The sequence below is a fragment of the Salvelinus alpinus genome, chromosome 2 (genome assembly GCF_045679555.1).
Source record: "Salvelinus alpinus chromosome 2, SLU_Salpinus.1, whole genome shotgun sequence".
Classification (NCBI taxonomy): Eukaryota; Metazoa; Chordata; class Actinopteri; order Salmoniformes; family Salmonidae; genus Salvelinus; species Salvelinus alpinus.
The window spans coordinates 47,793,630-47,865,298 of record NC_092087.1 but is presented as its reverse complement, the minus strand read 5'-3'; the positions used below and the strand labels follow the sequence as shown (position 1 = coordinate 47,865,298).

Sequence of the window (71,669 nt, the reverse complement as noted above, 5' to 3'; positions counted from 1 at the left end):
ACTGTGAGCTCTCGATCTCTATGGCCAACGTGAGTAAGACTTTTAAGCGTGTGAATACTCGCAAGGCAGCCGGCTCAGACGGTATCCCAGGCGGCGTCCTCAGAGCATGCCACAGACCAGCGGGCTGGAGTGTTTACGGACATACTCAACCTCTTCCCGTCCCAGTCTGTAATCCCCACATGCTTCATGATGTCCGCCATTGTTCCGGTCTCCAAGCAAACAAAGGTAACTTGCCTAAATGACTATCGCTCTGTAGCACTGACTTCTGTCATCGTGAAGTGCTTTGAGAAGCTATTCAAGGACCACATCAGCTCCACCTTAACTGACACACTGGACCCACTACAATTTGCATACCACTCCAATAGATCCACGGACGACGCAATCGTCATTGCGCTGCACTCGGCTCTATCCCACCTGGACAAGAGGAATACCTATGTGAGAATGCTGTTCATTGACTACAGCTGAGCTTTCAACACCATAGTCCCCTTCAAGCTCATTAAGCTCAGGCCCGGGGTCTGAACACCTCCCTCTACAACTGGATCCTGGACTTCCTGACGGGCAGACCCCAACTGGTGAGGGAAGGCAACAACACCGCTGCCACGCTGACCCTCACACAGGGGCCCCCCAGGGATGTGTGCTCAGCCCCCTCCTGTACTCACTGTACACCCACGACGACACGAAGGTGGTGGGTCTGATTGCCGACGACGAGAGAGACTACAGGGAGGAGGTTAGAGCCATGGAAGAGTGGTGCCAGGACAACAGCCTCTTCCTCAACGTCAGCAAAACCAAGGAGTTGATTGTGGACTACAGTAAACAGGGGGGGAGCAAGTCCCCATCTGCATCAGCGGGGCTGCAGTAGAGAGGGTCAAAAGCTTCAGCGCCTCTTCAACCTCAGGCAACTGAAGAAATTTGGCATAGCCCCTCAGATCCTCAAGAAGTTATACAGCTGCACCATCTTGACCGGCTGCATCACCACCAAGCTCCCTGCCCTCCAGGGGAAGCACAGGAAGATCATCAAGGACTCCAGTCACATGAGTCACGGACTGTTTACTTAGTTACCATCTGGCAAACGGTATCGGAGCATCGGGTCTCGGACCAACAGGCCTCGAAACAGTTTCTAGCACCAGGCAATCAGACTGGTGAACAGCTAACCCTAGCTGTCTCCCTGAACAAATTTGCGCCCTAGATACTACACATCCAACCCTTACACACAAGCACATACATACCCATTTTATACCTGCAGTAAATTGTGTACGTGACAATTTTTTTATTTGATTTGACTGTGGTGAAGGGTGTGTGTGATGTAATGTAGAGTAGTGGTTCCAGGGGTACTAGGACCACTCGGGGAAATTGGCCTATCTACAGGGGGTACTTGAGAAGACTCATGAGACCTACTGGTAAAATGCACGAGGGGGTACACTAACCGAAAAGGGTTGGGTGGAGGGTGTGTGTGTGGTACCATGAGGTGGTGTGCTGTGGTGTAGAGGCGTCCACAGCCCTCGTAGTCACAGCCGAAAGTCTTCTTAGATGTCTGCTGACCCTTAGGGGAACCCCTGTACGATGGGCTCTATATCCCGGAGTCCATTAGTACAGTTCATGGTCTCATCCACCTCCACCTTTGACCCAGTCATCTAGGGAGAAAATGGTCAAGGGGAGAGTTGGCGTTATAATGAATCAAAGTCCTACATTGTTTATGTCACCACAACAAGTACAACTGCTTAGTATGAGAGAGAGAGCAAGACAAAAAGAGACCGGGGAAGAAAAACAGAGCCTGCAAGAGAAATAACTGAGAAAGAGACAGAACGAATGCACACAAAACAGGGACATGTGAGATGAGTGATAGAACAGACTGAAAAAGAGAGACATTGGCATAGTTCTCCAGCGTGGTGATGGTGTCCGCGGTGTCGTCCGCAGCCAGCTCCTCCAGGCTGCAGAGGATTGTGCTGCCAAACTGCAAGCCCAAGGGGTGGTGGATGTACGCTGTGCTGCCATCGTCCAGCTGCACTGCCTCCACAGCACTGGGGTCATACCCGTCTGCAGGGGTTAGACGTTAGTGGATGTTTGAGATCCCTTTCCTTCCATCCTTTTGAGAAGTAATACTAACTGATGTGTGAGGGACTGGACCAAAGAAAACAAGGTGACAACAACTATTGCTTTCACCAAGCCTTTCCTGGAGTGGTGAATGCAGTATCTGGCCCAGGTTTGATGTTAATATACCATTGGGAGTGTGGTGGATGTATGTGGTGGTCCCGTCCTCGAGCTGAACTGCCTGGCCGTCCTCAAAGGCCAGGGGCTCTGGAGAGAGGACAGGAGAACATCCAGCATCAGGAGCGACATGGTCTCACAGAACACAGACAAGGTTATTCACAAACCCTCCGGCAGAGATGTGGTTCTAGGGGTGTAGAATGACCTTTCTGCTGTACAGTGACCTGGTGGATATAGGCTATAGTACCACCCCAACAATCCTGTGTAATACTGCATTACATTGTTCATATTTATGTGGCCATTGTCCTAACATCTTGCTCTGTAACAAGGATAGATAACCTAGGTCAGCTGATGTGACATTATTGCACCGATGATGACCTAGGGGTTGTGTGTGGTGGCTTGATATATCAGAGTGACGGGTATTAACAAGCTGTGGCTGTCCTGGACCCTCAACCACTGAATATACCATATTCTATAATATTTGTATTATGTGAATGCACCTAGGTTAGGTTCAAGATGAGTCTATGGGGAGAGTAACCTGGAGATCCAAAGTTAAACTGCAGTGGATTCAACGTCGGGTAGAAATTAGTGTTTGGACCTCTACAAGCCAGAATGTTGAATAAAACTTAACTGGTAGTCCGTGTGGATAGTCCTTCTGCAGGTAGGAATGTGAAACAACATAACCACAGGAAAGTATAATTCCGTCAACTTTTCAAAGTACTGTTAGTGCCTTCAGATCTCTAGCACCTGAAGCACGAGCAGAACCATCTAAACACATGCACAACATGTACGCGTATATGTATCATGCATTCAGAAAGTATTCAGACGCCTTTTTCCACATTTTGTTACGTTACAGCCTTATGCTAAAATGGATTAAATTGTTTCCCCCCTCATCTACACACAGTACCCCATAATGACAAAGCAAAAACAGGTTTAGAAATTTTAGCACATGTATTAAAATGAAAAATTACATTCACTTAAGTATTCAGACCCTTTACTCAGTACTATGTTGAAACACCTTGGCAGCAATTACAACCTCGAGTCTTCTTGGGTATGACGTTACAAGCTTGGCACACCTGTATTTGGGGAGTTTCTCCCATTCTTCTCAGTAGATCCTCAAGCTCTGTCAGGTTGGATGGGGAGTGGTCGCTGCACAGCTATTTTCAGGTCTTTCCAGAAATGTTCGATCGGGTTCAAGTCCGGGACTTGTCCCGAAGCCACTCCTATATTGTCTTGGCTGTGTGCTTAGGGTTGTTGTCCTGTGGGAAGGTGACCCCCTTCACCCCAGTCTGAGGTCCTGAGCGCTCTAGAGCAGGTTTTCATCAAAAGATCTCTGTACTTTGCTCCGTTCATCTTTCACTCAATCCTGACTAGTCTCCCAGTCACTGCAAAATATCCCCACAGCATGATGCTGCCACCACGCTTCACTTTAGGGATGGTGCCAGGTTTCCTCCGGACGTGACGCTTGGCATTCAGGCCAAAGAGTTCAACCTTGGTTTCATCAAACCAGAGAATCTTGTTTCTCATGGTCAGAGTCCTTTAGGTGCCTTTTGGCAAACTTCAACCGGGCTGTCATGGGTCTTTTACTGAGGAGTGGCTTCCGTCTGGCCACTCTACCACAAAAGCCTGATTGGTGGAGTGCTGCAGAGATGGTTGTCGTTATTGAAGGTTCTCCCATCTCCACAGAGGAACTCTGGAGCTCCGTTTAAGTCACCATCGGGTTCTTGGTCACCTCCCTGACCAATGCCCTCCCCTAATTTCTCAGTTTGGTCAGGCAGTGTTCTTGGGGACCTTCAATGCTTCAGAAATGTTTTGGTACCCTTCCCCAGATCTGTGCCTCGATACAATTCCCTTGACCTCATGGCTTGTTTTCTTTTTGCTGACATGCACTGTCAACTGTGGGACCTTATAGACAGGTGTGTGCCTTTCCAAATCATGTCCAATCAAATGAATTTACCACAGGTGGACTCCAATCAAGTTTTAGAAACATCTCAAGGATGATCAATGGAAACAAGATGCACCTGAGCTCAATTTCGAGTCTCATAGAAAAGGGTCTGAATACTATAGAAATAAGGTAGTTCTGTTTTTATTTTTTTATACAATTGCAAAAGAAATTGAAAACTTGTTTTCGCTTTGTCATTATGAGGTATTGTGTGGAGATTGATGAGAAAAACAATTCATTTAATCCATTTTAGAATAAGGCTGTAACGTAACAAAATGTGGATAAAGTCAAGAGGTCTAAGTTACTTTGAATGTACTGTATGATATACTTTATGTATTTATCTTATGCACTATAGGCACTAACAGTGCTTTGAAACGTTTATGTAAATATACTTTCCTGTGGATATATTGTCTCACATTCCTACCTTCCAAAGGACCTACCACACAGACAACTGGTAAAGTAAGTTAAAATAGATTTTTATGTCCCGATACAAACGCTCATTTATGACCGACGTAGAATTCAATGAAATTCAACGTCGTGTTTCCAGGATATGGGGAAGGCAGGTTAATATTTTACTGTTAATGGACATAGCTATCTGCTTATGTTCAAGTTGACAAAAGGGTTTATGGCATAAGCAGTATGCCATCATTGGGTGCATTTCCAGGTTGTCACTATCGGTTTAGATGGGTTCTTTTGGTAAATGAGGGATATGTTTGCGAATGGCTGAATGAATTATTCTGCAGCAGAACTGGTCAGGCCACACAGCTACCTTTCATTTTAGTAAATTATGTGGAATAACATTTGTTGTACATTATAGTAGGTGTAACAATAGGCCTTGAAGTCTAAAATGTAGCTTGTCAAGAAGTGATGTGGACTCAAAATAGTCAATTTAAACTGGTTCACAAACTAGGGGTCGAGTGACAATTAAGTAGCTAGTTAACAAGTAAGCAAGCTAACGTCGTCATTACACTGAATGGCAAGTTTACCTAACTAGCAACTGACAGGCTATCGATGCTATGGCTAGCTTCAAGAAGCACATTTTCTTCACCGTTGTCGTTACAACTAGTTAAAAATCACATAACACCAATGATATCAGCAATCGTTGAATTGCTAGCCCCCTAACCTTGACTACGTTTGCAATGTCTTTTGACATGTAGCTAACTACTAACTAAAGCGCGCGCGAAAGTCTAAATACAACCAGGTCTCATCATTGCAACACGTTTGAGCTCGAATCAGACATTTGTAACGCAACATGGTTACTCCCATCGGAAACACAGATAATCGATCCCTAACAAAGCGTTTTCTTTATCTTAATATTTCACCTCAAACTCAAAAGAAATCCAGAAATTCACAAGCCCTTCTTTATTTCCCTCTTCCTGTCCTCCATTTTTCTATCCCATCTCTTCCTCGGCTTGACAAGTTGCAACGCAAGCTGGGATACTCACCTCCAGCAGAACGCTAGGCACCAAATAAGCACCCGGGAACCTGAATGGTATGAAAACGAGTTGGGTCACAACACTGATCTATAGTCTGTTTTGTTATGGTGACTTGATAGGCTGTGGCGATTTTACCATGTACATCTTGGTGGGGCGCAGAAAAAAAGAAAAGTGGAATACATGCCAGCAATGCCACTACACAACACTAAACAATATACGAATTGCACTATAATGGTGACAAACGGTGCCCACAAACTGTTAGGGCCTACATAAAGCTGTCCCAACATCTTACCACTGCTACACCTGGCTATCAGCGGAGCGTTGTCTGGCAGCGAAACAGTTCATTCAGCCTCATTTACTGTCTTTAAAAAACATAGCTGATATGGCTGACTTGCTTAAACAACCTCTTTGGGATAGGCGTGCCGCTTAGCGCACCATCTCGACAACATCTGGTGAAATTGTGCCAAAAAATTGTGCCCCAAAAAATAAAAGAAATAGTAATATTAAACATTCATGAAAATACAAGTGTCTTACATCGTTTAAAAGCTTAACGTCTTGTTAATCCAGCCGCTCTGTCAGATTTCAAAAAGGCTTTACGGCGAAAGCATACCATGCGATTATCTGAGGACAGCGCCCCGCATACAAAAGCATTACAAACATTTTCCAAACAAGCAGAGGTGTCACAAAAGTCAGAAATAGCGCTAAAATAAATCACTTACCTTTGATGATCTTCCTCCGTTTGCAATCCCAGGGGTCCCAGCTACATAACAAATGGTCCCTTTGTTCGATAAAGTCCTTCTTTATATCCCAAAAAAGTAAGTTTAGTTTGCGCATGATTCAGTAATCCACCGGTTTCCCTCATTCAAAATGCATACAAATGAATCTCAAAAGTGACCAATAAACTTTGTCCAAACAAGTCAAACAACGTTTCTAATCAAACCTCAGGTACCCTAATATGTAAATAAACAATAACATTTAAGATGGAGAATAGTATGTTTATTACTGGAGAAAAAATAAAGTGCGTGACATGCGCCACAATACTACAGTCAAAATGGGAGCCACAGAGAAAAACTACAAATTCTAGCTAATTTTTCAAAAAACAAGCCTGAAACTCTTTCTAAAGACTGTTGACATCTACTGGAAGCCCTAAGAACTGAAATCTGGGAGGTATTCCATTGATATTCCCAAAGACAGCCATTTCAATGAGTGGTGAGCTCAACAACAAAAAATTCCGGATGGATTCTCCTCGGGTTTTCGCCTGCCATATCAGTTCTGTTATACTCACGGGCATTATTTTAACAGTTTTGGAAACTTTAGAGTGTTTTCTATCCAATACTACCAATTGTATGCATATCCTAGCTTCTGGACCTGAGTAAAAGGCAGTTTACTTTGGGAACCTCAGTCATCCAAACTTCCGAATACGGCACAAATGTGGTTTCTAATGACAATTGAGATGTACAAACTATTGCATAAGGGGACGACAAGTAGATAAGAGGCAATCCGTAATTTCGATTAAGACAATGAGCGAGCTAGGACAGACATAACATTAGTCAATATAACTATTTGTTTAGCACTTTTGAAATGTACAGCGACAGAATTCAGAACATGGGCGTTCGTACAGTGCTCTCCCTGTACACCAAGTTAGAACTGTAGGATAAATAAAAGGGGCATATAAGCAGACAATGAAAGCTCTTACAATATTCAATGATTACATTTCTCTAAAACAGGTTATAGGCTACAGTAGAACAGTCCGAACAGTAGGTGAAATTATGAGGGGTAAATAGACCAAATTATTGGGGTGAGGCACATGGGCTACTAACATCTTACTACACAATATACACCTAGTATTACTTTCTTAGCTACAGTATACATATCTCCCTTGCATGTTACAGCATTTATGACGCAGCATACAATACATTTCTGGACTCACATTGTTGTGCTCGGCTCATTTGAACAGGAAGGTGGCACGGCGGTCCTCCAAGTTAACAGAAGTTTTGTACGCGGCACAAATCATGCTTCATTGACAGCATGGCCAATGTTGAAGGTTTATCATTTTAAACTTGGAAAAGAGCCCCTTAATCCCAGATTTGGGACCACAGCCACTGTCACTGATTCCTTCCAAACCACTCATTGAATTTGCAATTTTCCAACTTGTGTAATGTTTGTCCACCGATGCATTTTATCTATAATTTATCTTCATATGACAATGATTAAAAAGGATTTCCCAGTAGATTGTCGACTTGATTCATGACTGCTAGCTAAGATTTTTAAAGTATGACGTTGACATGATCAGTTCAATCAAAGCTACTGTAGATATAACGTGATTTGACATCATTTTATCTGTGGCAAATGACCTCTGAGCCTTCTTGGATGGGCACTTCTGTGGCAGCAGCTGAAGGGCTAGAACTTTCAATGTCTCCTCTTACATTTGTCAGTGACGTTAAGTCCCCATGAGTGACAGAAAACTGAGCCAATCACAGCGCAACGCTCCATATTTTCTGCTGGCTTGCCCAAACACCACAGAAAGCACTGAGCTTGGCTGAAACACCTGTATTTTGTAGCTGCCAAAAAAGGAACGATGTTTGTACGTGGCTTTATTAACTCAATGATATATATCGTTTGATATGTTACACATATTAATGCCAAAATAACATGCAAAACAGGCAAGCCCCCCCCACAAAAAAAACAACAGGTGGGGCTCTGCCCTGAATGACGGGTCGCCACTGGATAGGCTAGGAGTTGATACAGGGGTGGGAAGGACTGGTTCTCAATTTTTTTTTAGGATCAGCTCAGTGACTTTCAACGTGGCACAATCATTGAATGCCACCTTTCCAACAAGTCAGTTTGTGAAATTTCTGCCCTGCTAGAGCTGCCCCGGTAAACTGTGCGTGCCCGACCTCACTAATGCTGTTGTGGCTGAATGGAAGCAAGTCCCTGCAGAAATGTCCCAACATGTAGTGGAAAGCCTTCCCAGAAGAGTGGAGGCTGTTATAGCAGCAAAAGGGGGGCCAACTCCATATTAATGTCCATGATTTTGGAATGAGATGTTTGACGAGCAGATGTCCACATACTTTTGGTCATGTAGTGCATTTCAAGGACGGGCAACTTCAGTCTTCGGGGGCTGGAGAGGTGTCTCACTTTTTCCCCATCCATAGCAAACACAGCATATGAAACAAATTACATTCTAAACTGAAGATCATGATTAGTTTCAGTTTCAAGTTTTATTAGTCGTATGTACGGGATACGCATGGTATACATCGTCCAATGAAATGCTTACTTGCAGGTAAGTAACGTCACGCCAGGCTAAGCCTACACGAAACACAGTCCTTATTTTAAGTGTTTCTAAAATCCCTTATGGGAAAAATGAATGGTAGAACAACTATTGGAATCATTTCCTGTTTGACCGCTAGGTTTTATGGGAATTATGACTCCACTGTGGAGCTCTATAGTGATTAATACTTTTTTGATTATTGGAGTCAGGTGTGTTAGCTGGGGCTGGGGCAAAAGTATGACACCAATCAGGCCCTCGAGGACTGGAGTTGACCATCAATTACATAATTAGATCCGTGTGTAAAAATAATCACATTTACTTCTGGAAAATATGTAGCTATATAGGAAAAATCCCTGAATGATTTTAGTATGCATAGAAAAGCAAAGGCTAGCTTTTTCAAACAGAAATGTGCATCCTGTAGCACAAACTCCATGGAGAATAAGACCACCTCCTCCCAGCTGCCCACTGCACTGAGGCTAGGAAACACTGTCACCACCGATAAATCTACGGTAAACGAGAATTTCAATATGCATTTTCAACAAGCGGCTGGCCATGCTTTCCACCTGGCTACCCTGGTCAACAGCTCTGCACCCCCCCACAGCAACTTGCCCAAGCCTCCCCCATTTCTCCATTTCTCCTCACCCAAATCCAGATAGCCCATGTTCTGAAAGAGCTGCAGAATCTGGACCCCTACAAATCAGCTGGGCTAGACAATCTGGACCCTCTCTTTCTAAAATGATCCGCCGCAATTGTTGCAACCCTTATTACTAACTTGTTCAACCGCTCTTTCGTATCGTCTGAGATTCCTAAAGATTGGAAAGCTGCCACGGTCATCCCCCTCTTCAAAGGGGGAGACACTAGACCCAAACTGTTACAGACCTATATCTATCCTACCCTGCCTTTCTAAAGTCTTCGAAAGCCAAGTTAACAGATCTCCGACCATTTCGAATCCCACCGTACCTTCTCCGCAATGCAATCTGGTTCCCGAGCTGGTCATGGGTGCACCTCAGCCACGCTCAATGTCCTAAACGATATCGTAACCGCCATTGATAAAAGACAATACTGTGCAGCCGTCTTCATCGACCTGGCCAAGCCTTTCGACCCTGTCAATCACCGCATTCTTATTGGCAGACTCAACAGCCTTGGTTTCTCAATTGAATGCCTCGCCTGGTTCACCAACTACTTCTCAGATATATTTCACTGTTGTCCGGACCTCTCTGTCTCTATGGGGGTGCCACAGGGTTCAATTCTGGGGCCGACTCTTTTCTCTGTATACATCAATGATGTCGCTCTTGCTGCTGGTGATTCTCTGATCCACCTCTACGCAGACGACACCATTCTGTATACTTCTGGCCCTTCTTTGGGCACTGTGTTAACATACCTCCAAACAAGTTTCAATGCCATACAACACTCCTTCCGTGGCCTCCAACTGCTCTTAAATGCAAGTAAAACTAAATGCATGCTCTTCAACCGATCGCTGCCTGCACCTGCCCGCCCGTCTAGCATCACTACTCTGGACGGTTCTGACTTAGAATATGTGGACAACTACAAATACCTAGGTGTCTGGTTAGACTGTAAACTCTCCTTCCAGACTCACATTAAGCATCTCCAATCCAAAATTAAATCTAGAATCGGCTTCCTATTTCACAAACAAAGCCTACCTTCACTCATGCTGCCAAACATACCCTCGTAAAACTGACTATCCTACCGATCCTTGACTTCGGCGATGTCATTTACAAAATAGCCTCCAACACTCTACTCAGCAAATTGGATGTAGTCTATCACAGTGCCATTCGTTTTGTCACCAAAGCCCCATATACCACCCACCACTGCGACCTGTATGCTCTCGTTGGCTGGCCCTCGCTTCATATTCGTCGCCAAACCCACTGGCTCCAGGTCATCTATAAGTCTTTGCTAGGTAAATCCCCGCTTTATCTCAGCTCACTGGTCACCATAGCAGCACCCACCCGTAGCACGCGCTCCAGCAGGTATATTTCACTGGTCATTCCCAAAGCCAACTCCTCCTTTGGATGCCTTTCCTTCCAGTTCTCTGCTGCCAATGACTGGAACGAATTGCAAAAATCACTGAAGCTGGAGAATTATATCACCCTCACTAACTTTAAGCATCAGCTGTCAGAGCAGCTTACCGATCATTGCACCTGTACACAGCCCATCTGTAAACAACCCAACTACCTCATCCCCATATTGTTATTTTTTTGCTCCTTTGCACCCCAGTATCTCTACTTGCACATTCATTTTCTGCACCTCTATCACTCCAGCGTTAATGCTAAATTGTAATTATTTCTACACTATGGCCTATTTATTGCCTTACCTCCCTAATCTTACTACATTTGCACACACTGCGTATAGATTTTTCTATTGTGTTATTGACTGTATGTTTGTTTATCCCATGCGTAACTCTGTGTTTATGTCGCACTGCTTTGCTTTATCTTGGCCAGGTCGCAGAGGTAAATGAGAACTTGTACTCAACTGGCCTACCTGGTTAAATAAAAGGTGAAATAAAATGAACATACCTGACAAGCAACCTCACTCACAGTAGATCGGAAACACATTTATTTATAAATATTATCCTAACATTCAGCGTCTGACAATGTCATGACTCTAGCCCTCTAGCAGTGATGTGACCCCCCCTCCTGTCAGGAGGGGGCAGTTTTTGCAACAGCTCCATAAATTCCTGGCAGAGGCCCTCTTCTCCCTTGCAACATGCAGTATAGAGTGTCACAGTAAGACAAAGGGACTCTCCCACCAAATACTCCTACCTCCCGAATTGGAGAATGAAACATTATTCCTCATTTAGAGAATGTGGAAACAGTCAGTGGAGAAGCCAGCTACGACCCGGTCTGTTTTGTTTCGTATTTGTGACCTCATGAAAGACAACACAGCCACATTACCCTAACTCTGTTTAGACAGGTTCCTCAGTTATGAGGCTTGCATCTGAATGTGGGATAAAATGTCTAACGAAGTATAAGAATACTTTTGAAAAGATAATGTGATTTAGTCTTCAAAAATGAAAATCTTTGTTTTTGGTAACTTGTGCCCAGTCAGTAGCCACACCCCAAGTGAATAGACATTGGTTGGAAATGATGAACCAACCCCTTTTCCACTCTAGAATATAAGCTCCTGTGACGAAAAGTCACCAAATACCGTGAGGTCCTCATGTTTAAAAAGGGCTAATTGTAATTTCCACCCTGCAGGCCAGAACACGTGAGAGCTTGCTCCACACTTGAAATGGTATGAACTCTGAACTATTGATCACTCAAGAAGTGAGTCCTAGATTACAGCCTAACAGACTGCAGCTGGAAAGGTAGCAAATCTAGTAAGAACATTGACCGAAGCAGAAAATCACAACATCTCACTCCACAACGACCCGGAAGAATCTACAAAGGACAATGGCGACATCAACTGGGCAAACCAGAGCCTCACACCACCAGCTCAACTATCGAAGCCAGCTTCACATAAATACAATGCATTACCTTTCTCCGAACGAGCGATCATTAGTGGCATGGGTATTTGTGAGAATAGCTTCCCATGTCCGATAGAGACCCTTTCCTTAATCTTCCTTCTGAACCTCCCCTTTTCCTCTGAATCTATTGTGTTATAACCAAACTTTTTGTTTAGTCCACTAGGGACAGTATTTACTGTATGTTATTATGTATTGTATATTCTGTAATTGTTTAATTAGTTAGTAAATAAATAATTGAGCCAATGTGTGTATGGATGATTCATAGTAAAGGCTGGGTTCGTGCAGATAACCAAGAATTTTACGACTTTCAGATGAGACTGATATTATGTAAAGAATAATTAATGACTGATTGACTGCTATTGATATAAAAGATCTTCATGTATTTAAAAAAAATTATTGAACCTTTATTTGTCAAGTCAGTTAAGAACAAATTCTTATTTACAATGACGGCCTAGGAACAGTGGGTTATAACTGCCTTGTTCAGAGGCAGAACGACAGATTTTTACCTTGTCAGCTCAAGGATTCGATCTAGCAACCTTTTGGTTACTGGCCCAACACTCTAACCACTAGGCTACTTGCCACCATTTAAGAATGGATTTGGGAGATAGCCGCTTTATATAAACTAACTCTTCCGTGGTGCACCAGGTTATTAATGAGTTAATTGTTGCATGGTTTAATTCAATCACAATCAATCAAACGTTAGGTAATCGATTTGATAATAGCTTGGCATCACATTAAAGAAGCCAGAGACGACACAGGAGTGCATGAAATCAAACTATTTGATATAATGCTCTGATTTTAAGATCCAACATGGAAATTATTGCACATTTTATAACATCATGATTTAAAGGGATATCAAAAATACAATAGTCAAATTAAAGTGTTGATTTCCATGACACCTATTAAGCACACACAACCAAAACAAGTGTCCAATTCTTGACTCACATTGCAATTTGATCATACAAAACTATTGTTCAAAGCCAATAAAAAAAGGTTGAATTGCCGCTGTCACCAAAGTAATCACATTTAAAGCCAGTGATATACATTGCCCCGTTTCAATACAAAGAACCCACAGTGGACTGCTTGAAGGACACCAAATTAAGTAGCCTTGAGCTTGCTAACAGAAAAATAAAATAGGGAGAATATTAGCTACAGATAGTATGCCAGTTAATGTGATATTACCTATTATAAGTCTTTGGTTACTGGACCCCAAAAATCTTTGGTTATATCACATTATCTGGCATACAATCTGTAGCTAGGATAATATATGCAATGACATACAGTGCACTATAAAAGTAAGGCGTGATAAGAAAAAGGCAAGCTTGAACTCAAGGGAAATGTGTCAGGTTTAGGAAGGAGGTGATGATATTGGTTGGTCAAAGCTGAGGGCCTTGAACCACAACTATATTTTGAGTGGCAAAGAAGATGTAATGGTAAAGATGTCTCACCCACCCAACTGGGTTTCAGACAGTAGAGAGAACCTGAGAGCCACTTCCTGTGTGGATTCTAATTTATATCCACCCAGAGAACTTTGATGGGTGGATATAAATGGCATGTTATGGAAGGGTCCAGAAACTTTTTTGCTATTTCATTTGTTTGAGAAACTTACCCCAACCAGCAATTCACTTCCTCGTTGTGCAGTATGGTGGCACTGAAAAAACATGAACAAATCTCCAAAAACATCCAAATACTTAAAAACGGAAAAGCTCTCAGTATAGTGATGCAGTTCTTAAGATGTACACATGAAATTGTCTCAGCAACGTTGTATTCTATTTTGGATAAGTTCCTCAAAAACAAGTGGAATCGCAAAGAAAATGTCTAGACCCTTCTAGCATGCCATTTACATATATATAAAAAAAATCTAACTTCTTTAATAGACTATTTTTGGCACTATCCTCCGAGTTCATACGAAAGAGGGAATTGGACATGTGTACTACCAAAGAACAGATGCATTCATAGTATGTATTATGCAATATGGCAGTAGTACATGCCACTACATCCACAGTCATGAAGAGATGAACAATAATAACCACTTAATAGCTTAGGTTCCAGTACATGGACATCATTTGAACTTGAAACAATAAATAATGATAAAAGAAGACAGCTCCAACAGGGAAGCTGAAAAACAGATGAATTTAAAATGTTAAAATATAGCTTAACAATAAGGCCATAACGTGACAATGGTGAATTCTGAGAGATTAAAACTCTATAAACATTATGTTGACAACAGAACAGGATCAAATCTCTGAACATCGATAGTCCATGTCGCTATTCACATAATAATAAGGAATTCCCCTCAACCATGCCCACAAATTGAGGAAAACAAAACTTATTTCCCAATGACCCCCAGTGTAAAAGAGCCAACTTTGTCATCCATTTTTTGGTAGACAGAAATAACAAAACATGGAGAAAATCTGCTGTGTTGTTCAATGTACATGTAACCAGGTCAAAAATCACGACCAGCGGTTCCAAATGCTCCCACACAGGGAAATGGAGCCTGCGAGAAGAGCCCTGTGGCTTCAGGCTATTCTCGGCGTGGGAGATGTGGGGACCTGGTGTCTAAGTAGGCTTAAGGTAGCTATGTGTGTAGAAAACATTTAATCATAGGTAAGACATTTAACTTGTTTAGTATAGTCCGTTTGTAACGCCACTCACTACTTCTTTTTTTGTGTGTTTGTCTTGGCTAGCTTAATGTTCCGGTCGGTAGCCGGTAGCACTCACTCGGCTGCTAGCACCATCATGTAAAGGCGCATGAGGGAAGCCCTAGAATATTTATTTTTTCAAAGTAGTGAGAACGCAAGCAATGTTGAAACAACAAAAAAATTGCATTTGAAAAATGTTTTGGCTGTGAACCAATGGGGTAACCTAGGTAACTACAGGTTGTTTCCCCCACAAGCGGCAGGGCCGCAACATTTGATCTAATACCGACTGGGACTATAACGTTAGTGACAAAACATCAAACACTGTGACATCATCAACAAATTCTGGCTTGTTAGTGCTCACGCGGGAGACTGGATGACATGGGAAAAAGCAGTGACAAAACAAAAACAGTTAGTGAAAAGAACCTTAAGAAATAGAATTTCAGTCTTTCTGAAATTATGGCACAAGCACTTATCGTCAACTATATATTAAATACAATATCTGCACTTTCAGTAATCAAATGCAATTCACCAAACTGACAAATCAATTTCATACATCCTCCTAACCAACTGTCATTGTTACACTAGCAGCGACATGTTGGACTTAGGTGATGAATACGGTCCGGTATAAGAGTGAGTAGATGAAGGGAGGGCAGCGCCACAAAACTGTCCCATTATTCCTGTTGTGGCTGTGTGATTTGATCACAACTAAAAAACATAACCAAAACAATCTTGAACATTTCAACTGAACAAAACAGAGGCAAGACCTTCTGCTGTTAATCAGTCACGCTCCATTTTTCCTCTGAGGCAAACAGTCCGAGTTTGAGAACATTCCAGCCTCTTCCTCATCGAGACACACACCTCCAAGCCTGAGAGTGGTCTCTCCCTGCTTACAACCATCCAGTTGTCTTAGATCTGCGAAGGGATATCAACGAAGAGGCACAAGTAGGGGCTAGAGAGGAGTTTGGTATTAGGCCAGAAAGGGGTAAGGGTTAGAGATGAGTTTGGTATTAGGCCAGAGAAGGGTAGGGGAGATGAGAGGTGTTCAGATTTCTTCACTATATCTTGTGCCTGTGGTGAGTGTTCTTTCCCATACCTAGAGGAGGGCGGGACTAGCCTGCAAGGGACGGTTAAAAGGTCCAATCACACTCCGACTCTACAGGAAGTGATATTCTCAGCCAGTCTGCAGATGTCTGGACTGGAGTGGAGTTTCAACAGTTCTGTATGACAGAACCCTTGACTCCCTCCGTCTTCCTCCCATTCTGTCTCATTCAGTTGTTCCTCTCCTCCCTCAGAAAGTGGAGCCGTCACAAACTATGTTTTGGTCTCGGCCGGGGAACAGCTCCATCTGCCAGTAAAGCGGGTCAGCGTACACTGGCAGGGTCAAAGCACAAAGGTCACAATGAGGTCAAACTAAATGCAAATTTGTATAGGTCTAAATCAGGCTTTGGTCTCGGCCGGGGAACAGCTCCATCTGCCAGTAAAGCGGGTCAGCGTACACTGGCAGGGTCAAAGCACAAAGGTCACAATGAGGTCAAACTAAATGCAAATTTGTATAGGTCTAAATCAGGCTTTGGTTACTGCCTAGCACAAACACACGATTCAAATAATTAACTAATAATGGTCACAGTATACTTACAATATTACACAGTATACTTGCAGTGTGTGTGTGTGTGTGTATGTGTGTTCTTCTCACCCATATCTCCAGGTCCCAGCCAGAGGTTGAAGGAGCTGCAGTGTTTCTGACAGTGGTGGACAGGGAGCACTCTAACTGTGGGCAGGCCCTCTCCTACCACCAGCCAGCCCAGCACTCGCACCCCCTAAAACACACACGCACAAAACCACTGTAACAGCACACGGCTGAATCAAGACTAACACCATAACAACAAACATACAGTGCCGTCGGAAAGCATTCAGACCCCTTGACTTTTTCAACATTTTGTTACAGCCTTATTCTAAAATTGATTAAATAAATAATTTGCTAATAAAAACTAAACCTGAAATATCACATTTACATAACTATTCAGACTTTGTTGAAGCACTTTTGGCAGTCATTACAGAATCGAGTCTTCTTGCGGGGTATTGTGTGTAGATTGCTGAGGATTTTTTGTATTTTTAATCCATTTTAGAATAAAGCTAACATAACAAAATGTGGAAAAAGACAAGGGGTCTGAATACTTTCCCGAAGGCACTGTACATGCTTGTCTATTTGGACTTCGTTAGAGGCCAGACTCACTCTGCTCTGAGAGTTGGCACTATGCGTGACCAGGCAACGCTGCAATGTTGTTCCGGCGCTGTCCAGTAGGGGACATAGATCAGCGTTGGGGAACAGCCACCGTAACACCTTCTCTCTGGCCACAGATGTAAACCTCCTAGAGAAAGAAGGGGAGGACACTGAGAAATGCATCCTTATTTTCTTCCTTCCTTGAGACCTGTTTACTGAATGACTAAGTCATGCTCATTCATATGCATGTGGGTGTGGTTGGGTTTCTATGTGTGTGCATGTGCATATCTGCACGCAAGTGTGTGTATCTACATTAAATTTTATTTGTCACATGCGCCGAATACAACAGGCCGTACAGTGAAATGCTTACTCACAAGCCCTTAACCAACAACGCAGTTTTAAGACAAATACCTACAAAAAATAAAAAATAAAGTAACAAATAATTAAAGAGCAGCATATACGTGTTAGTGTGTGTGTACCAGAGCAGGGTGAAGTTTGCTGGGCCCTGTGGAAAACACTCGTCATGTGACAGTAGGTTGTCCTTCTCCACTAGTATACTCATGGAGCCGGAGTGCGCTGAGTAGAGCTCCTCTAGCTGCTGCCTCTGCATGCACAGATACTCCCCACCCTGCATAAAGACAGAGGACATACGTCAGGCACAGGGCAGAAAAGACTGCCGACGTTAGCTAAATGAACTAGCACAATATTTATATGCTGTGATGGACCTGTAAACAATAAGCATACTGAACACTCACTTTCAGGTACATTGTTGTTTTTACAGTCTAACAAAAACTTTTCCTTTAAGTGATATTGTTGTTTTCCTGTTGAACTAAAATGTATATTTGAGTAAATTTGTATGGTTTTAGTGTTTCAAGTTTTATTAGCCATACAGTATGTACGGGACACGCATGGTTTACATCGTCCAACGAAATGCTTACTTGAATTGCTTACTTGCAGTGGTGGTCGTACCTTAAGCAGCACAGGCTGTGGCCCCCTGCGCATGGCTGCAGACTCTCTGAGGGTCTCGGGGACCTCCAGCACAGAGGAGACCTCTGCACAGCCAGAACAGTTGACCAGGCCCTGCCGCAGAGCCCCCACACTCCACCACTCATGGAAACCTACAGGAGAGACAGTCCGGAAGCTGTTATTACACACACACTGGCTAGGAACAAATATCCATCTATAGTGAACAACTAAGAATAGTGTCTAACATAGGTCTTTTCCCTCTGTAACTGTACCTTGCAGGTTGTACTTCTTGGCGATGGGCAGAGCTAGTAGTCTGACGTGGCTGAGGGGAGAGGACCAGTTGTGTCCCCCCGTGTACATCACACCTAGCTGGGGCTGAGTGTGGGGGTAGGTGAAGGCCAGCACCACCACCAACAGAAAGCCTACCGCTACCACAAACTACAGTAAGGAGATGAGGACAAGTGAGAGGATGGTTGATCAATGCAAAGATTGACATTAAGGGTTGCCTTATTACCGGGGCAAGTGACCCAAGTAGACCTGCAAGTTGAGCCTGCTCTGAGGTTTCCACCAAAATGCAAAGAATTCCAGTAGTCTGGTCTTGCTGGGTCCTCCCGTGTGTAGGTGAATAGCCACTTTACATTTTCAGGCAAGTGATCATAATCTTCCGGCAACCAAAAAAATGCTCCTGACTTGCCCAATTGGGCGAGTGCCTTTCAAACCTTAATGTCAATCCCTGCAATGTGCTTTTGATATGTTGACTGGCATATTATTAGCTGATGGACATCGAAAGTCCCATTGCTTGATGTATGATCTGTGGCCACCACACGTGTGTGTGTGTGTGTGTGTGTGTGTGTGTGTGTGTGTGTGTGTGTGTGTGTGTGTGTGTGTGTGTACATCTTACCTTGATAGTGGCTCGAAGGATGGGGAATTGTGGCGGGTCTCGTCGAGGCTCGTTGGTCTCCAGGACTTGTTTGATAAACTTCTCGATCTCCCTCTCCGACATGCCATAGCGATACCCCGACTGGCGGAGAATATCGATGCTCTCTGACAGCTTGTCGTAGATGCAAGGCTCACTCAGTGTGGTGCCCATGACAAACGTGGTCCAACTGAATCTAGTCAACAGTTATTTTAGAAGGGACAGTGCCTCTAGTCTTTGGTTTGTTGCTGTGTAACTCATATTCCCTCGGAGGTTGGGAAAAACAGCACTTCCAAAGCCCCAGACAGAAGTTACACAAACAATCCAGATGATATAGTGGAACTTGGCCTTGGACTGTGGTCAAAAACATACACCATGTCAATGTCAACACAAGCATTCAGAGGCCCACGTGAACTGTAAGCAACAACAAAAAATGGTTAGATTGACATAGAGTTGAACTTGGTAGACGCGTTCTGTACATTTGTAGTTTTATGTTAAGGACATATGTCTCTGCCTGCTTAGATGTTCTCCCAACGTTTTCAACCTCTCAATTGTTTGTTGACAATATTGTCATGTGCACAAAAATGTAACCTTTATTTAAACTAGGCAAGTCAGTTAAAAACACATTCTTATTTACAATGACCCTAACGCCGCAGGGCCAATTGTGCGCCACCCTATGGGAATCCCAATCACGGCCGGTTGTGATACAGCCAGGAATCGTCCCATGGTCTGTAGTGACGCTTCTACCACTGAGATGTAGTGCCTTAGACCGCTGCGCCACTCGGGAGCCCCAGTGAATGCAGTTTTTATCGTTTTACCTTTATCATGAAATGAGTGTGTCAGTTGCAGCAGTGGGGTAAACAAATAAAGTTAGCTAAGTGGCTAGGGTCAGATATTTAAGAAAATTAGTCTCTGCTAAGTTAGCTAGTAAGCTAGCTAACTTAGCTACTAACAGGTGTAGCTATATTTTATAAGATCAAGTAAACACCATATGTCAAACAGTGAACACGAACTCACCGTAATTAACGGTTAATGTGCAATTACAGATCTAGTTTGTCTTGTTCATATTTAGCTTCGTGTCGACCAACCAACCTTTTCCCACTTTTCTTGGTGCTTGAGAATTTGCGATGTCACTTGACTTCCCTGTTTTACAGATTCAAGTTGAGAGTGTCAACATCAGATTCGAGTAGCAAAACTTAAGATTGATGTTTAAATATACTGTAACGACCCTATAATTAGTACATTTGTATGAATTAAAACTAACGTATATTCTTACTCTTGTTTGTCTTGTATTGGCAGTATTTGTTTCGCATGTATAAAATAAATAAATAGACGAATCTGCCACAAAATGTTATATTTAGTGTAATATATCTTATCAACCGGTAGAGGGCGCACCTTCCAGAGTGACGTTTTTACACCTCAGTGATCGCAACTGCAGCTACTCATACTTGCTCCTTTCATCAAAGCGCCCCTTTCCGCGCATTGTTTCGTGGATCAGCTGTGCATGGATCTAAAACCCCACCCGATTAGGAAGGAAAGAAGGAAAAAAAAAGCAATAATGACCGCAAGAAAATAAGAGGCTTTAAAAACAATTAACATTCTGTAAGGCGTAAAATCAAAACACCGCCGTTTATATTGCGATCCTTGAGGACTGAAACGGGTTACATCTTCGCATTCCTCCCATTTGATCGCAGCGGCGGTGAAGACATTCAGTCAGTTGATATTTTGCTACCCTAGCCACTCTCTCAAGATGATAGCCCTTTTTAACAAGCTGTTGGACTGGTTTAAACAGTTATTTTGGAAGGAGGAGATGGAGTTGACACTGGTCGGTCTGCAGTATTCGGGGAAAACCACCTTCGTCAACGTAATAGCGGTAATTTCTCAGTTTACTCGCTTCGTCTGTGTGTGCACCGATTACGATGGGAATAGACCTTTGCACAAAGTAGCGGTCTCGTGATTGAAACGCCGCTCCTCCTTTCAATTGGTACAGTGTCGCAGCATTATTCGTAATCCGGACCGTTTCGTCCTGGCTAGAAACAAATAGTCTCTGTGTGTGTGTGAATAATGTCTAGATGTAATTGAATAGGACGATATGCTATATTCATTGGCCTATATGATTTATTGAGGGATGGAGACTGCATTACAACCTTGAAATGGTACACTGTTATTTCATTGTACTCCAGAGTGTAAAATGTGTTGGGGATAAATCTGCACAGGAATGTCCAAACCAAGGTCTTGGATTAGGATGCTGATACTGTTTACATGGATGTATGACAAGGAAGTAGAAAAGGCCAAGACTAGGACCAGAAATGATCAAGGCATAGGCCTACATTGGTTGTAGTACTTTTACACACTGCAGGCTACACCAGGCCCTAAAATATTGTATCTCTCTGACATACAACCAGTAGGTCACAGTTGGGCTGTACATTCGATATTGGCCTCCACTCTGATTGTATTCATTGTATCACCCACTCCTCATTTGCTTCTACTTTGTGGCAACAACAACCCCTTTCACCTGCTCCATTGCAACACTGTATCAAGCCTCTCACCAGGCAGCTTGTGATTGTAGTGATATCCTTGCAGTGTGGTATGTCAATGGGTTTATAATGGTTTGTACATTCTACAGGTATTTTTGTATGAAGAGGACATGATTAGCCTATCTTGATTCGATTTTGTGTTAATACTGTAGGTGTGTGTGTGTGTTCACCCCTCTACCAGTGCTGATGAGTATTCCCTCTGCGAACACACACAAAACCAGGCTGTGCAGAAGAAGGTCATATGTGTATAAATTCACCCGTTTATAGAGCGCATAAATTAAACCTGGACCTCACCTCCTTGCATCTGCCTGCTCCAGCTGAGCCCAATCTCCCAGCCCTATCTTCATCCCCTAGCCTAGCAAGCTGCCTGATCTTGCGAGCTTACATGAATGTTCGCTGCACGGATATGCAGTAATCAGCCTTATGAGGCTACCCAGGCCCTGCCTCAGACCCTGCCCTTGCTCCTACCCAACCTGAGCCCAATCCTCATCCCCTGCTCCAGCCCATCCCCAGGCACAGCCAGCCCCAGCCAATTACCCAGCCTCAGCTCATTCTGCTGCCCCATTCACAGCTCCAAGTCCAGCCGATTTCCCCATCTCCATTTTCTGCCCCATACTCAGCCTATTCCCGGCCCTGTGCCCATCCCCCAGGCCCACTTAGTTCAGGGTTCCCTAACTCACTGTCCGGGGCCATATCCGTCTGGTTTCATAGACCGTCCAATTCCCAACTTCCTGATCCTTATGGCGTATCTGTTGAGCTGCCACAGGTGGCAGTGAGTGGGGTTGTGCTGTCTTGTTTGAGGAGTGAGAATCAGAAGGCTGTCAGCCCTGGCCCTGGCTCCCCACTGAGTGTTAGACAGGGACTTGGGAAGATGGTGACTTAATGACTCATCCTTGTTTGTCAGATCCTCCCATCTGGCAGTTTTGTGTCTCGTCTGTCTCATAACAGTCCCAGTGAGTGGCAGTTAAGTGTCATTTATCGGTCTGCTTTTATTACACAACTGAAGGCCCAGAGGCTAACTCAGCCATGCTCTGATCAGTATGCACAGGTTATGGGTGACTGCAGTATGATCACATAGTAGGTAAGTGTATTTTTAATGGTGTAGTTTTCTAACTTTTTGGGATGACACTTTCCGATAGGGATGTAATGTATAGAGCATAAATGGCGTTCTGTTCCATTTTAATACAGAGGGAATCATATCAGTTCTAGACATTACATTTCTATGTCCAGGTTGTTGTGAAAGCATTGACGCAAGATCCCACTCGTACTAAGAAATCCAAGTACAGATCTGTAGGCTAGGCTATAGGCTATGTAACAAGATGGCGCCGACAGACATGGTCGCCCTGTTCCTAGCTCCTAGTCTACTTTGCAGTATTTATTTTTTGCTGTGTTATTTCTTACATTATTTGTGCTTAATGTTTCTTGCATTATTACATACAGCCGAAAATAACTTTTGTATATTAGATCGGCAGTCGCTCACCAGCATTTCGATCAGAAATGAGGCTTTCCTGAATTGGATCTTTTGTTTGTACCCCTGAGGGAATTTCACTCATCCCAGGGGCTGCTCAAAGACGCCGTTGATGGAAAGACGAATATGGAGTGGGCTTTAAGTCTGACTCAGGATGCGTACATACCATCCACCGCTTCCGAGTATATTACTCGCTAATGTTCAGTCCCTGGACAATAAAGTAGACAAGCTCCGGGCGAAGAGCTCCTTCCGGAGAGACATCAGGGACATACTTTGTAACATACTTTGTTTTACGGAATGATGGCTCTCCGGATATACTGTCCCTGTCCATACAGCCAACAGGGTTCTCCCTTCATCGTGCGGACAGGAAGAAATAACTATCTGGGGAAAAGAAAGGTGGAGGCGTATATTTCATGATTAACTACTCATGGTGTGATTATGGTAACGTACAGGAACTCAAGTCTATTTTTTTTCTCCCAATCTGGAACACCTCAACATCAAATGCAGACCGCATTACCTCCCGAGATAATTCTCTTCGGTCATCGTCACGGCCGTGTATATCCATTCTGCCCCTCCCCCCCTATAGACAGAAATCTTTGGTCTGACCAATCAGAATCTATGCTTCTAGATTGTTTTGATCACACAAACTGGGATATTTTCCGGGTTGCCTCCAAGAATAGCATTGTCGTATACACTGACTCGGTGACTGGGTTCATCAGGAAGTGCATAGAGGATGTTATTCCCACTGTGACGATTAGAACTCATCCAAACCAAACACTGTGCATAGATGGCAGCATTCGCGCAAAATTGAAAGCACAAACCACCGCATTTAACCATGGCAAGGTGACTGGGAACATGGACGTGTACAAACAGAGCTGCTATGACATCCGTAAGGCAACCAAACAGACAAAACGTTAGTGCAGGGACAAAGTGTATTTGCAATTCAATGTCTAAGATGCAAGACATATGTGGCAGGGACTCCAGAAAATCACAGATTATAAAGGGAATACCAGCCACGTCTTGGACACCGACGCCTTGCTCCCGGACAAGCTAAACACCTTCGCCCACTTCGAGGAAAACACAGTGCCGCCGACGCGAGCCACCATCGCCCACAAAGACTTTGAGCTCACGTTATTCGTGGGCGACGGGAGTAAGACATTTAAAACGTGATAACATTCGCAAGGCTGCCGACCCAGATGGCATCCCTAGCCGCGTCCGCAGAGCATGTGCAGTCCAGCTGGCTCGAGTGTTTTTTGACATATTCAATCTCTCCCTATCCCCGTCTGTTTTCCCCAAGAAGGCACTAAGACCCTCACAAACTTCTACCGATGTACCATTGAGAGCATCCTGTCGGGCATCCTGTAGGGCTCTCCAGAGGGTGGTGCGGTCAGCCCAACGCAGTACCTGGGGAACGCTGCCTGCCTTCTTAAGAGTCTCCTGGGTGGGGCAGTGGTCTAGGGCACTGCATCGCAGTGCTAGCTGCGCCACCAGAGTCTCTGGGTTCACGCCCAGGCTCTGTCGCAGCCGGCCGCAACCGGGAGATCCGTGGGGCGACGCACAATTGGCATAGCGTCGTCCGGGTTAGGGAGGGTTTGGTTTGGCCGGTAGGGAGGGTTTGGCCGGTAGGGATGGTTTGGCCGGTAGGGATATCCTTGTCTCAGTATGTAAAAATGTAATAAAATGTATGCACTCTACTGTAAGTCGCTCTGGATAAGAGCGTCTGCTAAATGACTAAAATGTAAAATGTTAAGACATATACAGCACCCGGTGGCACAGGAATGCATTTACAACCACCTGAGCCACGGCCTGTTCACACCGCTACCATCTAGAAGGCGGAGACAGCTGGGACCGAAGAAACAGTTTTTCAATCTCTATCTCCAGGCCATCAGTCTGTTAGTCACCACTAGCCGGCCGCTGCCCAGTACCCTGCCCTGAACTTAGTCACTGTTACTAGCCGGCTACCACCCGGTACTCTACCCTGCACCTTAGAGACTGTTGCCTTATGTACAGTACATAGTCATTGAACACTGGTCACTAATAATGTTTACATACTGTTTTACCCACTTCATATGTACATACTGTATTCTAGTCAAGACTCATCCTATATACAGTTGAAGTCGGAAGTTTACATACACCTTAGCCAAATACATTTAAACTCAGTTTCTCACAATTCCTGACATTTAATCCTAGTAAAAATTCCCTGTCTTAGGTCAGTTAGGATCACCACTTTATTTTAAGAATGTGAAATGTCAGAATAATAGTAGAGTTTACATACACTCAATTAGTATTTGGTAGCATTGCCTTTAAATTGTTTAACTTGGGTCGAACGTTTCGGGTTGCCTTCCACAAGCTTCACACAATAAGTTGGGTGAATTTTGGCCCATTCCTCCTGACAGAGCTGGTGTAACTGAGTCAGGTTTGTAGGCCTCCTTGCTCGCACACGCTTTTTCAGTTCTGCCCATAAATGTTCTATAGGACTGAGGTCAGGGCTTTGTGATGGCCACTCCAATACCTTGACTTTGTTGTCCTTAAGCCATTTTGTCATGAGATGTTGCTTCAATATATCCACAAAATTTTGCTTCCTCATGAAGCCATCTATTTTGTGAAGTGCACCAGTCCCTCCTGCAGCAACGCACCCCCACAACATGATGCTGCCACCCCGTGCTTCACGGTTGGGATGGTGTTCTTCAGCTTGCAAGCTTTCCCCTTTTTCCTCCAAACATAACGATGGTCATTATGGCCAAACATTTATATTTTTGTTTCATCAGACCAGAGGACATTTCTCCAAAAAGTACGATCTTTGTCCCCATGTGCAGTTGTAAACCACAGTCAGGCATTTTTATGGTTGTATGGAGCAGTGGCTTCTTCCTTGCTGAGCGGCCTTTCAGGTTATGTCGATATAGGACTCGTTTTACTGTGGATATTGATACTTTTGTACCTGTTTCCTCCAGCATCCTCACAAGGTCCTTTGCTCTTGTTCTGGGATTGATTTGCACTTTTCGCACCAAAGTACGTTCATCTCTAGGAGACAGAACGCGTCTCTTTCCTGAGCGATATGACGGCTGCGTGGTCCCATGGTGTTTATACTTGCGTACTATTGTTTGTACAGGGGAACGTGGTACCTTCAGGCGTTTGGAAATTGTTCCCAAGGATAAACCAGACTTGTGGAGGTTGTGGATGGAGTTGTGGAGTTGTGGAGGTCTTGGCTGATTTCTTTTGATTTTACCATGATGTCAAGCAAAGAGGCACTTAGTTTGAAGGTAGAGCTTGAAATACATCCACAGGTACACCTCCAATTGACTCAAATTATGTCAATTAGCCTATCAGAAGCTTCTAAAGCCTTGACATTTTCTGGAATTTCCCAAGCTGTTTAAAGGCACAGTCAACTTAGTGTATGTAAACTTCTGACCCAGTGGAATTGTGATACAGTGAAGAAATCTGTCTGTAAACAATTGTTGGAAAAATGACTTGTGTCATGCACAAAGTAGATGCCCTAACCGACTTGCCAAAACTATAGTTTGTTAACAAGAAATTTGTGGAGTGGTTGAAAAACAAGTTTTAGGTATTACTGCACTGGAGCTAGAAACATAAGTATTTCGCTGCACCTGCGATAACATCTGCAAAATATGTGTACGTAACTAATCAAATTTGATTTATGTACAAATATGTTTTCATATAGGATGGGATAGATGAGGTGAGATACACCCTCCTCCCCCAAATAGCAGACTGGGACCAACAGGGCTAAATGCAATCTATTATAGCTAGGGCCCTTACTCTTTTCTTACCATGTGACCTGACCAGGACAACCTCAAGGCCTAATTCCTTTTCTGGTCAGGTCATGCAGTCAGGGAAAAACTCAGGACCCCAATTATATCATCATCTCTAGACAGGGAGTGACATTATGCTTAAATGGCATCTCACTTAACAATGAGTTCCATGTGACGTTGATACAATGTTGTGAGGTCTTGTGAGGACAATGGCCCTCCTTGACAGGATGCCATGACAGGCATTCACTGAGAGATTTTTATTTTTTATTTAACTAGGCAAGTCAGTTAAGAACAAATTCTTATTTACAATGACGGTCTAGGAATAGTGGTTTAACTGCCTTGTTCAGGGGCAGAACGACAGATTTTTACCTTGTCAGCTCGGGGCTTCGATCTAGCGATTTTTCGGTTACTGGCACAGCGCTCTAACCACTAGGCTACCTACTCTGGGATCCTCTCCAATATTTAGGTCAGATGTTGTTCAGTGGTTATGAAGGAGGAACAAAGGCCTCACTTATTTCCTCCCAAGTTGATATGAAGTCACTCCATGATCAAAACAGTAGGCTTGGCTGTAGGCAAATCCTATTGACCTTTTTACATAGGCTCCCTGTTTGGGGTTTCTATATCCAGGAATGTTTGCCCTTTGAATAAAAAGTGATTTCTCTAGTTTTGCTATCATTTCCATTTGGACTGTTTATGGAAGTTTACATCTTAATCTTAGGGATTTAGGTCAAAATCACAGTTTTGATTGATTCCATGGGAACTTTGAGCTCACAATCTTTGCATTGGGACATATGCAGCTTTTGCATGAGGAAATACACAACAGATAAAGCTCGCCACAGTTGCGTCCATTGATCCCAATTGATCGTCGGGCTATGTATTATTTGAAATACACAAACAGGCTACACACAGTTCAGATAGGCCTACACACAAGTGTATGAACCCCCTGCCTGCTTCTGAAAGTCTGTGAGAGACTTATTCCCTTGGCTGAACAGGTCTTTGCTAGTAATGTGTCGGTCTGGGCTGAAATATAGTTCTAGGTTGCATTAGTCTTGTCTGAGCCACTTCTACAGCATGATCAGGTCAACACATCGCCCCCGGGACCACGGAAATTACACTAGTCTTAGGACCCTATAGAGTGAAAGTGGAATATTGATGTCAAGTAGAGATATGGCTTTGTGCCCTAGTGTTCTACTTTGACTTAGTATACTTCTTTAACCTTTGCCTCAACCGAACTGACTTCATAAACAAAGTGCATCAGGTGGTGGTGTGGAATAAGCTTGTTTTGTAATGATGGCACAAGGACAACCGCAGTGGGTGCTCTTTAAGTTGTTCGTCCCTCTGCTTCCTGTGTTGTGCTCAACTCGAAAAGGTCGTTCGTCAAAGAGAGTACAGTAGCAGTATTCCGACTGTACAAGATGGAGGCTTTCTTCTTGAGTTAACCTACAAGCGCCTCAAATGGAGTCTTTTCACAATGCATTTTACTCATATTTTTCACTATTTGGTTTATATTTCTAAACTGATTTAGACTTGGAGATTAACATGACACTACCGCTGCGTATGTTTAGTCATTTTCAGCTGAACTCGTGACATTTTTCCTGAAAGTTGTGTTGTCTAGGCTGAACTCTGGTGTCAGCATTCTGCAGATTTAATGACTAGTCCGAAATGTCAGCTCCGGGGTGAAGTTTCCCCTAGGTACAGATCAAACATTCCCTTTCCCTCCCCATTCCTAACCTTAAAAAGGGGCAATCTGCAGTTGCCACATACATTTTTGGAATTGTGAATGAATGATATGTACTCATTGATTCTTGAAGTATATAACTTATAAATGCCTCATAAGCTTAGTTCAACTGTCGTACCCCATCAGAAACCTATATATATATATATATATATATATATATATATATATATATATATATATACACGCTTGTTTTACCTTTTTGTTTGTAAACAAAGTAAACGTAAACAAACACTATATAGCCTCAAAACATGGTTTAATCTATCACTTTGATATCATGGATGGTCAGTCCTTGCACCCATAGCTCTGTCTATGAATTTGAGAGCAGTTCCATTTCTCCAGCCCCTTCCCTTAGCTTTTTATCGAAAGGGGCGGGGAGGCTCTTTGTTACTGTTTCAACCGATGGTTGCCCCTTTAAACATAAGTGGGGGGAAATGCGAAACGGATCTAAGGTCAGCGTCTAGAATCGACTTCAACTTAATGAAATAGTTAAAACTATAACTTTGATCTCATGCATGGCCAGTCCTTGCATCCATAGCTCTGTCTATGAATTTGAGAGTGGTTACATTTCTTCAGCCCCGTCCCTCAGCTGTTTACCAAACCTGTGGTGGGCGGACTGCTTTGTTATCGCTTGCTTGAACCGCACATTTGCCCCTTTTATAGAAAGACCTATTGACAGAGTCATTGGTATTACTACCTCATTTGATAATGTTAGCTTCCCTTTAGAATAAAATAGAAAGTGAGGCTTATTTCGTTGTATCCAAAGGTGGCTAGATAATTCATTGATCCTGCTTCATGAAATACGCTACCACCTTGCTTTCAGGTGAGAAACAAAGTACATAGGCCTATCCCACTGTACACTGAGATCTGAGTGTCTACGGTACAGGAACCCTATTACCTCTTCTTCATACACACCTCCCAGGATGCATCTGATGACGTAGCCTGGGGAGTGTGATGAAAGTGCTGCTGGCCGTTGGGATCAGGTGACTTGCAGTCATGTCTCTGAGTTACGCATCATCGTCCAATATGGCTCATAATAATGATGAATGTGTCTGCTGAACGGTACTGCGTGTCTAACGGTCGCTCTCTCCGTCTGTCCTCTCCACCCCCCCCTCTCTCCCTCCAGTCAGGGCAGTTCAGTGAGGACATGATTCCTACAGTGGGCTTCAACATGAGGAAGATCACCAAGGGCAACGTCACCATTAAGGTCAGAGCGTCAGACCTGATGACGAGAACAGGCAATGTTTTGATGATGAGCTGGACTTGTCCTTGGTACTCATGCTGATAGTGTGTGTACGTGTCAGGTTACGTGAGACTGAGAGCGAGTCCACGTGTGTGTGTGTTTGTACGCTTACATTCCATTGTTCTCCAGCTGTGGGATATCGGGGGTCAGCCTCGATTCCGGAGCATGTGGGAGAGATACTGCAGAGGAGTCAGTGCCATTGTGTGAGTATACACACACCCTCATCAGAGATCCATGTACCCTTTTTACCTTTCACATGCTCATGCAGTAATACGTAACGCTGAATCTCTCTCTCTCTCTCTCCTCTCTCAGTTACATGGTCGATGCTGCAGACCCAGAGAAGATTGAGGCCTCGAAGAATGAACTGCACAACCTCCTAGACAAACCCCAGCTACAGGGGATCCCAGTGAGTACAGCCTTTTACAAAAATATGATATTGGTATCGGTGTGTCGACGTTACTGAAGAGGTCAAGATGAGTGTAGGTATCGCGGAGTATGGAGGAATCGGGCAGCAGTGGCTCAACTTGACCTGAGCCGTACACAAGTCGAGGGGCCGGAGGTAGGAGAGGAAGAGAAAGAGTCGAGGTTTAAGAGAGACGGGGGCGAGCGACGAATGGACAGAGCAAACAACTGGGTGGTGGTTGAGCAGTGCAGGTTTACTAGCATCTCCAAGGCTAGTGCCGTAGCAGTGCTGGAGGGAGGGATGGATGGAGGCGGAGGTGGGGGAAGGACAGAGGGAGGGGATTGTGTGACTCTGTCTGGGGCCGGACGTGTATTGACTTGGGGGGGGACCATTAGCAGACCTGGGCAGTGCAGTGAGATCCAGACAGGATGGCAAATGATTCTCGGACTATTGTTAGTATCGGGTCATCTTTACATCTTTAAACACGTCACTGCTCTCATAGACATGACGATAGGGGCCTAGCACACAGGGATGGATGACACGAGTCACATCACACATGCTGCTGACCGGGGTGAGGACATGTTTATTTAAAGCCGTGGGGAGTGTGGCTGTCAGCCATTTTAAATGAGAGAGGGAAAATGGATAACGTTGTTCTGACACTAGCTAGCTATTTCTCCACTCACATCAATTCACTTTAGCTGCCTTTTGTTTCTCCACTAGCAGATATTGGCTTCCAACTGTTATTTGGAATGAGCTCTAGTTACTGTGTTAGAGCGTTAGCCTGTGAAATGTAGTTCACAGCTCCAAGTGGACTACACAGCTCTAGTAACAGTGTTATAAAGCCTGTGGAATTTATTGTTAAATGGAATTGGGTTTGCAGAAGAAAAGCCTAAAAGCAGGTGCATTGGCAAAGGCAAAATCACTCATGTCATTTCCGTTGACTCTCAGGTACTGGTTTTGGGGAACAAAAGAGATATTACGGGTGCCTTGGATGAGAAGGAGCTGATTGAAAGGATGTGAGTATGGGAGCTCTGCCATTTCCTTTAGCGTGATTTGCATAATCTACTGTGTGGGTCTCTGTCTGTCTGTGTTTGTTCTTGTCTGTGTGTGTCTATGTCTGTCAGTGTGTCTGTCTGTCTCTGTCTTATATGTCTCTGTCTTTTGTGTCTTATGTGTGTCTGTCTCTGTCTTTTGTGTCTTATGCGTGTCTGTGCGTCTGTCTGTGCGTCTGTCTGTGCGTCTGTCTGTGTGTGTGTGTGTGTGTCTGTCTGTCTCTGTGTGTCTATGTCTGTGTGTCTTATGTGTGTCTGTGTGTCTTGTCTGTCTGTATGTGTCTGTCTGTGTGTCTATTTGTCTGGGTAATTGAAGTTTTTCTCTCTTTAACATTGCCCACACACAGGAACCTGTCAGCCATCCAGGACAGAGAGATCTGCTGTTACTCAATCTCCTGCAAGGAAAAAGACAACATTGGTAAGAAAACAAATGGTTAGATGATTCCGAGGGGTTGGGTTAAATGATTCCGAGGGGTTGGGTTAAATGATTCCGAGGGGTTGGGTTAAATGATTCCGAGGGGTTGGGTTAAATGATTCCGAGGGGTTGGGTTAAATGATTCCGAGGGGTTGGGTTAAATGATTCCGAGGGGTTGGGTTAAATGATTCCGAGGGGTTGGGTTAAATGATTCCGAGGGGTTGGGTTAAATGATTCCGAGGGGTTGGGTTAAATGATTCTGGGGGGTTGGGTTAAATGCATTCAGTTGTACAACTGACTAGGTATCCCCGTTCCCTTTTAATGTTACGTAATTACATAATAATGGCCTGATAACTATACCTTTATACTTTATGTGTCGTTGGAGTAATTGAAACAAACAAAACAATTGTGTTTCTATCTTCTGGCAGACATCACACTACAGTGGCTGATCCAGCATTCCAGAACCAGGAGGACAACAACATGAGGCCTCAACTTACTGGATGACCCTGCCCCTCTCCCCTCCAGGACCACAACTCCAAGACCAACCGTACCCCTCCTTCTCATCTGCTCTCTCCTCTCCCCCTCCGTTCCTCCCTTCTCTCATCGCCCTGGTTCCATTTCTAGTCCCTCCGTTTCACTCCTACCCTCTTGGTGTACACAGATCTGAGAGGATTGGATAGGTGTGAGCAATATGGCCGAATATGGAGCCATCACCACAATGCTTCTAAATCTCCAATCTTCTCGGATCTGCGTACATGGAATGAGTAGAGGCTAAGAGGAGGGGCTGTCCTGTCATCCTCAGCTCTCCTTTATTTTTTATTTTTTAAGGTATCTGAGATCCCTGCATTTTACTCTTTAAAAACACCCCCCCCTCGACCCCCCTACCTGATTCCGTTCTTGTAAAGAGTGTGTGAAAAATTATGATTTGCACTGTTTGAATTGTTTTGGTATGCATTTTTTACACTTCAGACTGGATAATGTTGACTCTTGACAGTCACCCACTGAGTAGTTATTGACTGTTGCAGATTTGTTTCTTTAGTTTTTTTAAAATATATACTATACTTGTGCAGTGTGGGTCTGATTGGATGAGATTTTGGTCAATGAGGTAATATATTTTCACCAGCTCAAATGAATCATGTTAGCCTGTCATTCAAAGTTAAAACTACTCACGCAGACACTCACTCATTCTGTCTACTATCCTGTAGCTTCACAGCCGTTCCCATAGCAACATGGTGGCCATTTTGTCTCTTAACCTGATCAGGTGATCAGCTCTGACCAATTATTTGTTGAGATTTATTGGACGCAGTCATTTCTCCTTTCTCTTGCATGTTTTATCTAACTGAAAGGAAAAGCATTCCACTACAATATGAAGGACACATACGTTTAATACATAGGTCAGCTCACAAGTTAGCAAAACTGAGATATATGACATTACAGGAAATTGTTCCATATTGATGCAACATAAATCAATAAAGTTTCATGCAGGTTCGATATGGTTGACAATAAGTATAAGAATGTGACGGTCTTAAACAAACATGTTCACCTTAGTGCTGCTTTTCAAACATCTTTTCTCATATCACAGTCAAAGTCTGTTCCAATTCCAAATGCAAAACAATGTAATATAAGATTGATATCGTGTTATTTGGGGTAGATTTGGACCCTGCTTTGAGTTGTTGTACATATTCTCACCAATAGCAGTTTGCAACGTTTTACTTGAACCCTCCTTTTAAAAGTCTTGCGGGACACTGTCATAACAGTGACGTAAGTTATGTCAAACAGTCATGTCTGCTTATGGCAACGGATGAGTTGGAGAGGTCAGGTGGGGAGATCAAGTAAAGTGTAACTATTGCAATCAGACACTTTAGCTAGCTATACCCAATGTTACTTAACAATATTTGAATTGGCTATTCCTATGTCACCTCACATTAGCATGCATTGACATTCACACGCTTTTCCGTCTGACATGTATCTTACTAAAACACATGTCCATGAATTGTAATGAATGCTACAGTACTTGCCATTTCATATAACGTGTTTATAAGGCCATGTTTATGGACTCTTAGGCTTAGGTTTTCTTTTCATGTCTTAACTTTGAACATAACCACGAAAAAAGATGCAACACAACAATTCAATACTAAAATCAGCGGTATGTTCTTTAAAAACATCTCATAGAGCACAGAAATGATGTAAAGCACACAATATCCAACTTGTATATTTTGTTTCCATCGGGTTTTGTCTGATTATTCATAGAATATGAATCTAGCCATTGCCTCTAACAGTTCCTCCCTGTTGGATCTGGAGATTTCAGCTCATACTTTAGTTTAGTGCCATGTACTGTACTGTAGCTATAGGGTGCATACTAGTAGTCTACTGTTGCTTCCTCCCCCCTTTTCTCCTTTCCTACATTCACACAGATATAAGCGAACTAGACTGGTTAAAAGAGGCATCCATCCACCATATTGCTTTCACACGTCCTGTCTGTCCAGATCATTTCAGGTAAAGACGATGAGTTGAGCCGAGGAAGTCCCTTTTAGAGTATTGAGGTGCACCCCTAGTCCCGTTCTTCACTTCAACGCCACTCCATAGGCGTAATACCTGTTTAAGGTTGCTAGTCGTTATTTGAAGTTGGACGTTTGTACCTGACAGAATGTACCATGGGTGAATTGGCTTGTTTAACACAAAGTAAAAATGGTCTTGTCTCTAAAATGAAGTGAAAGGTGTAATTTGTTCCACGATGCACCTGGCTACAGTAACTGACAGTGATGTGTTTCAGTGTTGTTGGTTAACAGTAAAGGACGTCTTCGTCTTAGTTCCTCTGCCTGAGAATAGGAGTCTCTTGCCTTATGCTGAACAGGCCTGGTTGTGTTGGGTTTTATGTGTGTGGGTTCAGAGAAGTCTGGTGCCAGTCTGTTTCTGCTCTCTTGACAATTCCATAATGCAATGTTTAGATTGACAATGGAGTTGGCAAAAGCACATACAGATCGGGGACTAGGCTAGGTTCAGAGTACAGTGAAACAGAGAGAACTCATATCATGACTGTCTGCTGGAATTATCTCAGCCTTTATTTTCTCTTTTTACATTTTTTTAAATGATTTTTGTTTCAGTTTAATGTTAATAATACACCTGCTTTTTGGCAGAATATACACATTCCTGATTAAAAGGAATCAGTACTAAGAAACGGAGCTCTATGTACTAGGTGTTTTTAATACTTTCAGATAGGATCTTGTACATAGCAACTTTCAACCAAAATAACTCTCCTGAATATCAGGCCTGATGAATATGGCTATTCTTTTAATACAAAACTACACACACTTTTCCTACAGCAGCTGTCTGCAGCCATAACAAGCTGTTATGAGAGCCAGGAGGTTATCCTTGTAGCAGTCTTCTGAATGCATTGTGATAGTGTATGCCATTCTTATGGTGGGGGATGATGGGTTGTCTGTGTCTCTGTCTGCTGTGAGCGAACGTGTGATTTTGGATGAGTGGGTGGTGCGTCGTTCCCAGTGGTTAGCACATCTGAAATGCAGTGGCGCGTCCTTCTCAGTTGTTAGTACCTCCTGAAATACTATGGCGCGTCCTTCTCAGTTGTTAGTACCTCCTGAAATACTATGGCGCGTCCTTCTCAGTTGTTAGTACCTCCTGAAATACTGTGGTGCGTCATTCTCAGTTGTTAGTACATCTGAAATACAGCTGCAGTTGAGAAGCTCAAAACTATTAGTTTCCTCGCTCTCTTAATACATTATGCAGAGTGACTTGCAGGTGAACTTAGGGCACATTGACTGATTTTTCACTTAGTCGGCTCGGTGATTCGAACAAACAACCTTTCTGTTACTGGCCCTGTGCTCTTAACTACTAGGCTACCTGCTGTATTAATACATAAAATACATGAAACCAGGCTGACCAATTGACTAGTGAAAGACCAATAAGGCCACATTAACATATTAAATATATAATTTCATATTGGCACATATTTAAATATTTCCATCATGGTTCATGAACCTCTTTGCAGTGGACTACAGTAAACCAATCTCTGCTCTATGATCCCAGCATAAGGAGGAGAGTGATCCACAAAACTCTTGAATCAAACGTCCAACCTGCTGTTTGTGGAGCTCCCAAGGACAAGAGACATGGTTAGCCAGTTGAACTAAAGGCCACAGTGTGAATGTACAAAAAAACGACGTCTGATCTTTGCAATTTCTTTGAACTATTTTTCGATATCAGTTGATGTGGTCGACAAGGTCGGACAAAACATAAAGTCCAGGTGTCTCTGTCATCATGAGGACACACGTGACTTTAATTAATGTATCTTCATTTTCTGTCTGTCAGTGACCACTCTGTATATGTCACTATTGTTATCTTGAGATGAGAATAAAATAAAACTGTCCCACTCTGTAAACCCAATTTATGGATTTTTTTCATTGTTTCATTGTATGACTGTTATTTATTATATACAGTACCATTCAAAAGTTTGGACACACCTACTCATTCAAGGGTTTTTCTTATTTTTTACTATTTTCTATATTGTAAAATGATAGTGAAGACATCAAACTATGAAATAATACATATGGAATCATGTAGTAACCAAAAAAGCGTTAACTTCTTATGGCTGGGGGCAGTATTGAGTAGCTTGGATGAATAAGGTGCCCAGAGTAAACTGCCTGCTATTCAGGCCCAGAAGCTAAGATATGCATATTATTAGTAGATTTGGATAGAAAACACTCTGAAGTTTCTAAAACGGTTTTAAAAATGTCTGTGAGTATAACAGAACTCATATGGCAGGAGAAAACCTGAGAAAAAATCCAACCAGCAAGTGGGAAATCTGAGGTTTGTAGGTTTGCCTATCCAATATACAGTGTCTATGGGGTCATATTGCACTTCCTAAGGCTTCCACTAGATGTCAACAGTCTTTAGAACCTTGTTTGATGCTTCTACTGTGAAGGATGAGGGAATAAGAGCTGATTGAGTCAGGGGTCTGGCAGAGTGCCACGAGCTCACTCAGGCGCACCCCCGTGAGAGGTAGCTGCGTTCCATTGCATTGCATTGCGTCATGAATTTGGATTTTGGAAATAAACGCACAAACAAAAAGGAGGTATTTGGACATAAATTATGGACTTTATCGAACAAAACAAACATTTATTGTGGAACTGGGATTGCTGGGAGTGCATTATGATGAAGATCATCAAAGGTAAGTGAATATTTATAATGTTATTTCTGACTTCTGTTGACTCCACAACATGGCGGGTACCTGTATGGCTTGTTTTTGTGTCTGAGTGCCGTACTCAGATTATTGCATGGTATGCTTTTTCCGTAAAGTTTTTTTGAAATCTGACACATCGGTTGCATTATGGAGAAGTTTATCTAAAGTTCCATGTAAAACACTTGTATCTTTTATCAATGTTTATTATGAGTATTTCTGTAAATTGATGTGGCTCTCTGCAAAATCACCAGATGTTTTGGAGGCAAAACATTACTGAACATAACGCGCCAATGTAAACTAAGATTTTTGCATATAAATATGAACTTTATTGAACAAAACATACATGTATTGTGTAACATGAAGTCCTATGAGTGTCATCTGATGAAGATCATCAAAGGTTAGTGATTCATTTTATCTCAATTTCTGCTTTTTGTGACTCCTCTCTTTGGCTGGAAAAATGGCTGTGTTTTTCTGTGACTAGGTACTGACCTAACATAATCAGATGGTGTGCTTTCGTCGTAAAGCCTTTTTGAAATCGGACACTGTGGTGGGATTAACAACAAGTTTATCTTTAAAATGGTGTAAAATACTTGTTTGAGGAATTTTAATTATGAGATTTCTGTTGTTTGAATTTGGCGGCCTGCACTTTCACTGGCTGTTGTCAAGTCGATCCCGTTAACCGGATCTCAGCCGTAAGAAGTTAAACAAATCAAAATATATTTTATCTTTTAGATTCTTCAAAGTAGCCACCCTTTGCCTTGATAACAGCTTTGCATGCTATTGGCATTCTCTCAACCAGCTTCACCTGGAATGCTTTTCCAACAGTCTTGAATGAGGTCTCACATATGCTGAGCACTTGTTGGCTGCTTTTCCTTCTCTCTGTGGTCCAACTCATCCCAAACCATCTCAATTGGGTTGAGGTCGGGTGATTGTGGAGGCCAGGTCATCAGATGCAGCTCTCCATCACTCTCCTTCTTGATCAAATAGCCCTTACACAGTCTGGAGGTGTGTTTTGGGTCATTGTCCTGTTGAAAAACAAATGACACTCCCACTAAGCGTGAAGGCCTGATTCACGCAGTATCCTCTGAAGAGTTGATGTTGAGGTGTGTCTGTTACTTGAACTCTGTGAAGCATTTATTTGGGCTGCATTTTCTGAGGCTGGTAACTCTAATGAACTTATCCTCTGCAGCAGAGGCAACTCTGGTTCTTTCTTTCCTGTTGTGGTCCTCATGAGAGCCAGTTTCATCATAGCGCTTGATGGTTTTTGCGACTGCACTTGAAGAAATTGTCAAAATTCTTGACATTTTCAGTATTGACTGGCCTTCATGTCTTAAAGTAATGATGGACTGTCATTTCTCTTTGCTTATTTGAGCTGTTCTTGCCATGATATGGACTTGGTATTTTACCAAATAGGGCTATCTTCTATATACCACCCATACCTTGTCACAACACAACTGATTTGGAAAGAAATTCCACAAATTAACTTTTAACAAGGCACACCTGTTAATTGAAATGCATTCGAGGTGACTACCTCATGAAGCTGGTTGAGAGAATGCCAAGAGTGTGGAAAACTGTCATCAAGGCAAAGGGTGGCTACTTTGAAGAATCTCAAATATAAAATATATTTTGATTTGTTTAACACTTTTTTGGTTACCACATGATTTGATATGTGTTATTTCATAGTTTTGATGTCTTCACTATTATTTTACAATGTAGAAAATAGTCAAAATAAAGAAAAACCCTTGAATGAGTCAGTTTGTCCAAACTTTTGACCGGTACTGTGTTTGCTACATAATGAAACTATTGGTCACTATTTTTGGAGTGCGGACTGTCTACAAATGAATCTGGAGTTTCATTGTTGGAATGGATTTTCCATGGTAAGTACAGTTCAACACAGATGAGAACACTTCTTTATTTGTCCAGATCATTATGTGTTGCACAGACGAGAACAGTTATTTCACTGCATAATAGATGTAATTCCCAAGTAGACCCAACAAGAGGCGGTATAGGATCAGGTTTCAGATGGAAAGGGGTGTCTTTCTGGGGGAGGGAAAGGGGATACCTAGTCAGTTGCACAACTGCATTCAACCGAAATCTGTCTTCCGCATTTAACCCACACCCCTCTGAATCAGAGCGGCTTGGGAAAAGTAATAATATGGTTGGACCTTTCTCTTCTCATCCTTGAACTTTTTTTGTTTGTTGTTGTCTCTCTCCCTCTCTCTTTCTCTCTCCCTCTCTCATATTCACATGCATAATAGACTCGGTGTAACTCGGGAAAGAGTTAAACTCATTAAGTAGTGTTGATGGGTCCAGCCTGTTTGGCAGTGGAAACGAGCAAGAGAATGAAGGGACAACCAGATTACAAATGTCCGACAAAGATGGGTGCTGATGAGACGCCTTGCATTTAGCAAAGAAAACAACTCACTTGTACAGAACGTTCACCATTTCATCTACAACAGTCTTATCTCAAAAGACCTGCTAGTTGGACTGTCTTTCAATAGATGTTGGTTTTCCGGGGCCTGCCTGACTATGTAAAGCTGTGAACCAGTAAATAGAGCCAGTGAAAGCACTGTTTAAACTGGGATAGAAAGGTGATGTGATGTCTTTAGAGCTTATTAATGTTTCCCATGTTCTCTTTAAAACCAAAGCCAAACACCCTCACAGAGGAAGTGTCCTGTGGTGGTCTGTCACTGGTACCAGTCCTGATTGAAAAACAACCCCAGTCACTCACATAGTCCCCCCCCCCCTGCTGTCCCGACTCCGGTCCGGTTCCACCCCCAGCAGTGACAATCACAGGACAGTGACAGAGCGGACTGAGCCGGTTCTGTGTTCTGCTGACAAAAGGGACACATGGAGACTGAGAGGTCCAGAACCTCTGCCCTCTCTGGGAACTGGGCCCAGGGTTCTCTGCAGGGTTCTAGCCTATGGGCCTGCGGAGCGCTGGACCCACAAAAACTGGTTCTGTTTGCATTCTTCAATGTTCCAGAGCTGGCTGCTAGGCAGTAGCCGTGACAACGTGTAGATTGTGGTGTGATCAGAGCCTGCTGAGCAAGGAGGGAACAAGACAAACAGAGGGCCTTAACACTGTCAGTACACACATGGGGAGGCTGAGAACACACACCCACACACACACACACATATTTTTCTCGCACTTCTCTATCTTCTCCCATCCTTTCTCTCACCGTCAATGAATAAATGGACATAAATTCCCAAAATGCATTCGCATATGTGTACGACTGTGAATGGATGGACATGTGCATCTGTATATAACTATGAATAAGATTTGCTTGTGTGCACCAACAAAGATGCCTCTTTAATTTCATAGACAGCTTGTGTCACTGAACTTGTCTCAATCACAAGCTATCCCTTCACGGCTGAGAAGGAGCTTTACTGCGATACAGTGGGGATCTGTGGCCTTTCTAAACACAGACTGCGCATTTTAGACACTGGCTGCCTCTCAATGGTCAAAAACCGTTTCCCTCTCCTAATCTCCTTTCCTTAATCTGCACTGACGAGAACGAGCTGGACAGGTGAATGTACATTCATAGTTGGCACCCGACCATACTGCTTTCACCTGTCCTGTCCCATTAGACCATTCCCTTTTCAAAAGTCTGCACTGAAACCATGCTCTTCTTTCATACCCTTGCTAATGTGAAAGCACTGATTAGATGAAAGCTTTATGGTGGATTCTCTACTCTGACCTATTGGAGAGCTAGGAGAAACCATCTCCATATTGTTGTCCACTCAAGTGCTTCCCAAGCTGTTTCTCACCAAGACTGGTTCCTAACTGGCTAGAACCTGTTCACTTGGTGTGTCACCAAAACACTCCAACCGTGTTATGTGGGTCACAGTTTCAATAAGTTGTGTCAACTGTGCCCTCCTCTTCCTGGCTTTCATTGCTGCGCTTAGTCACCTTAACCTACTTCAAGAGTCACTTCAGCCCCACCTCGCTTCATCTCGGATGCAGATCAGGTTTGAAAACCTTGTCTGATGAGAAAAGTAAGCAGACAGAGAGCGATAAGGCCTCTCATTTTAATGAACCTTCCCATTATGCAGCCTCAGACACTCAATGGTGGCTTGGTAGACAGAGGAGAATTTCATGTGCAGCAAAAAACGGAACGTCTGGCCCGAACAAACAAGAGACCAGACCAGAAAAGGCCCCTCGTCCGTCGTCATGGGAACCACAGGGGAACTGAAGGGTTTGGGAAAGTGCGGGTTGTTTTGGTCGCCTAGTGCCCCCTTTTTCCCTCATTCTTCCCTCTCTCCTCTCGTCTCCCTCTCTTGGTTCTGTTTGGTGACTGCGAGGGGGACTTCAATGTGACGGTAGCTTGGCAACTCCCCCGGTGGTTGGACATTGATATGCAGTGAGGGGACTGGGACTGGGGAGAGGGCTGAGGAACAATGCTCTCCTTATGAGAGTCCCCCCCCCCCTCTCAGGCCCAGGCAGAACTAAGTGGGAGGACAAATATTTCAGCTCAGGGAGCCGAGACGCAACACATAAGACAGGGTCGACCAGCCGAAGGATCCTCACCGTCAATGTCCTCTGTGCTGTTAGTGTGTGTGTGAGAGGGATGATGGATGAGTATATGTGTCTGTGACAGAGAATGTGTGTGTGTGTACTTGTGTGTGTATGCGTCCGTGTGTGTGCATGTGTGTGCGTGCATGTGTGGGTGGGTGTGTGTGTGGGCAGACGTGGTGGTCTCTTTAAATTGACAGTGACTTGTTCATGCTCTGATAGATGCATGCTTCCCTCAGCCATGATTTATTTGCCAGTAAAAACAAGACCACAGACACTGTCTCACTATTTATTGAGCACTGAATAAAAAACATACAAAACACCCGCTACTAAATACTACCTCAGATAAACTATGTTAGATTCAAATCAGACATAATTGCAGTACATTCACAATATAAGGGAATATATACTAACTCCAAAGAAAAACAATGGATTTATTGATATTTTTTTACTACATTCATATGATTTGACTGATCTCTTTTTGAGGAGTGAAAGTTTTCCAGATTGTACACATATGTACACTGAAATACACTGAAACATGTACACTAAAATATTGTTCATTGGGTCCTGCAATCTGAGCAGGTCGAAATTCCAGTATTGTGTCACATGACAGCAAACCACAATAGATATCAGCATTGTATCAGTCAGATTGTACTCTACACAGATTCACCATGTTGATAGGGATTGGTTAGGTTCTATCTCGACATACAGTATATCAACATATTGACACAGGAGCCATTGTGTAGACTAGCGGTTACACTAATCGCTTTTAATAATAATAGTGTTTATCTGTAGAATAGACGTGGTGTAAAATCTGGGCACGGTGTCAACAAAGCGTCTCATGAGTAGGAGTGCTGATAAAGGATCTGTCCATATAATAATATTCAAGTTTGATCCAAAAGGCAAAACTGATCCTAGATTAGCATTCCTAGACTGAGACGCTTGGTGGATACAGGCCCTGAGCAATGTTCGTAGCTCTGCAGAAGATGCTCAGCAGCATTGTTTTTGACGGGCAAAATGATGAGAAAACCCTGAGCAACACAGCAAACAATACTGGAACAATTCTTAACACACCAGACCGTTGATTTGCGCCCACTGTCACATTGCTCTGGAGAGATCCTAGACGACTACACTGTACTGGTTGTTAGTTACTTAGCTAATGACAAGGTCAATGAATATTTACACCACATGTAAACAGTCTGTCACCAGCAGTAGTGGGTATTATGACTGGCGTTTGACGGGTACCATTCTACCACATTCCTTCCCTTGTCGATCACTGTGAGATGGGGTGCAGGGGGTTAGAAGGAGGTTAGAGAGGGAACATGTACCCCACAGACACAGTCAGAGGATCCCTCAAAGGCTCTTTCTGTTGTTAATCTCCACTAATAAAAACTCAGGAAGTAAAAAAAAAAATACACCAAGAATCCAGACCGTTATTCACAGCTAAGATAATTGTTTCCTTTTATTTGTAAGGTTAATGGAACTTCTTTGTTGGTGTTCTTTTTATTATAAGAGAGTATAGAAACGAGTAAAAAAAAGTTGAGAAAAGTTCATGGCAGTTGATTCAGCTCTCTTCTAGCTTTCAGCTCCACCACTACAATTGATATGTTGTCTCGTGTCATAATGGTTAAGTTATCTTCATAACTTATCTCACGGCTGGGAGGGATTGAAGACAACCAAAGCCCATCAAGTAGTCATAACCATAAATTCGCTCAAAACCAATGACCTTAAACTCATAAAAAGTGGGCTTTAAGCAGGAAGTCGCCCCCTATGCATGATGATGTCAACAGTGCCGAGTCTACCTTTCATCTCAATAGTCTTCTTGGTAAAATAAAGGTCAAATAAGTCACTCTCTAAAGACCCAGCATCATAGAGATCCTTTATCTTCATTCAGTTCAATGCCCAGCACAGCCACCGTGGGCCGAGAGAGGTTGGGGTAAGAGAGCTGGAGGTCTGGAGGTCTAAGGGTAGCTTGGTCACTTTGTGCTCCAATGAAGTGACTCCTGGCTAGTCAGGGAGAGGACCTCAGCAGGGTGTTCCGATGACAATGAGAGAGGAGCTGTCTTTGGCCTTGTCATAGAAGATGGCTGGTGTGGTCCCAGACACAATCGTCAGCTTCTCCTCCTTGGTGGAGGACGGGGAGAGTGATGACGGAGAGGAGAGGGAGGTGGAGGCCGCTGTGGCGGTAGTCGAGGAAGACAATGATGAAGAGGCTCCGTCTGGTAGACACTCCTCACAGCAGCAACAACAACAGTCCATGAAGGCCTGGCCCAGTGAACGACACAGACACAGGAACAACACCGGTGTCACCGAGCAACGGACAAACAACAGGAACTGGCCAATCAGAGCCAGCAGGGCCTCAGTTGTCGTGGAGACGGGGTTGGCGATGTAGGCCAGGGCGATGTTACAGACATTCTCGGGGAGGTTGCACGCGGCGTAAACGATGGCCAAAGCCACGACCGTAGAACTCAACCTACGCTCTCTCTTCAGCTGCTGCTGCTTCTTAGGAGCGGAGGAGGATGACGATGAAGAGGAGGTGGAGGAGGAGGAAGGGCGTACTCTCTTTCCTCCTACTACTGTGGCTGTCCCCTGTTTCCTCCGCGCCTCCTCAGCGACAACGTGTCTCGTCACCAGCTGACAGGCGAGGGTGAAGAGGAGCGGCAGGCAGAAGTAGCAGCCGAAGCACCACCACATGCGGGCCTCGTGGTAGGTCAGCACCAGGGAGTAGACCGACTCAGGAAGGCTGAGGGAGGGCCTCCGGACACACAGGTCCACCACGAAGCCCCCTGGCTGGACGGAGACCTCCTGGGTCAGCTGCCACAGCAGCAGCTCTGGAGCAGCCAGGACCATGGAGCCGATCCAGACCACAGACAGCTTGGCCAGGATGGACTGGCAGGGCTCCACCCGCGGGGCCTGGGGCTGGGGGCTGGTCGCTGCGTGGAACCGGTCGATGGTCAATGCACACAGGCTGAACGTGGCTACTCCCAGGGAGGTCACCTGGAAGGAGAGGGGTAGGAGAAGGACAGAGGGAGAAATAAGGAAGAAGAGGGGGGAGAGATGTAGAGAGGGAGGCGAAACAGGCAGAGAAAGTGAAGATGGGAGAGAGGGGTGAGGGCAAAGAAGGAGAGGAGAGAAGAGGAGAGTGGAAAGGAGAGGGAGAGTGAATGGGATAGATGGAGTGACACTGGTTTCAATACAAGATGTTCATTTGGCAGGTCTTGATGCTGATTCTGAGGCTTCTCCAACTCGCCAAAGAAAAAACTGGGGGAAGCACTACCGCCCCGAATAGATGCCCCAGGAATATGCAAATGTCCTAAGCTTGGTTAAAAAGAGCATATAGACTAACATTAGAGCGTCCTGTCTGACCCAGATCCCCCTCCTCGATAGAGCTCCTAACAACCTCAATTAGTTAAGCACACCCCGCCAGACTATTAACGTGGGGCACTTGTTAGCATAACAATGGGCTAACTACCATAACACAGAGGGGTCTGGCAGACTGGGGCGGTCTGAAGACAGCTATATACACGGGCAGTGGTGCACATAGTGTAATTACAACTATAAAACACACACATTATAGTGATTAAGTATAGTTTGTGTTTGAAATATATAAATACCCAGACAAGTAGAACAGCCAGAACTGGGCTAGCACCATCAACCCTGCAAGTGGACTATTTCAGCCCTGATGGCAGATGCCCCATTGCACTAACACAGGGAGTATTCATACTCATAAATATGTGAATAGTAGCCTATCACCCATATATATAAATAAAAAGATAAGACATTTTACAATAAGAGTTCTTTGTATCTCTTCATGGACTCTTTATTTATATATGTGCTACCTATTACGTCGTCCCTATATGTGTACCTAGGTATAATCATTTGTATTTATACAAAAGTATGAAAACTTGTGTGTATGACTGGCCTAGCCCTACTGTTCAATAATGGGAGAACGAGGAGAGCTAGATCCTATGCGCATGACGCAACAGGTGCATCTCTTTGCGCGTGTGAACGCACACGGCCGAAAGGTCCTCACGTACGTGGACGTTCAATGTGAACTTTTTACCTCCATGTAAGGCACAATCCGACATGACAGGTCGCCTAGCAACCGTCTCTTGGTGAGCTCGTTGAAGACGACCACCGGCATGCAGAAAAAGAGCACGAGGAAGTCCCAGAACGCAAGGCTGGCCAGGATGCAGTTCCACGCGCTCTTCAGGTAATAGTTGTGCCAAACAATACACATGAGCGCGAGGTTACCGACGATGCCCATGGAGAATAGGATGAGGGCCAGCAGCATCACTGCGTAAGCCCGGTAGGAGCTGTCAGTTACCGGGTAGAGTGGGTTGTGGAGCAGCACCGAGCCCTTGAAATCTCTGTCTGGAGTGCTGTTGGCCAGGTGTGCATTCTTGGGCGTGGTAAAGTAGCCGTCCGGGTCATACGGTCTGGGATGTTGGTAGCTGTGGGGAGACTGCTGGTCCCGTTTTCTCGAGCTCCCATCATTGGCGCCCCGGGGGATTCTCTTTGGGTTTGCGTCTGGTTCCTGCAACAGAGATTCGATATATCCTCCTCCAATCTGATTCTGATTCACCCCAGTGTCTGACTCTCCGTTCCCCGTGGTTAATACACGTGCTGACCCGTCCCTGTCCTGGGTCCTCAGCGCCGTGTAACCAGAGCCGACATGTCGGGGCTCCGCAGCCCTCAGGAAAAGTACGAACAAAGCAAAAAGCGGAGTCATTTTACCTTGATAGAACGCTCAGAGCAAAGTACGTCAATATTCTGAAAGTGTTGAGCTTGTTTATAAGGGATCACTCCATAAAAGCCTAAATGTATTCACAAATAGTTTCAGAAGCGTATCCAAAAATCCGTCCACCGGCTGGTCCTGATGTAGAAGTTTTGAGCGTCTGTCTGGCTCCAACAAGGATGGCCGTTATTCACTCATGCCCTGCACTATTCAAGAGACAACATCCGCCCTCTGGTGGCCTAGATGGGCGAGACAAGGACCTCAAGCCCTGTATTCAGAGCAAAAGCCTAGTTCAGTTCAATCAAAGCAAGGCAATTCATCTTGGCCATGTTTCCCACAAAAGTGGCAGAAAGCAGGCTTAAACAAAAAACACAATGTCCTGTGGACAGGAGATGTTAGGCAAATATATTGTTCAAAGGAGCCGTTTTTAATGAATATACTTTTTCTTATGTCTTTCTATAGAATGTATATATTATAGGCCTACAGATGATTTATTTACGTTAGAGAGATCTTCACACTCCAACAGCGTATCTAATTTTCCATGACGTCTGGATTATTTAATGATGGGGTTCCATGCAATGCAAACAGCAATCCTGATTGGCATTTTATGGATGTAGGCCAAAGCCACAGACACCCTGGTAGAGACAGAATAACCTAAATTCCATTGAGGAGTTGGATAGATCGAAGTAGAAAGTGAAAGATGGAGAGGTAGATAGGGGAGACTGGGGCACAAGGTAACACTTTCAGTCCTTTTCTTATTCATGAAAAGATGATTTGAGTTAGATTAATACTATTTATTATAACATACAGTGCCTTCAGAAAGTATTCACGCCCTTGACTTTTTTGAAAAGCTGAAATGTCTGGAGTCAATAAGTATTCAAGCCTTTTGTTATGGCACGCCTAAATAAGTTCAGGAGTAAAAATGTGCTTAAAAAGTCACATCATACTTGCAAGGTGGCAGTTAGCCAGGTGGTTAAGAGCTTGGGGTCAGTAACAATAAGGTCGCTGTTTTGAATCGCCGAGCTGACTAGGTGAAAAATCTGCCAATGTAAAATCTGCCAATGTGCCCTTGAGCAGCAAGACACTTAACACTAGTTGCTCTGGATAAGAGTGTCTGCTAAGTGACAAAAAATATATATAAGTTACATAGACTCACTCTCTGTGTTTAACATTATTTTTTAAATGACTACACCATCGCTGTACCCCCCACACACAATTATTTTTATTTATTTAACCTTTATTTAACCAGGAAGGGCTCATTGAGATTTAAAATTTATTTTTCAAGAGCGTCCTGGCCAAGATAGGCAGCACCAAGTCATTACAAAAATGACAGACAAACATGAAAAACTACAAGTAATCTAATAAAAACCATAGAATTCACAAGAGTATAACAAAAATCAAAAACAGCAAATTAAAAACATTGTCAGGTCAGGGAATCAGTCTCAAGATCATTCATCAGTGATTTAAAAACACCAATCGGGACAAGTTGCTGTTTTCCAGTTGCTTTTTAATGTAGAAAATTATAATGTAAAAACACTTTTAAAGCCGCAAAGGAAAAGATGATCCAACTTTCCAAACAAATAATGTTTGGCTAGCCACAGCATTCAACTAGCCATTTAGCTTTCTAGCACGTTGACTCATTTATTTGTAAACAATTAACAAGCTATTAAGCTACCACATGTTCTTGTCAAACTGTGAACACAGTAGCTAGTGAGCAACAAGATATGCCAAATAACAGTCTAAAAAAAACACTTCTTGAGGACAAATAAATCACATTTGACCGTTCAGAAGTAAGTCACATGGCCGGGAATCAGATTTGTATCAGACTTGGAATGTGGCTTAAAATATCAGATTTTGTGCTTTTTGGCTGTTCATCAAAGTAGACTTCAATGACATATGCCATTTAGCAGACGCCTTTATCCAAAGCGAACTGTGTACATGGTAGTGGGAACAGATCATAGAAACATGATTACTATTTTGATATCATGGATGGTCAGTCCATGCATCTATAACGCTGTCTATGAATTTGAGAGTGGTTACATTTCTCCATCCCTCAGATTTTTACCAAAAGAGCAGGGAGGCACTTTGTTATTGTTTCTACTGCTGATTGCCATTTTAAGAAGTTAAGATGCAGACTAAGTACACACCGAAAATATGTTACAGATACTATAAAAATGTCCCATCACTCAGACAGTTAGTGAATACACAGGATCCAGCACAGCAAACAATCAAATGTATTTTACAAAAGCCCTTTTTATATAAAAAAGAATAACCACAGTGGTTATAGAGGGTGCAACAGTTCAACACCTCAGGAGCAAATGTCAGTTGGCTTTTCATAGCTGAGCATTCATAGGTTGAGAGAGAGAGAGTCGAAACAGCAGGACCGGGACAAGGTTGAAATGGGTAAAAAAAAACATATTGGTGGAAAAACAATTCCACTCCGATTCCCTTTATGGATGGGTGTATCTTTGAATTTGCTGTTGAATGGCCTGCTCCTTCTCCATTTTCGGAACACCAGCCCGCTCCCCCAAAGTGATCCTTTATGGTCTTCGCAGATCTCACTCTCCGTCAGCTCCATCTGTGGCGTATAGGGGCAGGCCTCGGATGTATACTGATGGTTGTGAGCACAATCTAGCTGGGCACTGAGCTCTTTAGTGATGGTCTCGGTGGACCTCTTCTCCACCGCAGCACAGGAACACTCTGGCACCCAGGGGTCAGTTTGGCATGCTGTACTAACCATTCTTTCCTGTTGGTAGAACAAAAATGAAGGCAACTATTAGGCTATAGATATATTCAAGAATCACTGCATATACTGGAAGTTAACAATAGCCTTAGAAATAACATGGATTACACATATCTCCTCTGCCTCCTGCAGTCTCCTCCAGGATGAAAACAGTTTCAGGGATGAAGATGTCATCCTGAAAACAAAACACACGTTTTGTTAAGCCAACTGAACCCAAATATATCAGTTGGCGTTAACAAGCTACCTGTCTTGTAGGCTTTGTCAACACACACACACACACACCTTTTTCGGCAAATATTAGCTATGTCAACTTCAGTCTGGCTAAATGAGGTGGAGCTAACAAAACATTACAAAAACAAATCTGTCAACAAAATGCATTACAGTACTTGACTATCTGAGGTGGAAACTCGTAACCGCGACATTCAAACGAGACTGCAATGAAAACGAATGGGACTGTAGTGACTGTTGGCATCAAAATCCGGGGTGTGAACTACGTTTCGATTCAGCGTTGATTGACATGGTAATGGACTAAGAGTATTTGAGAAAAGATGAAAAAACTGACCCCTCCGACGCTGTACGTTACATCGTGACCTATCACTACGTTACGTACAGCGCGCATTTGCAACTCATTTTGTGCCGTACAGCCTCTTTCCACCAGGGGTAGCCCTTCTCTCGCAGATTAAAATCATAACCATATACACTTGTAAGAAAACTTCATTATTCATGAATTTGTCTAAATTAATATAATTATTGCTAATATTAAAGTAATATTTCATGACTAGGGTGCCAATTGCATTTTTTTGCGCGTCATTACTGCGAGCCATCATGACACTCCAAAGCCGGAACAGCTGCAGTTCACTTGTGAGGCTAATGTTAGCGCAGCCCTAAACCCCTCTTCAAATTCGACACAAGCCTTCAAACAGGTATGTGATGAGACATTACATAAACTCTTTGTTTTATTTACATTTTAAAGTTGATTAGTTGGACAAATCGGGTGAAAAAAACTGTTTTCTTCACACAACATATTTCCCCCTTTCAAGATCACTTCGTAGCCTTCGCTCCCCACCCGCCATTTTTAAAAAGACCCGACTGAGCTCATTGCCTTGTTGAATTAATGTAAACTCACTCACTTTTGTACATCGCCTTGGTCCGTACAATTGACCTTATTTTTGCGCCCAAAAAACGTAATACTTCCAGATCAACTGTAATATCAAAACCAATGTAAAGCACAATGTCTCCCCTTTCCAACAAAATTAATGAGGCTACTAAGGCTTCATTGCGAAGTCTACCTCCACGAATTGCTGTCTGCAGATCCTGCTAGCTCGAGCTGGTGCTTCCTTCCTCTTCAGGACATGGAGACACTTCTTCAAAAGTTTTGGGTCCTTGGTGTAACGGTACTCCTCTTCGTCTGAGGAGGAGTAGGAAATATCGGACCAATGTGCAGCGTGGTAAGTGTCCATAATTAGATTTATAATAAATCAAATGAACACAGAACAAAATAACAAAAACACAAACAAACAACCGAAACAGTTCTGTATGGTGAAACACAGACACAGAAATTAACTACCCACCACCCATAGTGGGAAAACAGGTTACCTAAGTATGATTCTCAATCAGAGAACGATCGACACCTGCCTCTGATTGAGAACCATACTAGGCCAAACACATAGAAATATAATACACAGAACAAAACATACAATAACAACATAGAATTCCCACCCCAACTCACGCCCTGACCAAACTAAAATAAAGACATAAAAAAGGAACTAAGGTCAGAACGTGACAGTACCCCCGGTGGCGGCTCTGGTGCGGGACGTGGACCCCACTCCACCATAGTCTTGGCCCACTTATGTGGCGCCTTTGGAGCGGCGACCCTCGCCACCGACCCCGGATTGGGGACCCTAGCAGCGGGCCCCGAATAGACGGGAGACTCTGGCAGCGCCGGAGTGAAGGGCGACTCCGGCAGCTCCGGAGTGAAGGGCGACTCCGGCAGCTCCTGACTGACGGGCGGCTCCGGCAGCTCCTGACTGACGGGCGGCTCCGGCAGCTCCTGACTGACGGGCGGCTCTGGCAGCTCAGGACAGACGGGCGGACCTGGAGGGAGGCGACGGAGAGACAGCCTGGTGCGTTGGGCTACCACAGGACCCACCAGGCTGGGGAGACCTACAGGAGGCCTGGTGCGTAGAGGAGGCACCGGAAGGACCGGGCTGTGGGGGAGCACTGGAGCTCTGGTGCGCAGCCTTGGCACCACTCCTCCAGGCTGGATGACCACTTTAGCCCGGACCCTCCAGAGTGCAGGCACAGGTTGAACCGAGCTGTGGGTGAGCACTGGAGATCTGGTGCATACCATTCGCACCTCTCCCTAAGTAATTGTAAACCAAAAACATACGTTCCCAGAACTTCCAAGAAACCAAATATGCTAGCTGGGTATTATCCATCTTTGTAATGACTAAACTCTCAATGTGTCTCAAGCTGTTGTTGTTAATGTTAAAACATCAAACCTGGAGGGGTTGAAGATGTTGGTATCATAACTTAAGACAATGTCTAGGATTTCCCCCTTTTACATTAAAGATTACTAAAGTAGCTCATATTGTCCCAATATACGAGGCAGCTTTTCCATCTGGGAAGTACTGATAATTGTAGTTTCGATAGGGTTCAAGAACAATAATAAAGAACAATAATAAATGCTCAAAATAACACTAAGTATGAGTTTAATTTAATTTAATAAATAGTAAGCCTATCTCCTGTTTCCATAGCATTATGCAGCTTGATGTACAAGTACACCCACAGGACAGGACGCTGGTCTGTCGCAGGGAAATTAATCAATACTTGTTTATAATGGTTTCCTAATGTGTATCATATTGAATTGTATGCATTTGAAGGCAGATGTGGACCCTGTCACCTCTCATGTAATTACACAATATGACCACACAGAGACAGTGTAAGATTCTCTCTCGCTCTCTCAACTAAGGACGCTTGCCACCTGCTAAGGTATGACAGAGAAAGTCATGAGTTGTGTTTGAATACTCATACTAACCGTACTATTTGTGACGTAAATTGAGTATGTAGTATGCTTATTGGACAAGCAGTGGACACTACTTCCGTGCTTTTAGGCCCCATAATACGATTATTCAGAAAATGGGCGTGGATTTGATTTGAGGAAAATAGTGGAAAATATGCAGCCGAAGTCCGACGAGAGCGGATACAAATGTATTGCTTGAACCAATTATAAAATAACAATTATAAAATAAAGTAATGACTTTTCAAATGAGTTATGTTACACGCTATGTTGGCTGACAATTTGTTAGCTACGCTATCCTTACGAACCACATAACATATCATTATAGCAGTATGTACTGGTATGTTAGCTAGCTATCTAATGTTATTTAGCTACTAATACATTGAACTTGCCTAATTATCTACCCAACATTTATTGACTTGATTATTCACATCATTCTTAGCTAAGTGGTATAGTCGTTATGTGTTCTCAATGGACATTGTTAATGAAGTCGTAAAATGCCTAGCTAGTAATTTGTTATGCTACCAAGCTAGTGGTTGCATAGCAACAGCATCAACTTCCGGTAGACAGGCGAAGCGCTAGTACGCTCAACTGAAAGGATACCTTTCGTTTACAGTATACAAAAAGGAACTAATAGTATATAGTATGTAGCATATACTCATTAAGTATGTAGTATACAGTATGTTAGTATGGGTATTCGAACACACCTATGGTCTTGACTGACATACAATTTATAGTTTTATTCCTGTTACAGCAGATGCCTTCCAAACATCCAATATTTTCTGTATGCAATCATTTCATGGAGAAATATAACCACCATCATCACCTTTATTATGAAAGGGACCTTATTGTAGTTATTTTAGTTATCACTGTTCTGGCCACTGTTTAATTACCAATTAATCATCAAACCATAGAGAGGAAGGCAGCAGCATCCCGCAGGAGGCAGATGAAAAACAGATCCTGATAACCCCGAGAGATGACGCACATCTATTTCTATGGGCACAAGCACTGTTCATGACACCAACTGTTCACACCCCTCTTGATGGCGGAGAGAATGTTGCAGGTTTAAAGTTGATTTCCTGCAATTCTACACATTTTGTGATGGGTTCAAGTAAACTGTAGCAGTTTTAAAGAAAATGTCCTTGCAATTGCATACATTTTGCCATTTGTAATGTGTATTCATGTGATATTTGAGTGACAAAAAAATCTATGGGCTAAAAAACCCAAATAAAAAAACTTGAGTTGACATGGGCTAGTTGATTTAAATACAAAACCTAGGAGGCTCGTAGGCCTTACCCTCTTCAATAGACATACTTGGTAATTATGACCACTTCCGGGGGCCGTCCTCCAACCAATCAATGTTTTTGCAATGTGAACTGACATCTTGTCCATCCAATCATAGGATTAGGATCATGCTAACAACAATGTAGTTGATTTTTTGTTGAAGAACCCCTTTATTGCCGCATCGATCATGTAATGGATGAATGGATGAACGTCTGTGTATTTGAACTGCGCAACACAACGAGAAGGTAAGAAGAAACAGTGTCACAAGCAGCTTATTGGCAAGAGTTGGCTTTTACTTAGGGCACAACGAGAAGGAAAGTTCAGCTAACAGGGGCAGCTACAAGGAGCTTACAGAGGTATTTGCACATTACGATGCTTTACTTGCTGAGCATATGGAAGTTTGTACTGTCTTCTCTGGGATGTCGAAATCAATTCATCGCATCATCCATTAAAAGTGAGATTAAAAAGAGGGGAGTGACATAGCGCATTTGTTCACGCTTGCTCAAGTAGGCTTTTCACTTTCTTCCGGGTTTTATTTAGCAAAGGTAATAACAGATCATCACTCCCGACAGACACAAGCAAAAACTATTTACATAAATGTTGCAGAAGCCTAGGCACACCAAAACATTAGAGATCTGACACGCTGTATGGAATGAAAACAAGAGGATTTTTCAGTCTGATCAACTGTAGGCTACTAATAATAGAGCCCAACAGTGGAGGTGTCACAATACCCATAAAACCTAGCGATGTAACAGGGAAATGGTTTGTGGCATGATGTTGTGATAACCATGTAAATCTCTCGGACAAGGTGACTTATCAATATATTCGGCTATATTTCCTCTCAGATTAGAAAATCCTAATTGGCATCAAAGTAGACATCATACAAGACTACAAATCCCTGCAAGCTCCTACACGTCATCTCTAGCTGACAACTTTGCTAACAGGTATTGTGTCAATTTAAAACTTGCACAAAACAGTTCAAAGAATCGTCAATTTAAAGAAATGTAGCCAATGTATACATTACAAAATGTAGATAACATTAGATAGTTAGTCCAGAGATTATTTTCTTTGCCTCAATTCGGCAGTTTCGTCCAGATCGTCATGGCATTTGTAGTTCTTTATGATAGCTACATTAGCAGCTAATTAGCATTTTATTTTGGGGGGGTAAATAGAGGCAAATATATTGATAGAAGTCACCTTGTCCTGGAGAGATTTACACGGTTATCAAAACGTCATGACAGGGTAAGCCTACACGAAACACAAAAATATGGAACCATTTCCTTGTTTGACCGCTAGGTTTTATGGGTATTATGTCATACTGTAGTACTCTATAGCAGCTGCATACAGCCTATGTGCTCTGTCCATCTGGTCAGGGTAAACAAATTGGTAACATTATGCATTTAGTCCATTTGTTTGTCAGGAGAACATTTTAATGTGATCAAATTTGGTTTATATGCAAACTTGGGCTGGCTAGACCTTTTCAATCCAAAATTATTCACTTGAATTAATCAATCAACATACTAGTGATGACATAGATACATTTTTAATTAGGCCTGCAGTTGCATAGGCCTGTGCTATGCAAAGATGCATAAAGCAAGCTCAGCCCTGTGAGTTCTATTGTCCATCAGTTGTTGCCCCTGTGTCTAGGTAGAGGAAACCTCCCTGTTAGTCTAGTCTAAATATAATTCATATAAACAAGTATAAGGTTGCTGTAGTTTGACAGGGTTTTCATCCTCCCCAGGGCTTGTTGACCAAACCTTGTTCACCAAACCTTGTTTACCAAACCTTGTTTACCAAACCTATGGTGGCGCTGCTGTAATGGAATGTACAGTGCATTCAGAAAGTATTCTCACCCCTTGACTTTTCCCACATTTTGTTACGTTACAGCCTTATTCTAAAATGGATTAAATAAAAAATATTCCTCATCAATCAACACACAATACACCCTAATGATAAAGCGAAAATAGGTTTTTAGACATTTTTGCAATTTTTTTTAAACTTTACATAATTTTTTAAAACTTTACATAAGAATTCAGACCTTTTGCTATGAGACTCAAAATTGAGCTCAGGTGCATCCTGTTTCCATTGATCATCCTTGAGATATTTCTACAATTTGATTGGATTCCACCTGTGGCAAATTTTAGAAAGGCACACACCTGTCTACGTAAGGTCCCACAGTTGACAGTGCATGTCAGAGCAACAACCCAAGCCATGAGGTCGAAGGAATTGTTTCGTAGAGCTCTGAGAAAGGATTGTGTCGAGGCACAGATCTTGGGAAGGGTACCAAAACATTTCTGCAGCATTGAAGGTCCCCAAGAACACGGTGGCCTCCATCATTCTTAAATGGAATAAGTTTGGAACCACCAAGACTCTTCCTAGAGCTGGCTGCCTGGCCAAACTGAGCAATCGGGGGAGGGCCTTGGTCAGGTGACCAAGAATCCGATGGTCACTCTGACAGAGCTCCAGAGTTCCTCTGTGGAGAAGGGAGAACCTTCCAGAAGGACAACCATCTATGCAGCACTCCACCAATCAGGCCTTTATGGTAGAGTGGCCAGACGGAAGCAACTCCTCAGTAAAAGGCACATGACAGTCCGCTTGGAGTTTGCCAACAGGCACCTAAAGAACTTTCAGATCATGAGAAACAAGATTCTCTGGTCTGATGAAACCAAGATTGAACTCTTTGGCCTGACTGCCAAGCGTCATGTCTGGAGGAAACCTGGCACCATCTCTAAGGTGAAGCATGGTGGTGGCAGCATCATGCTGTGAGGTTGTTTTTCAGCGGCAGGGACTGGGAGGCTAGTCAGGATCAAGGGAAAGATGAACAGAGCAAAGTACAGAGAGATCTTTGATGAAAATCGTCTCCAGAGCGCTCAGGACCTCAGACTGGGGTGAAGGTTCACCTTCCAACAGGACAACGACTCGAAGCACACAGCCAAGACAATGCCGGAGTGGCTTCGGGACAAGTCTGAATGTTCTTGAGTGGCCCAGCCAGAGCCCGGACTTGAACCCGATCGAACATCTCTGGGGAGACCTGAAAATAGCTGTGCAGCAGCGCTCCCCATCCAACCTGACAAAGCTTGAGAGGATCTGCAGAGAAGAATGGGAGAAACTCCCCAAATGCAGGTGTGCCAAGTTTGTAGCGTCATACCCATGAAGACTCGAGGCTGTAATCACTGCCAGAGGTGCTTTAACAATGTACTGAGTAAATGGTGTGAATACTTATGTAAATGTAATTTTTTTAAATTAGCTAAAATATCTAACACCTGTTTTTGCTTTGTCATTATGGGGTATTGTGTGTAGATTGATGAGGGGAAAAAACTATTTAATACATTTTAGAATAACACTGTAACGTAATAAAATTTGGAAAACATCCAGGGGTCTGAATACTTTTCGAATGCACTGTATATGCTATTTGTATTTACAGTGTGTGTTGTGTTATTGTTTTTTTTGTGTTCCCAGTCGACTCCTGTCCTGCCCTCAGTGGAAGAGTTGATCTCTTCTCCAACACCATCCATCCATGATGAACCTGTCCTGCACTGAAGCCTCTGAACACCTCAACCCCAACCCCTGAAGTCAAGTCTCTGAACACCTCAGCTCATGCCTCATACCCTCATTCAGTCACTGCTGTGATCCCTTCCCAACACTGTGTAAGGAGCCCTTTCATTCCCATTCCCCATAATATTGTACTATAAATGTCTTTATTAAATGCTTTAGGTTAGAATAATTAGTCTTTCACAATTTTTTTTACACGCTTTGTCGTCTCCATGCGGTCCGAGCCTATACTGTGGGTCTCCCATCCTCCTCAATTCTTCAAGTCACCACCCTCCACTGGTGCATGTGTTTGTGTTAGAAGATCCCAAACCGCAGAGGAGAATCCCACCAGTCTGCCTTTCCATTGTCTCGAATGCCTTTGTCCAACTCACCTTTCAACATCACCTTGGTTTCTCACATCGATTATCTTTCACTTTCCCCAAAGCTGACAGAACTAGATTATCTGGTTCTTGCTAATCCCTTATATAACAACGGTTATGTTTAAGGAATGCACACATCTCTCTGTCCCATGATGCAGAAAACCACATCATTGTGTTTTGATCGCCTCAGTGGGAACTACCTGAGGGACTGACGTAAATACCTTACATCACTGTCCAGCCTTGCTACAGACGACAGAGGCACTTTGTAACCATAAATATGTTTTTATCACTTTACCTGAACATAAACCTCTTACCTTATCCTTAGCCATAAATCAGTTGTAGAGAGATACAGTAGTGAAAGTGAGGGGCTTGTAGATAAAGCAGTCAATGGTACACTAATTCATATAAAAACAAAGCCTTTTTCATGAGAACCTTGTCCATCTAATCATCTGATCAGCAGCAGCAATAAGATGTTGCCTGAATGGTAAACAAACCCTCACCAAACTCCTTCATTGGGTTTAGCTACTTTAGTGCCTTCCACAGTCTGGTAAAGCAGCACGCAGATCCCACATAGACGTCTCTCTTCCAGATACAGTTTGTTGAAAGGTCTGTAAAACTTTCAAAGACGTTGCTCCTAAGGTACACTATATTAAGAACAGTTGCTGAAGCCATGGTTTTGGTAGGAGGCAGAGCGAATTGGATGAAAGAATGGTTAGCTAATCATTGATACTTAAAAAAAATTATATCAGTCAATCATTTGTAAATGGTCATTTAGAAACTTAAACTTATCAACACTCTCTGGATGCACTGCAAACCAGAATCAATTTTCCCAAGGTGAGGCTTGAGTGCCATATAAAACACATATGACCAGATCTACTAGGTCCAGTTGGTATAAGTGTCTTTACTTCATGGGGGTCTATGGAAACCCACATGCCCCAGGCCAGTGAGTGGGCACACTGTTCTACAAAGGGTGTCGGTCTTCGGACATGAGATGGTGAACGAGATCCTGATTCTCTGCCATTCCATCATGGAAATGAACCGAGCTGACATGATAAGTCTAGAAGCTGATTGGCTCTCTGCTTCTTGAGATAATCGGATCTCGGCTGACTGGAAACAGGTCTGTGTTAACTGTAAATGAGCAACCATCTCTCGCCAAACCAGTCCTTAACTCAAAGAACGAACACCCTTTGCCCTTTGCCTTGGTAGGAGGACTGGGAAGATGATTGCTCTGCATGATTGCTGTTATGGTGTGTGCGTTGTTCTAAAACTTCCTTCTCTCATTCTTATGGGTGAATACCTGGGCATATTTTCCCGCTATGTCTTGGCAGTGGCCCAGAAAAAGTATCAGACAATTTGTGTGACACAAAGATACAGAGACAGTAGAGGTCACTTTTAACGTTCTGCTGAGTAATGGTGGTGGTTACGATGATGTAATGCGTTGAAAACAGACGCCCCATTATTATTATTATTTTTAAAACTAATTTGTTAATGTATTTGTCTTAATTATTCGAAATGGTGTATTCTACATGCTTTAGCGTTAGTATCAGTTAGTTATCAGGCCAATAGATGGTGGTGTAGCACTGTGCTAGCAGGAGAAACAGCCAATTCTGGCCAAGCACGCACACCATTCTTCAGAATAAAGAAAAAGGCAGAATTTTGCAGATGTTAACTTGTGTCCGTTCTTTTTACTATTATAGGCCACCTCAGCTACAGACGGAGGCCGGTAACAATGACATCTGTTTTAGTGACTTTGATAAAGTGTCTGGCTGGAAAGCTTTTGGACATTGACACGACTTTGTAAACTATCTATTGATGGCTTATGTGAAAGTGCCTGCAGTTATACCTCGATTATGAGGTGGAATTTCAGGTTAACGATGATGTCATAGGTCAAGGGGTCAAGTTTTTCTCCTGACCATGTAGGCTACCAGTACCATGCCTTAAATGCACCTTAATAACTTGATAACATTTTGTATATCTCATACGGCTTGTTAAAAAATAAGATGTATTTGCTATCCAAATACTGGCTGAAAAACAGCTGTGGTTTAGAGAGGACACAAGAAGATGTTGCCTGACCAATTGAATACAGAAAAAACAACCCAAATCCAAGGTCTGACCTCGAAAAAAAGAAAATGCTGAAAAAAATACAAAATATAAAAATATAGATTTTGTACACAATGAAGAAAATAAATTAGGAGTCAACATCTAAATATTGCTCCAAACGTTGATCAAAGCTCAGCTTATATTCTTGTTCTGCCTGAGTCCTAATCGGGCCTCCCTCTTTGCTGCCTCTTTGTCCCTGCCTCTCTATCCTCTTGATTCCTGCTTACAGGCAAAAACTCAAACAGAAAGTGCCAGTGACGAACTGGATACGTAAGTGGTCAAATTACGCTGATGCTAAGCTACAGGACTGTTTCGCTAGAATATGGAAAATGTTCCAGCATTCATCCGACAACATTGAGGTGTTTACCACATCAGTCACTGACTTCACTACTAAGTCCATCAACGACGTCATTCCCACAGTGACCTTACATACATATCCCAAACAGAAACCATGGATTACAGGCAACATCCGCCCTGAATTTAATCAAATCAAATCACATTTTATTTGTCACATACACATGGTTAGCAGATGTTAATGCGAGTGTAGCGAAATGCTTGTGCTCCTAGTTCCGACAATGCAGTAATAACCAACGAGTAATCTAACCTAACAATTCCACAACTACTACCTTATACACACAAGTGTAAAGGGATTTAGAATATGTACATAAAGATATATGAATGAGTGATGGTACAGAACGGCATAGGCAAGATGCAGTAGATGGTATCGAGTACAGTATATACATATGAGATGAGTAATGAAGGGTATGTAAACATAAAAGTGCATAGTTTAAAGTGGCTAGTGATACATGTATTACACAAAGATGACAAGATGCAGTAGATGATATAGAGTACAGTATATACATATACATTATATTAAGTGGCATTGTTTAAAGTGGCTAGTGATACATTTTTGATCAATTTCCATCAATTTCCATTATTAAAGTGACCTGCAGTTGAGTCAGTATGTTGGCAGCAGCCACTCGATGTTAGTGGTGGCTGTTTAACAGTGATGGCCTTGAGATAGAAGCTGTTTTTCAGTCTCTCGGTCCCTGCTTTGATGCACCTGTACTAACCTCGCCTTCTGGATGATAGCGAGGTGAACAGGCAGTGGCTCGGGTGGTTGTTGTCCTTGATGATCTTTATGGCCTTCCTGTGACATCGGGTGGTGTAGGTGTCCTGGAGGGCAGGTAGTTTGCCCCCAGTGATGCGTTGTGCAGACCTCACTACCCTCTGGAGAGCCTTACGGTTGTGGGCGGAGCAGTTGCCGTACCAGGCGGTGATACAGCCCGACAGGATGCTCTCGATTGTGCATCTGTAGAAGTTTGTGAGTGCTTTTGGTGACAAGCCAAATTTATTCAGCCTCCTGAGGTTGAAGAGACGCTGCTGCGCCTTCTTCACAACACTGTCTGTGTGGGTGGACCAATTTAGTTTGTCCGTGATGTGTACGCCGAGGAACTTAAAACTTACTACCCTCTCCACTACTGCCCCGTCGATGTGGATAGGGGGGTGCTCCCTCTGCTGTTTCCTGAAGTCCACAATCATCTCCTTTGTTTTGTTGACGTTGAGTGTGAGGTTATTTTCCTGACACTACACTCCGAGGGCCCTCACTTCCTCCCTGTAGGCCGTCTCGTCGTTGTTGGTAATCAAGCCTACCACTGTAGTATCGTCCGCAAACTTGATGATTGAGTTGGAGGCGTGCATGGCCACGCAGTCGTGGGTGAACAGGGAGTACAGGAGAGGGTTCAGAACGCACCCTTGTGGGGCCCCAGTGTTGAGGATCAGCGGGGTGGAGATGTTGTTACCTACCCTCACCACCTGGGGGCGGCCCGTCAGGAAGTCCAGTACCCAGTTGCACAGGGCGGGGTCGAGACCCAGGGTCTCGAGCTTGATGACGAGTTTGGAGGGTACTATGGTGTTAAATGCTGAGCTGTAGTCGATGAACAGCATTCTCACATAGGTATTCCTCTTGTCCAGATGGGTTAGGGCAGTGTGCAGTGTGATTGCGATTGCGTCGTCTGTGGACCTATTGGGGGGGTAAGCAAATTAGAGTGGGTCTAGGGTGTCAGGTAGGGTGGAGGTGATATGATCCTTGACTAGTCTCTCAAAGCACTTCATGATGACGGAAGTGAGTGCTACGGGGCGGTAGTCGTTTAGCTCAGTTTAGCCCTTAGCTTTCTTGGGAACAGGAACAATGGTGGCCCTCTTGAAGCATGTGGGAACAGCAGACTGGGATAAGGATTGATTGAATATGTCCGTAAACACACCAGCCAGCTGGTCTGCGCATGCTCTGAGGACGCTGCTGGGGATGCCGTCTGGGCCTGCAGCCTTGCGAGGGTTAACACGTTAAAATGTTTTACTCACGTCGGCTGCAGTGAAGGAGAGTCCGCAGGTTTTGGTAGCGGGCCGTGTCAGTGGCACTGTATTGTCCTCAAAGCGAGCAAAGGCTAGAGCTGCCACTTTCAAGGAGTGGAACATTAATCCGGACGCTTATAAGAAATTTTGCTATGTCCTCCAATGAGCCATCAAACAGTCAAAACATCAATACAGGACTAAGATCGATTACAAAGGGAAACCCAGCCGCGAGCTGCCCAGTAACACAAGCCTAACAAATTAGCTAAATTCCTTCTATGCTTGCTTTGAGGCAAGCAATACTAAACCATGCATGAGAGCAGCAGCTGTTCCAGAAGACTGTGATCACGCTCTCTCCGTAGCCGATAGTGGTGAGCGATTAGTGCTTTTTGAGGTTGGTTCGGTTTCGGTTCAGTTGTTAAAAAATAATCAAGGGTTTCGATTTCAGTTTCAATCATTTTTTAAAACATGAAATGCATTATGAAGTAATGACAGTACAATGATTTTAGAGCTTTTTAATGTAAATTCCGAAACAATTGCCAAGACATTGAAAATATTCCATTGTCTTTGTCAGGTCCACAATAGAAAGATAGGACATTTCTATAAAATAATACAATATTTCAGTGTATATTACTCAGTTTTTATTTGATTACTTTATTATTTTTTTTATTCCTTGAAAGTAATCATCTCATCTCTACTCAGGCAGTATCTATGTGCTCCCCATCCTGTACTGTCTTTCAACATCCTATTTCGCTAGCCTGCCTAAGAATGCTGCAGAGCTGTCTGACAAAATAATTTGACTAGTTCTTCAAAGTAGATAAGGCATACTTTCGTGAACTAACTCTGTCCCTCATTGTTGTGGTGTGTGTGGTCTGTGTGTATCTAACCTAACGTAGCAAACATAAAAGTGTATCCGTCCAGAGATCTGTATATAAGGAAGAGATGCTTATTTCTACGCCCAAAGGCAGGCCCAAAGTTGTTGGCCCAAAGGCAGGAAGGCAGAAAATAAATTTAGGTCCAAAATAAGCCAATAGAAACACATTGGGATTATTTTGTCAAGAATGAAACCTCTCGCTTTGCATCTTCCTCTCTGAACCGTGTCTGAACCAGAAAAAACTGTTGCAATGGATTATGGTCGTTGTCGTTAATTACCACGTTTCAGCACTGAACTAGGTTGAATAGTTGTTTAATGAAAACAACAACTCCATTCAGCCCAGCATTCCACATAGTTCTAGAGTTGATTTCTCACGTGAATGATTCGATTTCTCTTTAGAGATATGGCATGTTGGGCTCACAAAAAAACTAACTATACTGAACAAAAATATAAACGCTACATGCAACATTCAAAGGTACAGTTCATAAAAGGAAATCACTCAATTGAAATGAATTCATGAGGCACTAATCTATTGATTTCACATGACTGGTAATACAGATATGCATCTGTTGGTCACAGATACCTTAAAAACCAGACAGTATCTGGTGTGACGACCATTTTCTTTATGCAGCGTGACACATCTCCTTCGCATAGAGTTGATCAGGCTGTTGATTGTGACCTGTGGAATGTTGTCTCGCTCCTCTTCAATGGCTGTCCAAAGTTTCTGGATATTGGCGGGAACTGGAACACGCTGTCGGACACGTCAATCCAGAGCATCCCAAACATGCTCAGTGAGTAACATGTTTGGTGAGTATGCAGGCCATAGAATAACTTTAAAATGTTCAGCTTCCAGGAACTGTGTAGAGATCCTTGCGACATGGGGCCGTGGATTATCATGTTGAAAAATTAGGTGATGGTGTTGGATGAATGGCACGACAATGGGCCTCAGGATCTCATAACGGTATCTGTGCATTAAAATTGTAATCAATAAAATGCAATTGTGTTCGTTGTCCGTAGCTTATGCCTGCCCATACCATAACTACACCGCCACCATGGGACACTCTGTTCACAACGTTGACATCAGCAAACCGCTCGCCAACATGACACCATACACGTGGTCTGCGGTTGTGAGGCCGGTTGGACATACTGCCAAATTCTCTAAAACGAAGCTGGAGGCGGCTTATGGTAGAGAAATTAACATTACATCTGGTGGACATTCCTGCAGTCAGCATGCCAATTGCACGCTCCCTCAACTTGAGACATCTGTGGCATTGTGTTGTGTGACAAAACTGCACATTTTAGAGTGGGCTTTTATTGTCCCCTTCACAAGGTCACCTGTGTAATGATCATGCTGTTTAATCAGCTTCTTGATATGCCACCCCTGTTAAGTGTCTTATCTTGGCAAATGAGAAATGCTCACATGGATGTAAACAAATACGTGCACAATATGTGAGTGAATTATTTTTTGTGCGTATGAAAAATGTCTATGATCTTTTATTTCAGCTCATGAACCATGGGACCAACACTTTATATGTTCAAATCAAATCAAACTTTATTTGTCACATGCTGTCACAGATCCCTCTGGAACTTTCATTGCGCACACCTGGCCCCTATTCCCACTGATTGTATTTGTATATACAGTTGAAGTCGGAAGTTTACATACACCTTAGCCAAATACATTTAAACTCAGTTTTTCACAATTCCTGACATTTAATCCTAGTAAAAATTAGGAATCCAGTTAGGATCACCACCTGATTTTAAGAATGTGAAATGTCAGATTAATAGTAGAGAGAATGATTTATTTCAGCTTTTATTTAATTCATCACATTCCCAGTGGGTCAGAAGTTTACATAAACTCAATTCGTATTTGGTAGCCTTGCCTGTAAATTGTTTAACTTGGGTCAAACGTTTCGGGTAGCCTTCCACAAGCTTCCCACAATAAGTTGGGTGAATTTTGGCCCATTCCTCCTGACAGAGCTGGTGTAACCGAGTCAGGTTTGTAGGCCTCCTTGCTTGAACACGCTTTTCAGTTCTGCACACAAATGTTCTATAGGATTGAGGTCAGGGCTTTGTGATGGCCACTCCAATACCTTGACTTTGTTGTCCATTTTGCCACAACTTTGGAAGTATGCTTGGGGTCATTGTCCATTTGGAAGACCCATTTGCGACCAAGCTTTAACTTCCTGACTGATGTCTTGAGATGTTGCTTCAATATATACACATATTTTTCCTGCTTCATGATGCCATCTATTTTGTGAAGTGCACCAGTCCCTCCTGCAGCAAAGCACCCCCACAACATGATGCTGCCACCCCCGTGCTTCACGGTTGGGATGGTGTTCTTCGGCATGCAAGTCTCCCCCTTTTTCCTTCAAACATAACGATGGTCATTATGGTTAAACAGTTCCATTTCCAGAGGACATTTCTCAAAAAAGTACGATCTTTGTCCACATGTGCAGTTGCAAACCGTAGTCTGGCTTTTTTTATGGCGCTTTTGGAGCAGTGGCTTCTTCTTTGCTGAGCGGCCTTTCAGGTTTTGTCGAGATAGGACTAGCTTTTGTACCTGTTTCCTCCAGCATCTTCACAAGGTCCTTTGCTGTTGTTCTGGGATTGATTTGCACTTTTCGCACCAAAGTACGCTCATCTCTAGGAGACGGAACTCGTCTCCCTCCTGAGCGGTATGACGGCTGCATTGTCCCATGGTGTTTATTCTTGCGTACTATTGTTTGTACAGATGAGCGTGGTACCTTCAGGCGTTTGTAAGTTGCTCCCAAGGATCACCCAGACTTGTGGAGGTCTACCATTTTCTTTCTGAAGTCTTGGCTGATTTCGTTTTATTTTCCCATGATGTCAAGCAAAGAGGCACTGAGTTTGAAGGTAGGGCTTGAAATACATCCATGGGTACACCTCCAATTGACTAAAATTATGTCAATTAGCCTATCAGAAGCTTCTAAAGCCATGACCTCATTTTCAGAAATTTTCAAGCTGTTTAAAGGCACAGTCAACTTAGTGTATGTAAAATTCTGACCCAATGGAATTGTGATACAGTGAATTATAAGGAAGTAATCTGTCTGTAAACAATTGTTGGAAAGCTTACTTGTGTCATGCACAATGTAGATGTCCTAACCGACTTGCCACAACTATAGTTTGTTAACAATCCATTTGTGGAGTGGTTTAAAAACTAGTTTTAATGACTCCAACCTAAGTGTATGTAAACTTCCGACTTCAACTGTATGTGCCCTTTGTTCACCATGGTGGGGCCGATTTTTGTTACAATGTCCGTTGGTGCGTGTGAGTACCTCTGCTGTGTGTTTTGGCTTTTGTGCCATTGTGGATTGTGCAGATGATTACGGGTCTTGTCCCGTGTGTTAATCATCATGCACTTGTTCTTTTTTCGAGCTACTCCTCGCTCTTTTGTTTGGGTTTCCAACCTGTGTTTTGTTATGTGTTTGTTTGGTCTTCGTCCTGGGCCTTTACACGGCACGCCGTCATTTGGGTACAATAGCAAAACCTGCATTCCTGCGTCTGTCTCCCGAATCATTCATACCAATGTGACACATGCGCCGAATACAACAAGTGTAGACTTCACCGTGAAATGCTTACTTACAAGACCTTAACCAACAGTGCTGTTCAAGAAGAGTTAAGAAAATATTTACCAAGTAGACTAAAATAAAAAGTTACAATAAAAAGTAACACAATAAGAATAACGAGGCTATATACAGGGGGCACCTTTACAGAGTCAGGGTGCGGGGGTACAGGCTAGTTGAGGTAATCTGTACATGTAGGTGGGGACAAAGTGACTATGCATAGATAACAAACAAACGGCGAGTAGAAGCAGTGTACAAAAGGGAGGGGGGGAGGGGGGGGTGGTCAATGTAAATTGTCCGGTGGCGATTTTATTAATTGTTCAGCAGTTTTATGGCTTGGGGGTAGAAGCTGTTGAGGAGCCTTTTGGTCCTAGACTTGGTGCTCCGGTACCACTTGCCGTGCGGTAGTAGAGAAAACAGTCTATAACTTGGGTGACTGGCGTCTCTGACAATTTTATGGGCTTTCCTCTGACACCGGCTATTATATAGGTCCTGGATGGCAGGAAGCTTGGCCCCAGTGATGTACTGGGCCGATCGCACTAGCCTTTGTAGTGCCTTACAGTCAGATGCTGAGCAGTTGCCATACCAGGCGGTGATGCAACCGGTCAGGATGCTCTCGATGGTGTAGCTGTAGAACCTTTTGAGGATCTGGGGACCCATGCCAAATCTTTTCAGTCTCCTGTGGGGGAAAAGATTTTGTCTTGCCCTTCTCACGACTGTCTTGGTATGTTTGGACCATGATAGCTCGTTGGTGATGTGGACACCAAGGAGCTTGAAACTCTCGACCCTCTCCACTACAGCCCGTCGAAGTGAATGGGGGCCTGTTAGGCCTGGCTTTTCCTGTAGTCCACGATCAGCTCCTTTGTCTTGCTCACATTGAAGGAGAGGTTGTTGTCCTGGCACCACACTGCCAGTTCTCTGACCTCCTCCCTATAGGCCATCTCATTGTTGTTGGTGATCAGGCCTACCACTGTTGTGTCATCAGCAAAGTTAATGATGGTGTTAGAGTCGTGTTTGGCCACACAGTTGTGGGTGAAGAGGGAATACAGGAGGGGACTAAGTACACATTCCTGTGTTGCGTTTATATTTTTATCGGTGTAAATGTAATTCAGGTAATTGAACCTACGTTGGTCAATTCGTTGTTTATTAACCAAAACCCCCCAGAAATGTTGATTAATCACTCAGCACCAGTAGCCGATGTGAGTAAGACCTTTAAACAGGTTTACATTCACAAGGCAGTGGGGCCAGAAGGATTACCAGTACACGTACTCAGAGCATGCGCTGACCAGCTGGCAAATGTCTTCGCTGACTCCAGCCTCCCAAGTCGTAGGCTGTTCTCTCTGCTACTGCATGGCAAGCGTTACCAATGCACCAAGTCTGGAACCAACAGGACCCTGAACAGCTTCTACCCCCAAGCCACAAGACTGCAAAATAGTTAGTACGGGCAGCTATTGGCTAACTATTTAACTATCTGCATTGACCCTCTTTTGACTCATCACTTACGCTGCTGCTACTGTTTATTACCGATCCTGTTGCCTAGTCACTTTATCCCTACCTACAAAGCCTTCAAAAAATATTCACACCCCTTTACTTTTTCCACATTTTGTTGTGTTACAGCCTGAATTTAAAATAGATTACATTGAGATTTGTGTCACTGATCTACACACAATACCCTATAATGTCAATTTTGAATTTTGTGTGTAGAACAAAAATGAACAGCTGAAATTTCTTGAGTAGATAAGTATTGAACCACTTTATGGCATGCCTTAATAATAAGTTCAGGAATAGAAATGTGCTTAACAAATCACATAGTGAGTTGCATGGACTCACTTTGTTCAATAATAGTGGTTTAACATGCTTTTTGAATGACTACCCCATCTCTGTACCCCACACATACAATTATTTCTAAGGTCCCTCAATCGAGTAGTGAATTTGTTGTGAATTTCTTTTTTGGATCATATTACTCCAGTGCTAGCCTCTCTACACTGGTTTCCTGTTAAGGCAAGGGCTGATTTCAAGGTTTTACTGCTAACCTACAAAGCATTACATGGGCTTGCTCCTACCTATCTTTCCGATTTGGTCCTGCCGTACATACCTACACGTACGCTACGGTCACAAGACACAGGCCTCCTTACTGTCCCTAGAATTTCTAAACAAACAGCTGGAGGCAGGGCTTTCTCCTATAGAGCTACATTTTAATGGAATGGTCTGCTTACCCATGTGAGAGACGCAGACTCGGTCTCAACCTTTAAGTCTTTACTGAAGACTCATCTCTTCAGTAGGTCCTATGATTGAGTGTAGTCTGGCCCAGGAGTGTTAAGGTGAACGGAAAGGCTCTGGATCAATGGACTGCCCTTGCTGTCTCTGCCTGGCCGGTTCCCCTCTCTCCACTGGAATTCTCTGCCTCTAACCCTATTACAGGGGCTGAGTCACTGGCTTACTGGTGCTCTTCCATGCCGTCCCTGGGAGGGGTGGATTGAGTCATTGACGTGATCTTCCTGTCTGGGTTGGCGCCCCCCCTTGGGTTGTGCCGTGGCGGAGATCTTTGTGGGCTATACTTGGCCTTGTCTCAGAATGGTAAGTTGGTGGTTGAAGATATACCTCTAGTAGTGTGAGTGCTGTGCTTTGGCAAAGCGGGTGGGGTTATATCCTGCCTGTTTGGCCCTGTCCGGGGGTATTGTCGGATGGGGCCACAGTGTCTCCCTACCACTCCTGTCTCAGCATCCAGTATTTATGCTGCAGTAGTTTATGTGTCGGGGGGCTAGGGCCAGTCTGTTATATCTGGAGTATTTCTCCTGTCTTATCCGGTGTCCTGTGTGAATTTAAGTATGCTCTCTAACTCTCTCTCTCTTTCTCTCTCTTTTTTTCTTTCTCTCTCTTGGAGGACCTGAGCCCTAGGACTATGCATCAGGACTATCTGGCCTGATGGCTCCTTACTGTCCCCAGTCCACCTGGCCGTGCTGCTGCTCCAGTTTTCAACTGTTCTGCCTGCGGCTATGTAATCCTGATCTGTTTACCGGATGTGCTACCTGTCCCAGACCTGCTGTTTTCAACTCTCTAGAGACAGCAGGAGCGGTAGAGATACTCTGAATGATCGGCTATGAAAAGCCAACTGACATTTACTCCTGAGGTGCTGACCTGTTGCACCCTCGACATCCACTGTGATTATTATTATTTGACCCTGCTGGTCACCTATGAACATTTGAACATCTTGGCCATGTTCTATTATAATCTCCACCCGGCACAGCCAGAAGAGGACTGGTCACCCCTCATAGCCTGGTTCCTCTCTAGGTTTCTTCCTAGGTTCTGGCCTTTCTAGGGAGTTTTTCCTAGCCACCGTGCTTCTACACCTGCATTGCTTGCTGTTTGGGGTTTTAGGCTGGGTTTCTGTACAGCACTTTGAGATATCAGCTGATGTAAGAAGGGCTTTATAAATACATTTGATTTGAAATTTGATTTGAATTTCATGCACAGATTTAACCACAAAGACCAGGGAGGTTTTTCAATGCCTCGCAAAGAAGGGCACCGATTGGTAGATGTGTAAAAATAATTAAAAAACAGACGCTGAATATCCCTTTTAGCATGGTGAAGTTATTAATTACACTTTGGATGGCGTATCAATACACCCAGTCACTGCAAAGATAGAGGCGTCCTTCCTAACTCAGTTTCCGGGGAGGAAGAAAACTACTCAGAGATTTCACCATGAGGCCAATGGTGATTTTTAAACAGTTACAGTTAATGGTTGTGATATGAGAAAACATAGGATGGATCAACATCATTGTAGTTACTCCACAATACTAACCTAAATGACAGAGTGAAAAGAAGGAAGCCTGTACAGAAGAAGAATATTCCAAAACATGCATCCTGTTTGCAACAAGGCGCTTAAGTAATACTGCAAAGAATGTGACAAAGTAATGGCATTTTTGTCCTGAATACAAAGTGTTATGTTTGGGGCAAATCCAACACAACACATCACTGAGTATCACTCTTCATATTTTCAAGCATGGTGGTGGCTGCATCATGTTATGGCTGTACTTGTCATCGGCAAGGACTAGGGAGTTTTTGGGGTGATAAAAAGAAACAGAATACAACTAAGCATAGAACTAAGCAAATCTTAGAGGAAAACCTGGTTCAGTCTGCTTCCCAACAGACATTGGGAGACAAATTCACCTTTCAGCAGGACAATAACCTAAAACACAAGGCTACATTTACACTGGAGTTGCTTACCAAGACAACATTGAATGTTCCCGAGTGGCCTAGTTACAGTTGTTCTAGCAATGATCAACAACCAACTTGACAGAGCTTGAAGAGACTTACCCAAAAAGACTCACAGCTGTAATCGCTGCCAAAAGTGATTCTAACATGTATTGACTCAGGGGCTTGAATACTTATCTAATCAATAGACTTTTGTATATATAGTGTATGTGGACACCCCTTCAAATTAGTGGATTCGGCTATTTCAGCCTCACAACAGGTGTACAAAATCGAGCACACAGCCATGCAATCTCCATAGACAAACATTGGCAGTAGAATGGCATTACTGAAGAGCTCAGTGACTTTCAACATGGCACTGTCATAGGATGCCACCTTGTTATTGTGAAGTGGAAACGTCTAGGAGCATTAACAGCTCAGCCGCGAAATGGTAGGCCACACAAGCTCACAGAATGGGACTGCTGAGTGCTGATGCGTGTAAAAAAGTGTCTGACCTCGGTTGAAACACTCACTACCAAGTTCCAAACTACCTCAGGAATCAACTTCAGCACAATAACTGTTCGTCGGGAGCTTCATGACATGGGTTTCCATGGCCGAGCAGCCACACAGAAGCCTAAGATCACAATGTGCAATGCCAAGCATCAGCTGCAGTGGTGTAAAGTTCGCCGCCATTGGACTCTGGAGCAGTGGAGTGATGAATCACGCTTCACCATCTGGCAGTCCGTTGGACGAATCTGGGTTTGGCGGATGCCAGGAGAACGCTACCTGCCGCAATGCATAGTGCCAACTGTAAAGTTTGGTGGAGTAGGAATAATGGTCTGGAGCTGTTTTTCATGGTTCCAGCTAAGCCCCTTAGTTCCAGTGAAGGGAAATCTTAACATGTGAGACAATTCTGTGCTTTCAACTTGTTTGGGGAAGGCCCTTTCCTATTTCAGCATTACAATGCCCCCATGCACAAAGTGAGGTCCGTACAAAAATGGTTTGTCGATTGGTGTAGAAGAGCTTGACTGGCCTGCACAGAGCCCTGCCATCAACCCCATTGAACACCTTTGGGATGAATGCCGACTGCGAGCCAGGCCTAATTGCCCAACATCAGTGCCCGACCTCACTAATTCTCGTGGCTGAATGTAAGCAAGTCTCCGCAGTAATATTCCAACATCTAGTGGAAAGCCTTCCCAGAAGAGTAGAGGCTGTTATAGCAGCAAAGGGGGGACCAACTCCATGATTTTGTAATGAGATATTTGACGAGCAGGTGTCCACATATATTAGATTATAGTTTTTTATTTATTTTTACAAATTGTAGAGTATTGTCTTCCACTTTGACATTACAGAGTACTTTGTGTAGATCGTTGACAAAAAAATGACAACGAAATCTTCAAATAGCATTTTAATGTTTTTTTTATTATTGTAAAACAGTAAATAAACTTCAACTTTCAATT

General features: G+C 43.4%; 3 protein-coding genes, 1 long non-coding RNA gene and 1 pseudogene across 11 annotated transcripts; 2 read left to right on the top strand and 3 right to left on the bottom strand.

Annotated features, from left to right (window-relative positions):
• LOC139540919 (zinc finger protein 76-like) overlaps positions 1-8,736 on the bottom strand; it is a 12,354-nt pseudogene extending 3,618 nt beyond the window's left edge.
• A 4,363-nt stretch (positions 8,737-13,099) lies between these two features.
• Positions 13,100-20,255, bottom strand: LOC139563341 (bombesin receptor-activated protein C6orf89 homolog). 7 transcript variants are annotated; one of them, XM_071382018.1, is made up of 8 exons: positions 20,176-20,255; positions 19,069-19,437; positions 18,440-18,605; positions 18,153-18,319; positions 17,681-17,829; positions 17,214-17,349; positions 16,674-16,797; positions 13,100-16,351 (listed from the first exon to the last, which is right to left on the bottom strand). In XM_071382018.1, exons 2-8 carry the CDS (start codon positions 19,255-19,257, stop codon positions 16,269-16,271), a joined length of 1,014 nt encoding a protein of 337 aa, XP_071238119.1. In that variant the 5' UTR covers positions 19,258-19,437; positions 20,176-20,255; the 3' UTR covers positions 13,100-16,268. The 7 variants fall into 7 exon arrangements, with proteins under 7 accessions (XP_071238119.1, XP_071238105.1, XP_071238087.1 ...); XM_071382004.1 differs by having other exon boundaries at positions 20,101-20,247; XM_071381986.1 differs by having other exon boundaries at positions 19,069-19,497; positions 20,101-20,246.
• A 217-nt stretch (positions 20,256-20,472) lies between these two features.
• LOC139563386 (ADP-ribosylation factor-like protein 8A) lies at positions 20,473-36,104 on the top strand. Its single transcript, XM_071382031.1, has 7 exons — positions 20,473-20,956; positions 29,717-29,797; positions 29,963-30,036; positions 30,146-30,239; positions 31,185-31,252; positions 31,636-31,706; positions 32,132-36,104. Exons 1-7 carry the CDS (start codon positions 20,834-20,836, stop codon positions 32,185-32,187), a joined length of 567 nt encoding a protein of 188 aa, XP_071238132.1. The 5' UTR covers positions 20,473-20,833; the 3' UTR covers positions 32,188-36,104.
• A 5,587-nt stretch (positions 36,105-41,691) lies between these two features.
• LOC139563333 (G-protein coupled receptor 37-like 1) lies at positions 41,692-46,334 on the bottom strand. Of its 2 annotated transcripts, none has more exons than XM_071381964.1 (2): positions 45,480-46,334; positions 41,692-44,413 (listed from the first exon to the last, which is right to left on the bottom strand). In XM_071381964.1, the coding sequence occupies exons 1-2, from the start codon at positions 46,146-46,148 to the stop codon at positions 43,442-43,444; spliced, it is 1,641 nt and encodes a 546-aa protein (XP_071238065.1). In that variant the 5' UTR covers positions 46,149-46,334; the 3' UTR covers positions 41,692-43,441. The 2 variants fall into 2 exon arrangements, with proteins under 2 accessions (XP_071238065.1, XP_071238074.1); XM_071381973.1 differs by having other exon boundaries at positions 45,744-46,334.
• A 6,982-nt stretch (positions 46,335-53,316) lies between these two features.
• LOC139563328 (uncharacterized) lies at positions 53,317-56,927 on the top strand. The gene is made up of 2 exons (XR_011672536.1): positions 53,317-53,445; positions 56,660-56,927. It is a non-coding gene; the product is annotated as an uncharacterized lncRNA (long non-coding RNA).
• The last annotated feature ends 14,742 nt before the right edge of the window (positions 56,928-71,669 follow it).

What these genes read in the sequence shown, in the direction of transcription:
- LOC139563341 (XM_071382018.1), bottom strand. Translation starts at nt 19,257, where the DNA reads ATGGGCACCACACTGAGTGAGCCTTGCATCTACGACAAGCTGTCAGAG. An exon ending in TCCTTCGAGCCACTATCAAG is followed by an intron (nt 18,606 to 19,068) that starts GTAAGATGTACA and finishes TCCTTACTGTAG; the next exon opens with TTTGTGGTAGCGGTAGGCTT. An exon ending in AGGTACGACCACCACTGCAA is followed by an intron (nt 17,830 to 18,152) that starts GTAAGCAATTCA and finishes GTCTTTATGCAG; the next exon opens with GGTGGGGAGTATCTGTGCAT.
- LOC139563386 (XM_071382031.1), top strand. Translation starts at nt 20,834, where the DNA reads ATGATAGCCCTTTTTAACAAGCTGTTGGACTGGTTTAAACAGTTATTT. An exon ending in AGGGCAACGTCACCATTAAG is followed by an intron (nt 29,798 to 29,962) that starts GTCAGAGCGTCA and finishes ATTGTTCTCCAG; the next exon opens with CTGTGGGATATCGGGGGTCA. An exon ending in AAGGAGCTGATTGAAAGGAT is followed by an intron (nt 31,253 to 31,635) that starts GTGAGTATGGGA and finishes GCCCACACACAG; the next exon opens with GAACCTGTCAGCCATCCAGG.
- LOC139563333 (XM_071381964.1), bottom strand. Translation starts at nt 46,148, where the DNA reads ATGACTCCGCTTTTTGCTTTGTTCGTACTTTTCCTGAGGGCTGCGGAG. An exon ending in GGATTGTGCCTTACATGGAG is followed by an intron (nt 44,414 to 45,479) that starts GTAAAAAGTTCA and finishes CTCTCCTTCCAG; the next exon opens with GTGACCTCCCTGGGAGTAGC.